At 43.8% G+C, this 60948-nt stretch overlaps 3 protein-coding genes across 11 annotated transcripts in view; 2 read left to right on the top strand and 1 right to left on the bottom strand.

Annotated features, from left to right (window-relative positions):
- Window positions 1-2511: 2511 nt before the first annotated feature.
- On the top strand, window positions 2512-28983 carry PHRF1 (PHD and ring finger domains 1). 5 transcript variants are annotated; one of them, XM_081014507.1, is made up of 18 exons: window positions 2512-2714; window positions 5217-5331; window positions 6651-6764; window positions 7840-7949; window positions 8634-8717; window positions 9331-9452; window positions 10446-10546; window positions 11071-11243; window positions 11412-11541; window positions 13234-13358; window positions 13680-13867; window positions 14193-14312; window positions 21030-21184; window positions 21932-24694; window positions 25603-25679; window positions 26475-26735; window positions 27645-27773; window positions 27976-28983. In XM_081014507.1, the coding sequence occupies exons 2-18, from the start codon at window positions 5241-5243 to the stop codon at window positions 28111-28113; spliced, it is 4881 nt and encodes a 1626-aa protein (XP_080870633.1). In that variant the 5' UTR covers window positions 2512-2714; window positions 5217-5240; the 3' UTR covers window positions 28114-28983. The 5 variants fall into 5 exon arrangements, with proteins under 5 accessions (XP_080870633.1, XP_080870632.1, XP_080870630.1 ...); XM_081014506.1 differs by having other exon boundaries at window positions 7714-7949; window positions 11077-11243; XM_081014504.1 differs by having other exon boundaries at window positions 7714-7949.
- Window positions 28984-32238: 3255 nt separating this feature from the next.
- LOC308481867 (malignant fibrous histiocytoma-amplified sequence 1 homolog) lies at window positions 32239-48735 on the top strand. 3 transcript variants are annotated; one of them, XM_081014589.1, is made up of 11 exons: window positions 32258-33205; window positions 34382-35261; window positions 36144-36435; window positions 37853-38042; window positions 39240-39430; window positions 40524-41005; window positions 41634-41791; window positions 43207-43366; window positions 46036-46106; window positions 47299-47399; window positions 48233-48735. In XM_081014589.1, exons 1-11 carry the CDS (start codon window positions 33187-33189, stop codon window positions 48248-48250), a joined length of 2562 nt encoding a protein of 853 aa, XP_080870715.1. In that variant the 5' UTR covers window positions 32258-33186; the 3' UTR covers window positions 48251-48735. The 3 variants fall into 3 exon arrangements, 2 of the variants coding, with proteins under 2 accessions (XP_080870716.1, XP_080870715.1); XR_013988908.1 differs by lacking the exons at window positions 41634-41791; window positions 47299-47399; window positions 48233-48735 and having other exon boundaries at window positions 32239-33205; XM_081014590.1 differs by lacking the exons at window positions 46036-46106; window positions 47299-47399; window positions 48233-48735 and having other exon boundaries at window positions 32243-33205; window positions 41634-41787; window positions 43207-43364.
- Window positions 48736-51921: 3186 nt separating this feature from the next.
- The window catches only part of IRF7 (interferon regulatory factor 7), a 16342-nt gene continuing 7315 nt past the window's right edge, over window positions 51922-60948 (bottom strand). Inside the window, exons 6-12 of one of the 3 annotated variants that reach the window (XM_081014622.1) lie at window positions 60528-60579; window positions 58470-58553; window positions 57811-58032; window positions 57013-57225; window positions 56248-56631; window positions 54277-54395; window positions 51922-52566 (exon numbers count right to left, since the gene is read on the bottom strand). In XM_081014622.1, coding sequence (XP_080870748.1) covers window positions 52420-52566; window positions 54277-54395; window positions 56248-56631; window positions 57013-57225; window positions 57811-58032; window positions 58470-58553; window positions 60528-60579 — 1221 coding nt within the window. In that variant the 3' untranslated portion in view covers window positions 51922-52419. The remainder of the gene's footprint in view (window positions 52567-54276; window positions 54396-56247; window positions 56632-57012; window positions 57226-57810; window positions 58033-58469; window positions 58554-60527; window positions 60580-60948) is intronic. The other 2 variants (XM_081014623.1, XM_081014624.1) reach the window with 2 other exon arrangements.

The raw sequence follows: 60948 nt of genomic DNA, 5'->3' as shown, positions 1-60948 counted from the left end.
CGCGGCCCTGACGCGCGGGGCTGAGAGCCGCTGCCTGCCGGACGCCTTCAGCCCGGGCGCGCGCACAGCTCGTCGGTTCCACGAGACATGGGGCTCTGCTACAGCCTGCGCCCGAGGCTCTTCGGCGACTCCGGAGGCAGCGAGCGCGCCCCCCCAGATGTTGCGCCCGGTGCGGCCGGCCCCCCTGGCACCCCCCACGCTACGCCACTGCTGCAGCCAACACGCTAATGTGTCGCGACACGCAGTTTGGAGAGCTCTGATCTAAATAAAGAAATCAGAGACGACGAGGGCCACTAGCAAAGGTTGCAATTCTACCCCCTTTTCCTGAGAGCATTCATCAGGACTTTCTTCCGAATAGTCGGGGTTAGGATTGCCCTGTCAGCCATAGCAGCCATAAAGCGCACTCCATGCATTTCCAGGAAGCATTTGTGTGTGTGTCTGTATGTGAATTTACATTCCCCGTTCGGATAACGACACATTTAATGCAGCGAAAATAAGCGATTAACCTTTCTCAGTTTGGCTCTTGCTCTTCGCTTCCACGAGCGCGTTTTGTTTTGTCTCGCTGGGTTAGCTGGAGCATTAATAACACCGGGCTTCCCGCTTGCGCTAGCTGTATAATCCTTATAATCCCGAACTCTTTAGCAAGAGAATACTGGCATGCAGTCCTGCCCATCCGTTCCGCGGGGTTTAACACGCACGGCTCGCTCGCATTCGACTGCAGGGTGCGGCGGCGGGGATGGGTGCTCCAGAGACCTCTTGCGGCAGAACTGCGGAACTGCCGCTTGGTGCAGAAGCGCGGAGGTCCCCATCTCTTAAAACTGCCAGATAAAAGAGGGAAACGCTCTGCACAGACGGTTGTTGGGATTCATTCAAAGCACGTTCCACTGAAAGAGCACAATCCTGAACGTGCTGAGGCACGAAGCCTCTGCTTAGTTCAATAGGTCTCACTCTGTGTAGTGAGCGTGCTTGGGACCGCTGTCACAATTGGCAACACCAAGCCGAATTACGCGGATACTGCTTTAACTTTCAGCAAATCAAACAGACGTTTTTGCTTCAAGCCTGCTATAAGGAACCCACCAAGTTAGTAGAGCAACGCTTCCGATTCCGAAGGGGCCTTGCAGAAAGCCAGGAATGCGTACGTGCGTGGGAATCTCTGTCTGGAGAAGCCGGGCGCTTCTTTCGTGACCTAGGCGCACACAATCGTTTTAAAGAAAGGAAAGCTCAGACTTGCAATTCCTGATTCCATACGGTGTTGAAAATTCAGACATGTCCCTGCCTTCCATCGAGCTTGATATCCGTTTATTTAGCCCGTGCAGATGCGCCGCCTTCTAAACTGTGCGTAAGGTTAACAGTTCCCGTGATTTACAAGGTGCATAGCTGTCAACGTTTTCCTTTTTTTAAGGGAAATTCCCTTATTCCGAATAGGATTCCTCGCAAGAAAAGGGAAAAGTTGACAGCTATGACGAGGTGGCGAGCGGGGAGGACAACTTATTTCACGGCAGGGCGTTATATATATATATTTAAAAAAACAACCCCATCGTTGGAGGGGGGGTGGCATGAAGAGCTCCCGCACCTCGGCATTTGCCATCACTCTGCCGGCTTCAAGAGGGAGTTTTGGCAGGCAAACCTTTTCTCAGCCCTGCATGACAAGTTGCAGTCGCCAAAAGGGAACCCCCCCCCCCTTCAAGTGTTTGGACCAGAGAAAGCCCGCATCTGTAAATCCCACTGACCTCGGCCTCTGAGCCAATAGGCACAAGATCGGGCTGTGCAAGGTGCAGGCGCTAGGTCGCCACAGAGCATAGCTGTCAAAGTTTCCCTTTTTTAAAGGGAAATGCCCTTATTCCGAATAGGATTCCTCGCAAGAAAAGGGGAAAGTTGACAGCTTTGCCACAGAGGCGCGGCGAAAGAGCGCCCTGGAGCGCGTGCAAAGGGCCATCCCCACTAGCGGAGGAGTTGCTTTGCATGGTTTCATTTTCTAAGATGGGGGGGTCCTCTCTAGTTCCTCCACTGTTCAGTAAGTAATAGTTTAGGAGGCGACACCTCAGCGAGAGAGAAAATGCTTTGAACACATTTTCACTGTGTATTATGTTGTGAGCCGCCCTGTGATCTTTGGATGAAAGGCGGTGCATAGATTCGATCAACGAATCAATGCAAAAATGCCCGGGTTGAGGAGGTCCCAAGCCAGAAATCTCAAGTCAACAAGGGTCTTTCCCGAGACCCGAGATTGAAAACGACCCGGTTCTGCGATGAGCAGCGCCGACAGTTTCGCAGGCAGCGAGCCCGCGTTGCGCCCAGCGTTTCGCTGTGCCGGGAACTCGCCCCGGCGAAACAGCGCCGCCCAATCGCAGCCACTGCACTGGAGCAGAATCCGGGCGCTCACACTGCGCCGTGGCTCCGTGGGGCTTCCGCTCTACTTCGCCTCTTCTTCCGCCCTTGCTCCCCCCGCGTTTTGCCTCGAAATGGAACAGCCCTTCTCGCCGCCTGCCGCGTCAGGTAACCCGGAACTTCTGCGCGTTCCCTTCCGGGTCGGCTCCGGAGGCGTTCTCGGCCTTCACAGCGGTCCTGCTTTGCGACGCGGCGTCTGTCTCCCCCTGCCCCGCGCTCCGCTTTGCGTTCCTTTGCGGGAAAAGGGGGGTGTAAAAAAGCAGCCGGTGCGCGTGCGCATTCCTCTCCTGTTCCGGTCTACATAGCCTTGTGGGGTCCCCTCCTGGCAGGTGAGCGGAGGGGGGGAGGGAAGGATCCTTTGGGGCCTCCCGGTCAGACCAGGGAGCCTGGCTGGGCGAGCGGAGGTGGCGCCCATTTCCGGGATGGTGGCCTTTGAGAGGCATCCGCTGCCCGGAACCGACGACCCGGTGACGGGCGAGAAAGGCGGCTGCGCTGGGCTGCTCGCTGGAGAATTCCGCGCTTCCTTCTCTATTTTAAGATGCGTTCCGCTTTTCCCAGTCCGGTGGGTGGCCTATGTCAAGGATGGGGAGCCGGCGGCCTTCCAGTTGTTACTGGGCTCCCAGTGGCCCCGTGGTGTGGGAAAGCTGGGAGCTGAAGTCCAAAAATATTTGGAGCGCCCCTCCCCCCCATCCCAGGCATAAGTACCGGTACTAGAATTCAAAAATGAGTGGCCCGTTTCTGCCTGGTGCAACAGTCTTGCATTGCACCTGATGACATTCTCGCCAAAGACTTATTTTCTGTATTTATTTTGCTTTATTGGTGTGTACAGTGGTACCTCGGGTTACATACGCTTCAGGTTACATACACTTCAGGTTACACACTCCGCTAACCCAGAAATAGTACCTCGGGTTAAGAACTTTGCTTCAGGATAAGAACAGAAATCAGGCTCTGGTGGTGCGGCGGCAGCAGGAGGCCCTATTAGCTAAAGTGGTGCTTCAGGTTAAGAACAGTTTCAGGTTAAGAACAGACCTCCGGAACAAATTAAGTACTTAACCCGAGGTACCACTGTACTTGATTTGCTGCTCCTTAGGCCACTACCACACTATGAGGGAAAAGGTAACATGGGAAGGACTGATACCACTGTTTGCTGACTAGTCGGGCATAAAGTATGTATTTTGTTTGCTTGGAGGACTTTTACAAATCTCATCCTTCAGTGCTGCTACCCCCAGATATGTTGAAACAATAAAATAGCAAAATAGTCGTTAAAAAACCTCAACAACTCAGCACAGTAGGGTGAAATCCAATTCAGGCAATCTTTTTTATTATTATTTTAAAGAAAGGTGAAGAAAAACGTCTGCCCGGCACTGGAAAAGATAAAAGTGTAAGTGCCAGACCAGAGGGATAGCATTGCATCAGTGACATGCCATAACTGATGACCACTCCATGAATGGGGTGCCGTAACAGAAAATGCTGCCTCTGTCTGCCACCCCTTCTGACCTCTGGAGGCAGGTGCTATTGGGCTTGAGTAAGTGGGTCGGTTCATGTGGAAGTATACCCCATCAGATACCCATGCCCCAATTCATATAGACTGTTAAGGTGTTCCAACCTGTTAATGGAGTCTTGGATATAGGGTTAGGCTGAGGTCCAACCCAGTTGAAGCTCAGTATCAATAAAGGAACAAACAATGTTTCCAAACTGTGCAAAACTGACTCCTGTACCAACAGAACTGATCCTCATAGCTGTCCTAGACTGAGTTTGTCATGTGTGAAGCCCTTAAAAAATTCAGCATTGCTTGCTTTATTCCAGTAACTGCAGCCTGATGTGGGGAAAATTATTTCATATTTATTAGCACCTACTAAATAAATTAATTATAGCTTAATAAATATCCTATATTTCTACGTATTAGCATAACATTTCTATGCAATTGGTATTTTCCTAGATGCAGATAAAACATGACTTGGAGGTCCAGGCTTGCTCTCAGATAGCATGGCAGAATCAATTTGTTTTCAAATCCAATTTAATTGTGGGGCAGGGGTGGTCAATTGTGGGACAGGAGACTTTCTTGGAAGAATATTTTTATTGCTTAACTGGTTCTCCAATCCTGTTAGGAAATATGACATGCCTTCTACTTGTTGATATGTGGTGAAAACATTACGGGTGTGCAGTTGTCTGTAAAGTGTTTTAATAATTTGTGGAAGAAGACTGACCTGGTCACATACAAGGTGAAACTGGACCTGCCCTGCTCACTGTCTTTTAGACACCCACTATCTTGACAACTCCTGCCAACCTAGCAGTTCAAAAGCACGTCAAAGTGCAAGTAGATAAATAGGTAATGCTCCGGAGGGAAGGTAAACGGCGTTTCCGTGCGCTGCTCTGGTTCTCCAGAAGCGGCTTAGTCATGCTGGCCACATGACCCGGAAGCTGTACGCTGGCTCCCTTGGCCAATAAAGCGAGATGAGCGCCGCAACCCCAGAGTTGGTCACGACTGGACCTAATGGTCAGGGGTCCCTTTACCTTTATCTTGACAACTGTCATTCTATCACCATGGAAATGATGTCGCACAAAAATATATACAGATTATTACTGTTGCCCACATCTCCTGCAAAAGATATACCCTGTTTAACTGCCTCTCTCTCTCTCTCTCTCTCTCTCTCTTTTTCTCTCTCTCTCTCTCTCTGTAACTTAAATGTTCCCTAATAATAATTTTTTTCTGTATGTCACCCAGAGAATGACATGGTCCAGGTTGCACGTACAAAGTCAAAAACAATGTATTCAGCATTTTGTGTCGTTTGCAAAAGTTTGCCTTCAATTTGAATCTTGTTTCTTGTTAGGGAGCCAATTCCAGATGCCCTGCAATGGATGATGACAGTCAGGACGAGCTCATTAACAAGAATGCTGCAGTAGGCAAAGTCAAAAGAACGACTGCACTGCTCTTCAGCGACGCAGGTAACTGAAACTAGTCGGAGCCTTATTCTTAAAACTGCTGGAGCTTCTGAACCTTAAGGCATTTACAAGAGAAAACTGGTCTGTGGTTTTGTGTTTGGAGATATTCTTCATGGGTTCACAACTGTACATCTCTAGTCGTAGGCATAATTTATTTCCTAGTCACTTCAAACTTGGATGTGAGTGAGGTTTGCAGTTTTACTCTATAAATGTTAAGATATTTCTACAGAAGGCAACTTGGTGGTCTTTTTTAGAAACCATCTGCCTTCCCTAACCTGAGGCCCTCCAAATGTTTTGGACTACAGCTCCCATCAGCCTCAGTCAGCATGGCCATTGGCCAAAGAGAGTGGGAGTTGTACTCCAGCAACAAGGTGCCAACCTGGGGAAGGCTGTTTACATCATTCCAGATTTTCTTATGTTTAGCAATCTGAAGCTTCATATACATGGCTCCTTATTTAGCTAACACTGATGGCTAGAATTCCCTACACAGCCAAATGCTATTTCAAGCATTAGCCGTTAAAACTCTCATGCACGTTAGTGTGTGGTGCAATACAACTATTGGGGTTTTTTTTAGCAGAGGAAGTAAGGGAACAACAGCTATCTTTTTTTCCTTAGAAAACCAAATACCCTGATAAGAATAACTATGTGAATTTGTTAATGTTACACACTTTGTTTGGCCTTTTATTTTGTTTCAGCTATTCATGGTGGAGGGATGATAAACAATATGCAGCCAATGGCGCTTCAGTCCCTGTTTGCTTGAAGTCCTGCTCACACCCTTCCTTTTTGTTTTTGAGATTTCGCAGCTCACTGAACACACATTTTCAGCCATGAGAACTAGAAATCTATTCTTTTCTGGTTGGAAAATAAAAATAGAGGTAGACTCTCAGAATAATTTTGTTTCTGATACTAATGCCATGTTTTTGTATAGATTTACTGATTATACAGTTTTGTGTGTGCATATGTAATATGCAAACAGAAACTAAATACCAATGGTCTTGGATAGCTCCTAATACAAACTCCTATAAGGGAGACTGGCCACTACTACTGCCTATTATTTTCTTCATGAGTCCCTCCCTGGTGGTGGAGACGTAGTTACTTGATGTTGGCAAGAGATAAACACTTCCGATATATGGAATGGTACGCACAACCACAATGGTACGATATATGGAATGGTACGCACAATACCACCAGTACTACATGTTAATGGGTGGTTGGATTTTTTTTGTAAAGACTTTGCTTTTTCTTTGCTTTACATGATAGTTGGCCCTGAGTACTCATGTTCTTCCCTTTTCCGGCCCTCTTATGTTCCTCTTGTTCAATAGAAAGCAGCGATGGAAATAGTGGGGACTCTGATGACACGGGCAGTGAGGAGGAAGGTGATACTGATGAAGATGGAGGTGAAGAGGATGAAGAAGGTGAAGATGAAGATCTAGAAGGTGATGATAAAAAAACAGCTCAATGTTATGATCATTACTATTTTATGGAATCAAGTTGTCTCCAGCAGCTATTTAACTGGACATAGCGTGTTGGGCCATGGTTCACACATGAGATGAGATGAGATAGAATGTAAACTGTCATTAGCATATTTATCTCTCCATTCTTCCAAAGATCTCAAGCAGCATTAATGCTCTGTGTGAGTGGAATGGTTATAACAACCTAGACTGAAATCATCCGCTTTGTGGGTGAGCAGGAATTTGAATACCCTGGTCTTCAATCTCAACATTTTGATCCAGGTGCAGGGAACCCTTTTCAGCCAGAAGGCCACATTACCTAGTGGGCAGCTTTCTCCCGGGGTTAGCATACCAGTGGTGTGTGTTCCATAAGTGGTTGTGTGCCATTCTTTTATCCAAGCAAGCAGTATTGTCACAATTCAAGGACAGGTAAAATCACTAGAGGAGAGCGCAGAGCTGGACCAGTGAGAGATGTGGCCTGCAGAATGCGTATTGGCTGGGCTGGGCAGAGTCCCAAAAGTCTGATAGAGAAACCTAGAGGACCTGTGGTTCCCTATACCTGCTTTAACCACTGTATTGCACTCCCTCTTGCTGTGCAATACCCTGATAAACACTGTGACTTTATTTGGGTTTTTCTTTTTCCTATCAAGCAAGCCATACATATGATGACTGCTAGTTAACTGAAATTTTAATATAGCATTGGGCTACTGTGCGCCCACTGATGTTGAATCATGGAAATAGACGGGATAGCTGTAGAGTGCTGGTTCTGAATAATGCAGCCTTATGAAGCTTTAGCACTGAAAGTGGGTATTCATGGTCTCCCAGGAATCTATTTGACTGTTGTTTCTCTTCAGGATCATAGGGCACTTCAATCCAAAATGCATTATGTGGAAATAAATACTAAGGAATTCTTTCATTGTTTTGTAAGACTCAGAGGAGGAGGAGGAAGAAGAAGAGGAGGAGGAGGAGGAGGAAATGGAAATGGCTGCTACGCAATCAACACATTTGGTTAAAGCAAAGCCGCAACTTAATGGAGGCTTTCTTTCTTCCTCTGATGAAGATGCTGAAAACTGCCCAATATGCCTCAACACATTCAGGGACCAGGCTGTTGGAACTCCTGAAAACTGTACCCATTACTTCTGCTTGGATTGTATAGTCGAGTGGTCTAAAGTAAGAACTCTTTAGATAAATTTGTTGCATAATTTATCTTACTCAGTTTGTTTACATTTTTTTTTGCAAAGGCAATAAGCAGTATAATTTGATGTGACCTGATAAAAATAATACCATACCTGAGGCAATTTTCAGATCATCCTGTGCAAAATGCTTTGTGATTTTTGTAGAGATTCATTGTATGGGATCAAGTTATAATGCAGATTTACAGTCACTGGCTAAGAAGAACTAGACCAGTAGAATCTACCATTATGCATTTTAGTTATTATCCTGAACTACTAGAGCCCAACCTTCATTTAGTTTTTGCAGTAATAATGTGAACCCAGTAGACCTTAAAAAGTGCATGCGTTCATTACCTTGTTCTCTTTTTCTATAATACCAATAATATTAGTTGCTCTCAGTTTTGTTATTTGGGTGATATAAAAACCAGAATTGCTACTCTGGCATAATCTGGCAGATTTTGGCTTACCTTAGCTAAAAATTGTGCTTGCTGCGGTCCCCTTACCTTAGTATTGTTTTTAATGGTTTTATGCATGGACTGTTTTAATTACTTTTATTTTTCATTTTTAGCTGTTTTCATTGTTTTATAATTGCAAATTTTATTGTTGTACCCTTTCTGGTACTTTATGGTAAATGGCGGGTAAGAAATCAAATAAATAACACATCCCCTCCTTCTCTTTGCAGAATGCCAACTCTTGTCCAGTAGATCGCAAACTTTTTAAGTCTATCTGCGTTCGAGTGCGCCTGGGTGGAGAAATCTTGAAGAAAGTAGGTTTTCCATTGACTTAAGAAAAGTTAAAAGTCAGAATCCATGTTTCATGCAGTTTTTGTAAAACTTTATGTGTCCGCTTTCTCCTTCAACTCGTAATTCATAGCAATTTTTCCCTTCCTGGATACCATCCTAAAGCTTTGAAACCTTTCCTTAATGGCACTGTTGATGGGAATTGCTCACTTGAATGAATGGTTGTGGTTTTGGAATATGCAATTTTTCCAACACTGATTTTCAGAAGTAATGTTTTTTGGGTAGGCTACAGCTGTCACTTAGAGATCTGGCTTATATGTGTATGCGTAGAAGGGCCTTTCTATACACAGCCCAATCCGTGTGTGCTCTCTTTATGGTGGCTTTCTGTGGGATGGGTCTTCTAGTCCTTGCCTAAGAACATTGTGGCTTGTATTGCAGGTGAAATACCAGTGAAGCATGCTTTTATGTAGAGAGCATAGGGGAACAGGAATGTTGTGCCCCATTGCACAAAAGCGGATAATGAAGTTGACTGGTGCTTGGCCAGGTGCAAACACTATTGAGTTTGCAATAGTGGCTATGCTTAGTGTAGCTATTAACATGATAGTGTAAAACTTCCTAAAAATGTGCAACTTTGCTCAGATTCCTGTTGAGAATGCAAAATCTGAGGAGGATAATCCGGAGGAGGACCCTACCTTTTGTGAAGTGTGTGGCCGAAGCGACCGAGAAGATCGCCTGTTGCTGTGCGATGGCTGTGATCATGGGTAAGGAGTTCTGCCTTTAAAAACCCTCCTTGGGTATGCTACTTTTGCCTGATGCTTTCACACTATATTAGGCCTGTAGATGCTTCTTTCTCTTGTATGCTGCCTGTATTTTATGTTATTAATTTTCTATACCACCCTTCATCTGACGATCACAGGGCAGTTCACAATATAAAAACACAAAAATATATAGCATAATTTATTCTTCTCACCACCCCCTCTACCCCGCTAGGTTGACATGTTTGATGAGTATGCTGCCTTTTTTCTTCTTGCAGGGGGGAATGCTAGCAAATCATTGTTGCTAGAAGATCTTCATTTTTCTTAGGCAGAACTTGAAAATGTAGGGTTTTTCCCCCTTCAGCACTGAGATAAGGTAGCTTATACCATAAAAACAGAGTGTGCAATAATAAATTATAAAACAATTTAAGGTGTGAAAACAGCCACCAGATATTTACGTGCTATAAAAGAAAAATGAAATTTTGTTATTGTAGGCTCAAAAGAAAACCTGCTTTGTTTTCTCTAGGGATTTTTTTTATTTAGGTGGCCATTACTTAAAGCTAAGTGGGAGGTGGTCCTTAATGTGCCTAGATGAAGGAACCGCTCAAAGCCTATAAGAAGAGGATAGAAGAAGGTCAATGAATACAACATAGGGCACAAGTTGGCCTTGTTTGGGAGATACCTCCATAGGAGCAATCATAATGTATGCCCTATGCTGTGCTATTCTAGAACCATGAGGTACTTGGAGCCATGGTATGATTGAAGATTTGTATAAGCAGCCAGGCTTGTGAGATGAGGAGGTTTCAAAGAGTTGCAGAACTTCCTTTGCACTCAAAAGAATTATGTATGTCTCTACAAGTGCCTGCACAACTGTTGTTAGGAAGCTCCTGCATGTATCATCTTAGTGAAAAAAAGATGTTTGTCTGGCCAGTTACATATTACATGCTTTGCACCCTCTTGCTCTGTAAGAACATGTTACACTTTCTTTCTTTTTAAAAGATACCACATGGAATGCCTTAATCCTCCGTTGAGTGAGATACCTGTCGATGAATGGTTCTGCCCACCATGTGCACCAGCAAATGCTGTATCTGTTGATGCTGGCAAGTATTTTCTTTAGTAGCTTAGCTTTGCATTGTAGAGAGCTGTTCTTCAAGAAAACAGGACTTTCCCACAGCTTATGCAACATGACTTTTATTGAGATAGGATTTCCCCATATAAACCAATCAATATTGCTATAATTGAAGGAAAACTCATTCAGTGTTAAAAACTGGTAACAAAACAACGTTTTTATCTCACTACTTCTTCAGCTAATGTTGATGTCCATTGTACAAGCCTGCTACACCTAGAGTCAGCCACACCATTGCATTGGCATCGGTGAACAGTAAATTGCTCCATAACCATCTCTTTATCTAAACTGGTGTTTGGATCTGGTAGTTGCCTTGGAAGGGAAAACATTGCACTGTCCATGGGGAATTCTAAAGCAAAGGGATTTAAGGAGCTTTCTTTTTTTCCAGAACCCTTGCCAGTTTTGTTCTGGAGGCTTAGCAGAATGCCTGGATTTAGGTCTCTAGAAAGGTGTTCAGGTGCTGGTTGAAACACAGCTGACAACTGATCTTGTTTTAAGAAACAGATCATGTGAGTGAAGAGGAAGTTGCTTCCCTCATAGCTGATGTCGTCCCTACCACCAGTCGACTACGTCCCAGTGTCCGAACTCGAGCTATAGCCAGAACACGTCAGAGTGAGCGTGTGCGGGCAACAGTGAACAGGAATCGCATAACAACTGCACAGCGAATTCAGGTACTGCACATTCTGAGGGGAGGATTTTGAGTGGAGAAAGCTCCTAATTGTAGCGAAGAGACAGTTTGATTTAGGAAGAAATCTGGGCTTGGGGGGGCGGGGGCGGCTTTTCTACTTCCTTAATTTTGTAGTAAATCAACAATTGTGATTTCCCATCTTGATTTTTAGCATGTACCAAGATACCTTATGTCTTCCCTTCTTGATGAAACCATTGATGCAGTCGCAGCAGGGCTGAGCACAGCCGTGTATCAGAGACCACTGGCTCCTCGAACTACAACCAAGAAAAAACGAAGAGGAGGTAATTTGCTAAGAATGGTGGTGATAGTTCTTAGTTAATTTTTTATGAGGCTTACACAGCTCTCTTTCCACCCTTTCATCTTAAAATAATTCTGTGAGGTAGGTTAGGGTGAAGCTGTATGATAGGCACAGGAATCACCATGTGTGCTTCATGGCTCACAGTGGATTTGAACCTTTGTCTCCCTGCCCTCCCCCAGTATGACATCACTAACTGTTTCAATACTCAAGCTGTCGGTGGATTTCATTTATTTATTGGTAAACTGTTTCTGTGCCTCCTTTTAGCCTCCACAGTGAAGCCTCCATGGCAGCTAAACAAAATAGACAAGCGTAAAACAACAATCAAAAGGCCCAGAATATGAGCAGCACCAATAAAACCAGCAGGCAGCTAAGAAAGGCAGAACACGCAGCAGAGCCTTCTCTGAAGATTGAAGTGTATGGCCTGGTTCATGTGGGTGCAGCAGGCCCTATGTAGCTGTCAATAACTCTAGGGAAAAACAAAACCGCTACCAAGTGTGTGGGATATTAATGAATATTCAGATGGCAGCTGCACTTGAACCTGGTGGACTGATTCAGATGTTTGTTTTGACATAAAGTGCCTTACAGATTTTCTTTTGGTGAGGTAACTAGCCACTTTATGGACCCTCGGATGAGCCAGGGTTGGAGGGTCTTGCACCATACATGCTCCAGGCATTCAAGTGACCAGCCATTAGTTTCATATGGTCTGTAACCTCTGGTGGCTTTACAATGGCTTTGTTCACACATAAGAGCAAACCATAGTCTGAAATAAACTATGGTTTACTGTGAGTGAGCAGTGTGCTGATGCATGCTGCTTGGTTGTGCCTGCTTCCCTTCACCCCACATAGAGATAGGAAACAACCACAGAGTGGCTGACCTAGTTTTATATGTGAAACCAGTGCTTGTGGTTGGTGACCCTCTAAATATGCTGTAGGCCAAGAACAAACCTTGACTTCTGCTCGTGGTTTGGTCGGAGAGAAACCACAATCACTGGTTCTTGTGTAACCTAAGCCAAGTGTGGTGGCTTGTTTTTCCCAGCTTGAGAAAAAAGGTGGTGCAAAGCAGGTGCAAATTAGCAGAGGGCACAATCATGTTGCTTATTCACGATAAATACTAGTTTGTTTTAGACTATGGCTTTCCATGACACATGAACCTGACCAGTGTCGGCAGGGTCATCTGAATTAATCCCAGTTTGTTGAAGCCACAGGAAATGAGAGGTCAACAGAGAGTGAACACCTCTGGAATAATCCTCATTTATTCTCTCTCTTCAAATTTAGGCTGTGATGTTTCTGACACGCGCTGCTTTTCCTTTTGAGAATGCATTGTATTTAGCATGCAGATTACAGAAGTGATTCAGGTTATAGGCTGTATTTGCTGATCTCCAGCTCCAAAATCTTTCTATATTTTACCTAATATAGCCAGCATGGTGTAGTCGTTAAGAGCAGTGGACTTGTAATCTGGTGAACTGGGTTCGATTCCCCGCTCCTCCACACGCAGCTGCTGAGTGACCTTGGGCCAGTCACACTTCTTTGAAGTCTCTCAGCCCCACTCACCTCACAGAGTGTTTGTTGTGGGGGAGGAAGGGAAAGGAGAATGTTAGCTGCTTTGAGACTCCTTAGGGTAGTGATAAAGCGGGATATCAAATCCAAACTCTTCTTCACTTCTTCTTCTAATACAGGGAGGAGAAAGAAATCAGCAGGTAAAAAACCTCATACCAAGTCATCTGCTGGAAAAAAGAGCACTGGAACTTGGATTAAGAGACGCAAACGCCGAGCAAGGCGGAGGAAGGGAAAAAAAATAAAAGTATGTTCCTGGAGTTTTCACCAATGCAGAAATTTTTCTATTGTTTATGCTTTTCTTGTAATAGAGCATTGTTACAATTTTCTTGTAATATAGCATTATTTATTTAGGACTAATTATTACTTTATTTCATATACTCAGACAGTCTCCAGGCCTACTGGCCAAGGTTTTCACTTACTTTCTATGATTCCCTTTAAGAGGGTTGCAGAGTAGAGAATGCAACCCCTCATATTTCTGTGATACATAGTCATGTTTTCTATTTTCATAGTGTTTGGTGGGAATCCTGTTCTGAGCATAAAGGTAACCTGCTCTCCTTCTACCCAGGTGAAAACTGAGCTGACTTCTCGTTCCCGGATTGCAAAAACCCTTCGTCTTGGCAAGCCTGTACATGGCATTTCAATCCCTTCCATGTACAAACCAATGGAACCCTCTCTTGGCCTTATGAGAGCAGATATTGGAGCAGCCTCTCTCTCTGTGTTTGGAGATCCTTTTGAACTGGATCCTTATAACAGGTATGAAATATGACAAATGAGAAGAAAACAAAGAACTGCAGTTCAGAAATGCATGGAGACTTTATCTGTGATAGGCAGGAAAGAAGAAAAATGGGGCTAAATCCAAATTAGATTATAAAGCTTATTCAGTTTGAAGCTAATCTTTTAAGTGTGCCTACTCTATATGTTCCTTAACCCATTTGCTTCCCTGCTATTTCAGAAACTTCTATAGTATATCAGAAGACAGAATTTGATCTTCTCAGTTTGAATATTTCATTTAAGAAAATAGGCAAAGCTCAGATAAGATGGAAGTTGGTTGTGATCTTCAAAATTTTCTCTCTCCTAGTAATGAAGAGCTTCCTGTAAATTCAGCCTCACCTGTGAGCAACAAAAGAAGAGGCCTTTCTCAATCAGCACTAAGATCCCATCGTCCTGTCGCTCGACCAGTCGCTATGGGGCTTCCTGGGTAAGGTCAGCCACATGATGCTCTGTTATACAAAGCAGCAGCAAGAGAAGGGAGGTGCACAAAGTTCTCTTCTAGTTTGTGGTCTCTCCTGTTTTTCACACTGCGTTGAAACCTCAAACCCTTTTTGCAGTCTTCATGGATTCATGCTCAGTGCTACAGACTATAGCATAGTGTGTGTCGTATGTGTATATGTGGAGAATAATAGGATTGTAGAGTTGGAAGGAACCCTAAGGGTCATCTAGTCCAAACCCCTGCAATGCAGGAATCTCTGCTAAAGCATCCATGACAGATAGAAAGACAGTTCAAATCCTGGCTTAGCTGTAGTTGGCTTGAAGAAGCTACAATCTTTTCCTTTCAGTTCTCAGTTTGCTGAATAGGTCACTATTCCTAAAATTACGAAGGTGATGACTCTCAGTGAGCAATTATAAATAGCAACCATGTAACTCTAAATATTCTCTCTCTCTCTCTCTCTCTCTCTCTCTCTCACACACACACACACACACACACACACTCATATACTCATTCTCACTAGTTTGATTCTCTCATTCCACCGGACAGGTGGAAGGGAAGCATTTGATACAAATGTCGCTCAAGACTCTGGAATTCCTAGGAAAGTTTGTGAAAGATCCCTAAAATTAGTTGAAAATTCTCTAATTAGGGGAGCGGGAGATCTCTGCTGGCCACCATGAAATCCTAAGCAAGCATATTCCTGAGATCAAATTATCATCACATATGAGGGAGGAAGCTGAGAGTGGTAAAGGGACAAGCACCGTCTGCCCAATTGTTTCTTCACACATAGCACATCCATATTCCTTCTTTAGACTGTTAGCTCACCCTGATATTTTTTTGTAGTGGTGGAGAAGGAAATATTTGCTTGTGGGTGGAGTCTCTTGCCGTCATTTATTCCAGTGAGACATCCCTGCTGCTTCCATCACGGGAGAGGGCTAAAGAGAGAGGCTCTCCATTGAGCTTGCCTCCTGTGCAAAGAATACCTTACTGCATGCTTATCCCCATTCCCTGCTTATTCAGGCTTCATTTTGGAAGCATGCTAAAAAAAAAAAAAACACCCAGCAAGCTTACCAATGCAGTGTTCCACATGTTCAACAATGTGTTTCTAAAGCAGCCCTTAGGCTGCCAGGTTCATTCAGTCCTGGGCTACTGATCCTTGGCATGCTAACATTGCTTCCTACAGTGCTGAGTACCTGGGAACCCTGTTTGGGTCTGTTTTGTTCAAGGATGCCCAATGTCCAGTTCAGATCAGGCGTCTGCCGGCTGGTAGAGCGTTTTGAGGCAGTTTCCCTTTAACTGGGGCATGAGGTGGAATGTTGGAGCTGGGAGGTTCTCTTGCAGTTGGGAGCGGAGAGCCCTAAACAAACTGGAGGGAAAGGGTGGGCGACTGGAAATTTGCCAAGCAAGGAGGAGTAAATGTGTGAGTAAGCTGAAAAAGGGGAAGACAACAAACGGAATAGGACAAATATTAGGGGATTTTCAACATGGGTAATCTGGAGGGTTTTCTTTGGCATTGGGTAGAGGTTATCACAGCCCTGCTTTATCACATTGAAAAAGATGTTTGAGGTTGTGGTTGTTGCTTTAAGAATATTAAATTTACATGTGCATTAGAAAGAATGAGGGAACCAATCCCTGCCCCAAAGGGCTTACAGTTTGTTGTGCTAGAAAATGGTACAAGGGGGTTGATGGAGGCAGGGGGTACAGAGGGGAAGAATATGCAATTGGGCTCAGTTACAATAGGGAATGGAGACTTGAGGAATGGGGTTTGGAAAAGGTGGATTTTGAGGAGGGATTTTGAGGAAGTGAGGGAGGCGGCATCATGGGAACTTGGTGCCTGGCTTTGTCCCTGAGTCTGAAGACTCAGACTACAACTAAACATGATAAGAAGCAGCTGTTTTGTTTTGTCTTGTGTTCACATGTCTGTTTTGGTTCACGATATAAATGATGGGTAGGGGTCTGTTCACTGCATCAGAAGGGGTGTATGGATGACATATTTCATGATTCACAACTTCTATGGGCTCTTTTGAGACAGTTATGTAAAGCAGTTTCATTTCTTTTCGCTTTTGTTAGTTTTGTTATTAATTCATTACCACCAAGTTGCTTAGTGGTTCTCTCCCTGGCCCCATTTTATTATCTCAATGACCCTGTAAGGAAGGTTAGGCCGAGAGATAGCTCAAGGTTTGCATACTAAGTTTTCTCAGAGGAAAAAGAATCATTTTCCTTACTTCAGATTTGAACAGGGTCATTTGACTGGATTCCTGCTCCTCTCCCCGAGAGACTACCAAAACTGAAGCTTCTGTCTTGTGGATCCATGCCTGTCAAATTTTTTAAAAATGCTTTAAGGTTTAGGGAGCTTTCTGCTTCCTTTTTATTAGGAGCCAAAGCGTAAGCCGAAATCACTGAGATGTTCTTTCTAGAGCCAAAGAGGGCCAAAGCTCATTGAGAATTAGGGGAGAATCTACAAAAGAGCAGGAATGCAGCCAAATGTTTGCTTCCAAAGAAGGCAAGTTCCAGGTGAGTTATTACAGGTAAGGCAAAAGCAAATTGGAGTTCCAAAATGGGAAGTAGCTTGTTGCAGCAGTTTGGACTTTTCAGAGCACTTAGCTTAAGGGGTGTTTGTGTGTGTGTATTCAGGATAAGGCTCCTGGGGAACACCAAAAGCGTATTTTAGATGTATGTCTGATGCTATGGCCATTCCAGTTTGGACACTTAATATATTAATATTTTTTATTTATTTCAGTACTGTGTATCTATCTTGCCTTTCTAAGAAGTGATCATGGTGGCAACACCACAACAGAATTTAAAGCAATATATTAAACAGTATAGCTATCATCGATTTTAAAAGTAAACAATAAAAAACTCCATTGAAAACAGTCAGAATTTTTTTTTTTAAGTGAGCCTAAAAAATCTTGCTGGACAATATGCCTCCGCTACTCATTGAAAAGCAGTAATAGGCTGGGCATATTTCCTTTGGCAGGGCATTGTATATTCTTGGCACTATCCCAGAAAACCCCTCCCTGACAGAAGAGTTGAGGGCAGGGCTTCAGTAGATGATCTACTAGAAAATTCATATGGGCAGCAGTGATTCTTCAGGTACAATGATTTGAACTTGTTTAGAGCTTTCAAGGTCAAAAGCCAACAACTGATAAGTGAGGGATTGCCTTACTTCCCTATATACCTGTCTGTTGACTAAGGTGATCTATGGGCAGTGCTTTATTTCTGGGGAGACTCAAGGATACACAGTACTGGCACCTTAACCGCCCCCCATAAAAAAAATGTTAAAGTGCAGCACTTACTGTAACAACTTAGTCCCAGCACCATTCTTTTCCTTAAAAAAAGAAAAAGCACTGTCTATGGGTGCCCACATAGTAGAACCTCATGCATCAGAACTTGGTTTCATGTCAGCTTAGACTTAATCTTTCAGTGCAGTAGCAGCTGCCCTGTGCAGCATGCTGCCCGTTGCAGTTGAAATGCATACAACTCCTTTTTAAAACCTTTAAAAAAACCTTTTTTAAAAAAACACAGGCTTTTCCAGAAGGCAGTCTTTTGTTGTTGTTTAGAACTGCTTTATTTGTTCTTACCTATTTAGTTTTTATTTTATATTGTTATTGTGGTGCGGGGATCTTTAGTGGTTTATAAATATCCTAATGAATTGATAACCAGTGCAGAAAGTGTAAGGTGCAAGTGGTATGCTCCAGTTGGCTTGCATCATCCAGCATCCTAGCAACAGTATTCTGGACAAACTGAAGTGTCTGAACTGTCTTCAAAAGCAGCCTCATTAAAAAGCACATTACAGTAAGCCAACCTGGAGGTGACCAGTTGCGAATTCCTATGCAGCTTACGCATAAGTAAGCCTCACTGAGTTCAGTAGGCCTTCCTCCCAGGTCAGTGTGCATTCTATTTTTTTTAAAATAATATTTATTATTTTTCCAAAAACTTAAACACTAAAAAGAAAAAAACAGTACAACACAAAAAATTAACAAAACAAGACAAAGACAATAAAATAAATCAAACAATTTCATTATCCCATCTTTCATTCACTTATTTCCACGACCTCCTCACACCTCGCTTTTTGTATTCCACTTCTGTTAATTATTTCAGCAATTCCTTTCCATCTTCCTCTGTTTTCTATCCTATAATTATCTTAACTCATTCTAACCTTATTTTTTCCTTTAATGCTCTATTAACCTATCTGTACTTAATTCCTTATAATATTTCTACTAAAGCCATATAACTTCATTCCAACATTTTCCTAACATTCATTAATTTTACAATATTTCTGAAGATAGTCTTTAAACTTTTTCCAATCTTCTTCCACCGACTCTTCTCCCTGGTCTCGGATTCTGCCAGTCATTTCCGCCAGTTCCATGTAGTCCATCAACTTCATCTGCCATTCTTCCCGGGTGGGCAAATCTTGTGTCTTCCAATACTTCGCGATGAGTATTCTTGCTGCTGTTGTTGCATACATAAAAAAGGTTCTATCCTTCTTTAACACCAATTGGCCGACCATGCCCAGGAGAAAGGCCTCTGGTTTCTTCAGGAAGGTATATTTAAATACCTTTTTCATTTCATTATAAATCATCTCCCAGAATGTCTTAATCCTTGGGCATGTCCACCAAAGGTGAAAGAATGGTCAGTGTGCATTCTAAAGCATGAACAATTGCAGCCAGATCTGGTTATACCTGCTTGGCTTATAGCAGTGGGCGTATTTCCATGTTATGCAGGCAACACTTGGTATAGTTACACTGCTTTGCCACATTTTAAATGCATGATATATAGTGACTCCATATATTTTAGATCAGTATTTCTTAGCTCTCCACATTCTTGACAATTGCACAATGCCCTTGATTTTAAAAGTAACAATGGGAGGGAAGTGTGATGTATAGAATGCTTACTGTGAAAAGCAAGAGTGACTAGAAGTCCTTCTGCTTATTCTGTAACATTGGTGTTATTTGAGAGTAAGTGTTTGTAGGATTAGTATGTGTGGAGTTGCAGGCAGAGTTAATGGTTCTGCAATAGGCGTGAAGCCTGTTAGCTCAGCTGCAAGCAGGTTGAGTGTAGAGGCAGCTAGCTTTTCTCTCAGATGTGGCCTTGGCTAAGCAGAAGGAGTTATGGATCTAAGAATCCACAAGAGGTACATGTTTTGGAGCCATTTCAAAACATCAGTGGAGCATCTTATTTGTCTCACTTCTTTTTTTATGGAATGTCTGCATTGTTTTCCTCCAGTCTTCTGGTTTGGAGTCCCATTTTGTAATTTTGGGGCACCTTCTAATGAGATGGTTGAGTTTAGTGAGCTTCTTGGGTGCAAAGACACTGATACCAAAAATACTGGGGGTTCTTTTGTAACTCCCGTGTTTTGCAGTAGGCAGGCGGAAAGCTCAAGCTCACAGTATCAAAGCAGAGATGTGAATAAAACTCACCTTTTATTTGGCAGAGGTCGGCTGAGTTGTTTCACTAATGAAGTTTGTTCTATACACTGAGTTTTTTTCCTGTATTTCTTTGCTACTCGTATCTCTTTAAATAAAAATGTGGGTGAGGTGGGGTGTTTTTATTGTGTTCATTTGGATAATTGAAAGCTGTTATAATTTGCTTTTTTAAAAAAGAAAGCAACTGCTTCAAGAGCAGCAGGAAGAATCTGTTAGGCTGCAGCAAAGCAAAGAAACGCTGCTGCTGCAAAAGACTTACACAGGCTGAGCAGGCTGCTTATACACAGTGCACAGGACCAAAATGATTAAAAACAAAACAAAACTGCAGCTGCCCACTGGTATGGATGGGCCAGACTAAAACATTTTAAGGCCATTGGGTTTTGGTGGAGCAGATTTAGGCTCCATTTCTATATGCTCTTAACCTGAGAGCAAATGCCATTGAACTCAGTCGGCCTTACTTCTGAGTAGATTTGCAGAGGATTGCACTCTTAAGCACACGTTCTGTTCTCCAGTTGAAATCAACAAGTGCTCAACTTATGACTGGATTGTGCTCCATGTTCTTTCTTGCTGTTTCAGACTTAGAGAATGTTATAAGTGTGTAGTAGGCAGAAAGCCAAGATGGTACTACAAATGTTGTGTTATCTGGAGGTTCTGGGTTTCAGAAATACCAGTTGGAACACCCACCCCCTCCCTGGTCTTGGTAAATGTTCACATAGCTTATCCAGCTGTGGACAAGTATTGGATTGAAAACAATTATTGCAGCATTTTTTATATTGCTTTGGTTTCCACATTATATGTGTTTCATTATATTAGCTTTTTCAGGCTTCATTTTTGGAAGGAAAAGTGGATGCAAACATTAAATGAAATGAGAATGAGATTCTGCAGGTTTTCTACACTTGCATTGGATTGTGGAGTACAGACAACTCTGCATAGTACCGGGTTTCCGCCCCACCCCCACCCCCAATAGCAAGGCTTTTCATAGTATTTTCAGCCCTCTATAAAGAAAATAATACTTGACCATTTATTTTCTTATCCCACTAGCTATAGTTATTTTGTATGCCATCAACTCAAGGTAGGCTGTTTCTTCTGAAAACACTGGTAGCAATAGGACTGGTTGGGGATGGCTCATCTTTAACCTATGTAGCTGCCTCAGGTTTGTGGAGATGTGCTACAGTCTCAAACCTATATTCATAGGATGTCAAAGATCCTTTGTTCATTATGATGTAACCAGTATAGTTCTGTATAGTGTGAAATCAGAAGGCATGCCTTGTGTAATTTATAGGAGGAGTGTTCCTGCCTTGACACCTGAGCCAGAAGCTGGTCCAGCCCCTGTGCCCGACCTGTTGGGGAGCATCCTGACTGGACAGAGCCTCCTTATGATGAGTGGTTCTGACGTCGTCATTAATAGAGATGGATCGTTGACAGCAAAGAAAGCAGGTAATGCTTAGTTAGACTGATCTGAAGTTTGTTAGCATGTTATGCGCACAAGCACTTTCTAATCCTTGCAAGCAGCAGGCAAGCAAATGCCATGTTGCAGCCTGTAATAGTATGTCTTGAATTGGTAGCCAGAGTTATTCATAGAGGATCATAGAATCATAGAGTTGGAAGGGACCCTGAGGATTATCTAGTCCAACCTCCTGCACTACAGGAATATGCAACTGTCCCTTACGGTGATCGAACCTGCAACCTTCGCATTATCAGCAGCACGCTCTAACCAACTGAGCTACAAAATCAGTACATATCAGTATTTTGTTTATTTGTCAAAGCATAGCAATAGAAGAGAACAGTATAGGACTATTGACATTGTACTGCTGTTGTGCTTTCTAGAATGTATCACATTAATCTGAATTTCATAAAATAGACCAATTGATTGCCCACATTTGATTTGGTAAGCAATATATGTAAGTGATCAGAGGTTATACGGAATTAGTATGAGAGAGCTTAGGGTGCAATGACCAACCCTTTTATTTTTTAAGTGTTGACACTTGGAGGTGTAACTTACTGTCATACTGGAAGTTGTGCTAGCTGGCACAGCTGACAGTTCACTTGCATAGTTGCTAAAACCCCAATTCTGTTGTCCTGTGTTAACTTCATATTAAAATTATGGGATGTTATTGTCGGTATAGAATAGTACAAGCAAATGAGTGGGAAAACTTTCATGGGTTTTTCTCGTGTCTCTTTCAGTCTCATTGCTGCATGACAATTCAGCAAGCAATTCAAGAGTGGAGGAAGGCTTGGAGGACAGTGCCCAGCAGGGGGCTTCCCAACTGGGGACTCCAGTTAGTGGCAGCTCTGCTGCTGAATCTTTGGTTTCTTCACAACTGAATTCAAACTCCAAATCTGCTGTCTCAAATACTTGCGCCTTGTCCTCTTCTTCACTAAGCCTAGCAAACAAAGCAGTGAATCCATTGCAGATTACATCTGGAAGGGCTCCCATTAGATTTGAATACTCAATGACTCCAAGGTCTGTTCAGGCTCAGAGTTTAGCAAATCTGAATAGATGTGGCCCCAAACTGGGTGAAGTATTCAGATTTAATGGAGGCTCTAAACTGCCTGGGGCTCCTCTTTCTGTATCTTCTAAATTATTGTCCAATAACTCGAGTTCACTCTCAAAACCCGTACCTGTGCGGCAGCCTCTGAAATTGTCCCCTAAAAGGCTTGATATCTCTGAACTCCCCAGGATACCAAAGATTAAAAAGGAATCGACTAGTGGACATTTGGGATTGCAGCCGGCCAGTGACCGAAACAGTGGTATTCCCAGCTCCTGTGTAACACAGTTGACTGGCAAAGGGAGTACAAACCAAACAGCTGGTGATAGTAAAATGGAGAGCAGCAAGTCGCGTGCTCCTCAGAGACAAGCGCACACAAGTGGAGGCTCTGCTGCTGCCCATGCCAGTTGCACCTTTCCTCCTTCAAGGGGGAACGTTGGAAGCTCATCATTTGAGAGCTTTAAAATCAACATCCCTGGAAATGTGGGACATTCCAGCAGACTGTCTAATCCTGGGTTTTGCAATACTTTCCGGCCTGTGGACAATAAAGTACAGCAAAAGGAGAATCCGTCGCCCCTCTTTTCGCTGAAAAAGACTAAACCAGTCAAAAGTGAAATATATGATCCTTTTGATCCAACAGGCTCTGATTCAAGCTCAACAAATAGCAGTCCGGAAAGATTGCCCCTTGCTAATATCACCAGAACAATATCCATAGCGAGTCCAAAAGTCCAGACATTCCAAACAGTGCGCCGCATTACCCCTTACACACTGGAAAATGTATTTGGATCAGGGGCCGAATCATCAGATGTGCCATCAAGTAACACAGAGTCTCATGACGATATGATAAAGGAGAGGCTTGTGGAGCAGGTATCTGATGCAGAACAAGAGAAAGCTGAGGAGGAGGAATTGTCAAGTCTACCCTGTACATCCTCTGCCATCAAGCAAGTCACAGATGTAGAGCACTTAAATGAGGAGGATGAGAATGGTCCTAGGGTAGTTTTTGAAGATGACCTAGGTAAGGCTAGAGCGAAAATTGAGGCGGACAGTTCCGTAAGAGAAAACAGTCTACAGATATTACCCAAAAATGAGCAAACAGAAAAGCGATCTTTTTCAAGATCCCCATCAAATTCCAGTTCTCGAAGCCAGAACACATTAAAAAGAAAAAAGGCAGCTACAAAAGACTACAAAAGCACACGATCAAGATCTAGATCAAGAACGTGTTCAAGAGATAGAAGCTCCAGATCTACTTCTCGCTCCATTGAAGAAAAATACAGCAAAAGCCACAGGACTAAATCAAAGACTCGGCATTCCTCAAGTGACCGCTCCAGTAGTTATGAGCGATTGAAGAAAAAGAAAGCAAAGGATAAGACAAAAGACAAAAGGGCAAAAAGCTCCTGGGCAAAAGAACACAAGAGATCTAGATCACGATCTGGTAGTCCAGGCAACTCTTCTTTTGAGTTGTATGAAAGTCGGAAAAAGAAAAAGCATTCTGCCACTAGAGGAAGGGGGAGGGAATGTTCCCCATCAAACAGTGCTGAGAGAATGAAGAAAAAGAAGCACAGAAGAGAGCGAAGCCATGACAGGTACAAGAAGGAGAGAACCTCAAGGTCCCGAGAGAGAAAGAGATCTAGATCTAGATCCCGGGAGAAGCGAAAGAGGAGATCAAGGTCATCCTCGCCATCAAGACCCCGGGAGTCCAAAGGGCCTAAGTCTAGGGAGAAACAACTGCAACCTAGGTCATGCTCCAAAGAAAGGAAACATAAGCCGAAAGAGATGCCACTGCTACCTCTTCAAGAGAAGGACCAGAAAGGCCAGAAATCCTCAGATGATAACCTGGGCAGTTCTCTTGATCATGCTCCTCCTTGGACCCAAGACTTGGAAGATTCAACACAAGAATCATTGAATGTTTATCTAGACCTGATGCCTGTACAGGAGAGCCCTCCAAAAGAGATAGCAATGAAAGTTGATTTAGAAGAGACCATTGTAAAGGAGCAAATCTGCAAGAAACTTGTAACTGTAATAACTTCTCAGGCAAAGTGTGCAAGTTCCGGAGTGCTACCTGACACTATAGATTCTTCCACTGGGAAGGAATTGGCAGCAGGCTATGAGTCACCAGGACTTGCTAGCCAAAGTAGTGAGCAACTGGAAGAAACTGAAGTTAGAAACGAAGATATTGATGATGTGTGCCCATTTTTATCAGACTGTCTTCCAGTGAAGGAGGAACTTGTACAGGAGCATGATGAGCCAATGCCAATTAAAGTTTTGCCTGAAATCAAAACGCCAACAGAGACTAAAGGTGGGGGCCTTACATTGGGTGAGAATGCCACTGATGTAAATAAACATGAACCGGAAGCAGTAGCTCAAGGTCCTGTGTTGAAATCTAAAGCACCAGTGAAAAGAGTTACGTGGAATCTTCAAGAGGAAGAAAGTGATGCAGTGACTGCAGACAAAGCAGCAAGTAAGTGCATGGTAAATCTTCAAAATGGCAAAAGTCGAAGCTATGGGGATAGCTGCTTTTCTCATTAGAAGTGAGACGGAATGTAGTTGTTTGTCATGGTTCAAGGTTGGATTGGTCCCACTAAATGGGAGCCTCAGGTTATGTTAAAAATAAGGGGTGCAGTTTCGCTGTAGTTTGGCACTTATGTTAGTGAGTATTCACCTTGCATGCGTTCTCCTTGCTTCATGCCCTCTGACATTGCCTTTTTTTGGTGGCAATCCAGTTTGCCATTACCTCTAACCTGGCAAACTGGTTTTCTCTTTCCCAGAAAGCAGAATTCCAAAGCAAGATTTTTTTTCTTGGTTTGGAGAGGAAGCTTAAACTATGGTTTTCCATTTCTGATGTAATAGCAGACAATGCTTGTTTTTGTTAAGTAAGCCATAGAGTTCTCTCTAGCATATATGCATGCGTGCTTAAGCAGTGTTTAGTACTGCAAGGAATTCTTTAAAACTTTCCAAAACAGCTAGAGTTATTTAAAGAGAGACTTGATTCCTCCTGTTACACTTGTTACATGTGTAGTTTGAAGAATATAACATGGGTATGTGCATCATAAAAACATAACTAACTCATAAACAAGCATAACTCTTCCACCCTCATCCTGGATCACAGTTCATAAACTAAATGTCTGTGCCACTTTTAATGAGCTTTAAGCTATGAATTCAGCTTTGCTAGGTATTTCTAGGAACTTAGAGACGTGTTTGTGCTTGCAGACTAAAATCTCATTTTAAGAAGTTGGGGAAGCTTGTTAAACCATCTGTACTGAATTCTTCTGAGGTTGTCATGAAGTTTGATAACTTGAAGTGTTTTTATTTGCTGTGATCATCTAGATGTTTTGTTCTGATATGCTTTTCTTCCTGGGGATCTTTCAGGGGTGCCATTCTGCAAACAGCAGAGAACGAAAGAAGGGGTCTGGAAAGCAGAGGATTTGACCCAGACATTAAATCAGGTGCAGTTAACTGAGCCTCCTCCAACCAATTATATGATTCCTGAGCCTATGTTTCCTGATCTAGATTCCTCCCAGGTTGGTTCCCACGCCTTAAGACAAGTGTCATGGGAGGCCATTTCACTCCATCTGTAAACTTGTGCCCCCAACTTGACTTCATTGTGGAACAGTCTTCTTCCTCCCCCCCCACCCAAATGTAGTACATTTCATTCAGCCCATGTACTGCAAAAATTTATCTGACTTTGAAACTGTGTCCTGCTGCTTTGCAATGGGCTTGTTACTTCTAATTTCCAATAGCTTATTAAATATGTGGGGGGGGGGGTTAGACATCTTAAAATCAGCTATTAGACTGCATACAAAAATGCTTATTGAATACCACCCACTGCTCACCAGTGGGGCTGATGTGAGCCCAGTATTATCTTAATATATTACCCTCCTTTCCCCCTAAGATCCCAGGATAGGTTACAACAATTTAAAACAAACTTTTCCCTTTTAGAATAAGCAGAAAGTAATATACGTGTCCCTTTAAATGAAAGCTGTTCTTGTAATCCCTATGGATCATATCCCCACCCTCATTTGTTCAGAACATACGAATAGTCTGATGGATCAGGCCAGTGTTCCAGTGAGTACAGCATCCTTTTCTCCTGGTAGCCAGCCAGGGAAGCCTAAAAACAGGACCTGCCCCACCAGTATTGTCCTCGCCTGTGATTCCTGGCAACTGGTATTCAGTGGCATTCAGAAGTAGAGAACATGTTGTGATATGAGAAGTGGTCTGTGATCCTTTTCTTTTCTTTTCAGGTTTACAACCAAAACCTGCCTCTGACAGCACCACTGCCCTCGAGTCTGCCCCCCTATGCGCCTGTTAGTCAGCCCACCGTCCAGTTCATCATGCAGGGGAGTCTCCCTCTGCTTAGCTGTGTGGCGGGACAAGGATTGACTCCGGAGCCTGGCAATCTGGCAACAGCTTCAGAACCAGGAATTCAGGCAGCTTCCACAGGAGATACAGAGGAGAAAGTCAAAGCACCTAAGTCCCCTGTGGATAAATCAAAAAATGAGGAGGTGAGTGGAGGTAGATGGCTCGCTAAGATGATGAAGTTGAACTCATGGGCAAAACCCAAATGGAGCAGCACACTCGCACAACAGCCATTGCGCTCGTGGGAGCCCCATTCTTAGCACAGCACAACAGCCAAGTCCAGTGCCTGTCTTAGTGCAACTACTATTCTACTTGGTGACATTTAAGCTTTGTTTACTACCTCTTGTGCTACTGCTTGCACAACATCAACTCTCAAACTGCATAGGATCTCTCCCATAAAATCTAAGAATTCTCCTGCTGCATCAGACCGTCTAGTCTTTCAGAACAGTCAACAGATGCTTCACAGAGAGAGCTATCCCCAACCCTTGGTTGCTAGAAGTAAATCACCACTGAGCATTTAACTATTTTGGTGAATCATTAAACTATTTTGTTGATAGACCTGTCCTTTATGAATGTGTCTGATGCTTTTTAGATACACCTAAGACACTGGTTCAGCTAGTGGGTCCTAGCCGGATCCTAGGTGGGTTGCAACAGGAGCACTATGAACATGCAAATATATGGTAGAAGATCAAGAAATTGGTCCCCAAATGTATTGTTTTGGTTAAAAGTGGGTTCTGGATTTGAAAAGGTTGAAGATACCTGGTCTAAGCTATTCACAGTCACTGTAATTTGTAGCAAGGCATTTAGTAAATTAACAGTGCGGTTCATTAATAGGCTTTCCCTGAACCTATTGTACTTCCTGAGGAGACCTGAAATAATACAATGTCTGCATATCCCACTTGATCCCCACCCCCCATTTCATCACAACTAGGACTGCCACAGGGGAAGCAGCATATCTTCCTCCTGTAATTTAAAAACCACTGCTTTGATAACTTAGTTTGAAAACCTTACTTGCGGCAGCTTTTTGGTTAACTGATTTTTTTGGTCCTTTATAGTACATGAAGAAACTTCACATGCAAGAGAGGGCTGTGGAAGAAGTGAAACTCGCAATTAAGCCCTTTTACCAGAAGAGGGAAATCACTAAGGAGGAATACAAAGATATTCTTCGGAAGGCGGTGCAAAAGGTAACGAGAGGGAATATCTTATTTTAAACTTAGGCAAATGGCTGTGAAAAGCCCCATTTAAGTCATGCTCTGTAAACTGAATATTAGCTGCTGGCACAAGACTTTCCTGCTCTTTCAGGTAGTGTATTTGAAGTCGAAAAATGCAGGGTGCTTTAATGCTAGGTTCACAGAAACTAACTCAGTCCCCTTTTACCATTCCTAGATCTGCCACAGCAAAAGTGGTGAAATTAACCCAGTGAAGGTGGCTAATCTTGTGAAGGCGTATGTTGAGAAGTACAAACATATAAGGAAACACAAGAAGGCTGACCCTGAAGAAGAGCCCCTTGAAACAGGGAACTGAAAAAGGCCAAGCCCCAAAGATGAAACAAGTGGAGGCTTTTCTAGCCAAGGATTTTCTTCTTCTGCAGAGGAAAGCAGGGATAATGCGATTGCATGTTGCAAGACACCCCTCCCCACTCAGCAACTGAACGTGGTCGGGCCTTCCTGCAGGGTGACCCATTCTCACACAGGGATGGGTGTGGATTGGACTGCAGTTCAAGAGCCAAATGTCAGCAGATCCCACTCAGCTTGTGGAGTAGCTGGACAAAGTATGTGTGTGTTGGGGAGAGGACACACTATCAATTTTCATGGCTTTGATCGCCCCCCCCCCTTTTTGGGTCTCTGCACTTGTCTTTCCAGTTTAAAACAGACACTTTTATATGCAGTGTACAGCAATGTATACTTGCTCCCACTGTGTTCTTATTTATCAGAAATGTGGATTCTTTAGCGATTTCTCAGAAATTTGGTTTAATACTTGAACCGCAGTATTTCTAGCCTATTCTGTGATAAACTTTGACTCGCTCTGTCTTATGGGAGTTGCAGGCGTTTGCTACCCTTTCTAAATCCACTCCTGAAAACACTGCTCCAGAGATGGCATTCATTTCCCATTTTGTTGAAATATCTCAAATGCGGAACTTCATTTTGAAAGGGCGGGGGTGGAAATTGGTGGAAGGGGATTTGAACTATGTTGAAGCTCTTGTGAATAATGTGCTGAAGGCTGGTTTTGAGTAGTTTTGCATTCAACGAGCTGCCTTTCACTGAACAGGGAGGGTGCGGGGAGTGGAGGCAGAGAAGCACCATTTGCAGACTTTCAATAACAAACCTGAGGTATGCAGCAAAAAGGATGTACAAAGGAGAAATGTGACAGTTTATAAAGTTATTTTGAATTGTTTGTTGTTCATAGTGGTTCTTTGGTTCTGGTATCATTATTAGTATTTATTAGTTAAGTACAGAGACTAGGGGGGTAGTCAAAGATACAGTTTCCAAGACTTGGGAATCAGAAACAGGTTGTGAGTTTGCATGCATGCACCCGCCTCCCCACCTTTCCTTCTGGGTTTGGCTTTACATGCACAAGTCAGCCTTGAGATTTACCTGTTTGGAGTAATCTGTTGTCAATGTTCTCTTCTCTTCTCCCCACCCCTCCCCAAACTGGGATGACCAATAGGTTCAGCACTTGCCCTTTATTAAAACAGTGAAACAAGTTATAGATTTGCAATACTATGAAGAATATCCAACGTACAAATTAAAACGCAAAAGCAACTTTGAATAAAAACTGACCCATGATGGACTCTGCCTATAAGCCATTAGATAAGATGGCCACCATAATAACCAGCTACAGTTTTGTTTCTAACCTTTAGCAAAAAGGACTACTTTATGAATTGCGTGTTTGTCTTTATCAGCAAGAAGATATATATATATTTTTTAAAAGATATTTATTGAAATTTTCAAAATGTTACAAAAAATAAAAAAATAAAATAGAAACCGAAGAAAGTACAAACAATAAAAATAGTTGACAAAGTAGGAAAGGAAAAGAAAAGAAAAGAAAAGAACAAAAAACAAACCCTTCCCACCATATGAGAGAAAATTCAAAATAAGAAAAAATAACAGAAAAAAAGGAAAATACAAAAATCACAAACCTTTAAAAACATTTAAAAACAAATTCATTATTTTCAAGTCCTTAACTGTCCTTGCCTTCTTTCTTAGACCTCCTCCTCCTCCCTTTCTTTGTATCCTAGTTATTAATTATCCCAGCAAATCCTTTCCATGTTTCATAAAATTCTATCCTTGCATTACCCTAAACTATTTTGATCTTATCTTTCTATAATAAAATAAACCTTAAAACTTAAAGCTTAAATCTTATCCTTACCAACTTCTCATAACCATAATATTCTTTCATAATTCTTTAAACATCTTTGCTAAAGCCAAGTAATTTCATTCCAACATTTTTCTATCATTCATCACTTTTATAAAGCAGTTCTAATGGTAGAAAAAAGGGCTACAAACAGATCCACTCTTCATCCAGCGTCCCTTCCTCCTGGTTCCGGGTTTTGTCAGTCCTTATTCCTGTCAATCTAGCCCATTAACCTGGCAACCTTATATCCGAGGCCCTCAAGTCTCTTCCATGTCCCTTCCGCGGCTCTTCTTCATATTTGTAACTGTATTTTCCCTTGTCTCCTGCTCGTGGTAACTCCAGCTTGACGATGTTTTTAGCCCTTCTCGACAAATCAGCCCCTTTTCCATGTTCAACACTAAATTCCATGTAGTATTTAAAAGCATGTTTCAAAGACCCTCCAAAATTGAGAGCCCCCACAGTCCCAGACATCTCACGGCCCGTTGCCATATTTGAAAAGTCCAAACATCCCAGCATAGGGGGGTCAATCCAGCCCCCCATTTCCAAACCAAGCCAGACTTTTCCTTTCCAAATCTGGCTTTTTCCAAGTTCATTTGTCAAATCCGAAAAGTCATATTCCTGTTGGGCCTGTTCTAGAATCATAGAATCATAGAGTTGGAAGAGACCACAAGGGCCATCGAGTCCAACCCCCTGCCAAGCAGGAAACACCATCAGAGCACTCCTGACATATGGTTGTCAAGCCTCTGCTTAAAGACCTCCAAAGAAGGAGACTCCACCACACTCCTTGGCAGCAAATTCCACTGTCGAACAGCTCTTACTGTCAGGAAGTTCTTCCTAATGTTTAGGTGGAATCTTCTTTCTTGTAGTTTGGATCTATTGCTCCGTGTCCGCTTCTCTGGAGCAGCAGAAAACAACCTTTCTCCCTCCTCTATGTGACATCCTTTTATATATTTGAACATGGCTATCATATCACCCCTTAACCTCCTCTTCTCCAGGCTAAACATGCCCAGCTCTCTTAGCCGTTCCTCATAAGGCATCGTTTCCAGGCCTTTGACCATTTTGGTTGCCCTCCTCTGGACACGTTCCAGTTTGTCAGTGTCCTTCTTGAACTGTGGTGCCCAGAACTGGACACAGTACTCCAGGTGAGGTCTGACCAGAGCAGAATACAGTGGCACTATTACTTCCCTTGATCTAGATGCTATACTCCTATTGATGCAGCCCAGAATTGCATTGGCTTTTTTAGCTGCCGCGTCACACTGTTGGCTCATGTCAAAACACACTCCTGATTTAATGTCAAAAACTCCTGTTCTGTCAAGACACTCTCCTGATTTAATTCCTGAGTGGGCTCCACATATTTTCCCACTGTCTGTTCAAAATTTCCCACTGCCTGTTCCAAATTTCTAGTCGAAGTCGCCATCCAATTCACCTTTTCGTGTAATTGTTCCAGTAGGGCATTTGTTTTATAGAGAGCACACAACAAGGCTTCTGAATACATTGTCCTGCAAGGTCAGATGCCTGTTCCCACGGTTGTAATCTGTAACCGCTGCCAGCTCCCTGGAGTTAGTTACAGTTTCACAGTTGCAATTTCACAGACTCCCCCTAGGGGGAAGACTTCTATTTGTTCTTGCAACAAAGTTTCCTTTTTTAAGATACTTTGTCCGTATATATTCCTTTAAAATGCGAAAGGGAACAGTGGAATCACTAGATTCCTCTTCTTTTAGCTATCTGTCAACGAACCTGTCTTTGGTCAATGAACTTCAAACGTCAGTCCTGACACCCCGCTCCAGGATCAGGACGGAGGAAAGTTACTTCACTTTAAAGTCACTTTAAACAGTCCAAAAAGATCCCCCCCTTCTCCTGCTGTCGAAGGGGGGTTCCGCAATTTTAAATGGTGAAATCCAATCTTTTAAAAACAATTTTCTGAGCTCTAGTTTCAATTGTCTTTGCTTTATTCTGTTTACAAAAGAACGGAAGGTTGACTTCCTGTTTAGACCTTCCCGTTCCGTACCAAGTTAGAGTAAATTTTTAAAGTCCAATTCTTTCCTGCTTGCAAGTCCTTATTTGATGTCCAGTTGTTCAAAGTCTAAGTACTCACGGGTGCTTATTTTAAAGTCCAAATTGTCCCAGGAAAAAGGCAGTGCTCTCCGGCAACGGCTATGCGGCTTCGCTCCACGGAAATAGCAGTTGACTCACAGCACCGCGCCACTTCCCCCTCTTCACTTCGGAGCCCGTTAGTGGGTTCCTTAGCGGGTTGGGGGGGCGCTAATGGTGCCTGCCGAGTCCCATGATCACAGGCTTCATCCGCCTGTGATTTTTAAGAGGGTCCCCGCTTCGCCGTAGCGGAGAAGACCCGTTTTCCGCGGAGCTAGTCCCCCAGTTCAGAGGGAGTCCGCCATTGCCGGTGGCGCCACCCCGGAAGTCTTATCAGCAAGAAGATAACACATTGTCAAGGTTTTGTCTGTTAGGCCTGCCATAAAGCTTTCGCTGGGGACAAGGTCCTCTCCCTCCCTCCCTTCTGAAGGCCAGAAAGATAGCTACATGTATGGGTCTTTGTCTACTTTCACCCCAGATAAGAGGATGTTATTAACTGAAAGGAGTTTGACTGGTCTAAAGAGCAACATCACAATCTTAAGAAAGCAGGGCTGGCCTTAAGCAGAGGGAAGCGACTGCCTCAGGTGGCAGATGCTGGGGTGGGGGCCTAAGGTTGTAGGCCCCCAACTGTTCCTCTTGAGCCCCCTCCCAACTATTCCCCTCTGCTACACCCCACATGGCCTGCCCTGTGCTAGCCTCCTGCCCTCAGGGGCAACAGAGGAGGCTGTCCCATCAATGGTGTTGAAGTAAGATTTGACCACCTCCCGATTTGGCTTCAGAACCTTAAATGAGGGGTGTGCCATTTTGTCCTTTGCCTCAGGCAGCAACATGTCTTGGGCCAGCCCTGCAAGAAAGGGCCATGGTCACACCTCCGAGTGTGAAGGAATGTGTGTGTGTGTGTGTGTGTGTGTGTGTATCCCCCCCGCCCCCATTTCACTGGCAATCATATACTGGGGAAACAGCTGTGGTGATTTTAACTGTGTTGAGTCTTCAATTTTGCCCCACACAAAGTTTCACATCTTGCACAATTAATTGTGGGAAGAAGAAGGAGGTAAAGGCTTTTGAAAGAGAGAATTGAGGAAATGAAAGCAGATGGTTACGTCAGAAGGATATAGCCGTGGCTTGTGAAGCAGGGAGCAGCAGGACAACAACATGGCCCAGCATGGATCTAGTGAGTACCTGCCTTTAATTCCTACTGATTGCTGCTGCTTGGAGTGGAGTAGAAAAACAGTGGAAGGGGCAGTGCTGGAGGAGGGCTTGGTCAGGTGCTGGGTGCTGATGCTGGGCCTACCTGCCATTTGTTAGGATGAGAGAGAGAACTTGCCATCTTTAAAATAGTAATCCTGTGCCAAGAGACATATGTTCAGGTTTTGGCACAGGCTGTGCATAGAATCATAACTTTCTCAGTCCTTCTCATTGCAACACTGACAGACAGAAGAGGCAAGGTGTTTTAAAGCTGACCTGTTCCACTCCGCTGCTTAACTCCTCAGCTACGGGAGCTGCAGCAGTGAAAAGGCCAGAGGAAGCCCCCAACAGCACAGGCTGTTCCTGTCTCTTATGAGTCCCTTTTATTATGCCCTTTGTGTTCAACACAGTGGATCTTTTTTTCAAATAATGTGTTCAGAAGTAGGCCTGGTTAGAGGAACTGTATTGAAATGAGTATTAGAGGAACTGTATTGAAATGGGAGCTGGTGGTAGGGGGCATACTTATATTTTAAATCCTGCCTCATTTGTTGAGCTCTGTGAGAATGACTTCTGACTGAAAATACAAAAATTCACTGGGTGGTCTTGGACCAGTCACAGCTTGTTAGTCTTAACCTACCTCACAGGGTGGTTGTGAGGATACAGTAGGGAGGAAGAAAACCATGTCTGCCACCTTGAGCTCCTTAGAGGAAAGGCAGGATATAAATAAAATAAATACATACATACATAAAATAAAAGAGTGGGCTATGTAGGACCTTAAGCATACCATAAGTCCTACCCCATCCCGTCTCCAATTTCTCTTGCATTTACGTGCACATACAGTTACAGCAACCTGGTTATAATTTAACTACCCTCCTATACTCAGAACCAGGCAGCTAAGCAGTAGAAAATGGCTAATTCCAGATGAAGTGATGTACGGTAAAATTCTCTGTATGTTTGTCAGAAATAATTCCCTCTCTAAACAATTAGGTTTTGTCCCTAGTAAAAGTGTTTAGCATTACACGGTTAAGAGCTGGAGCGTTCACTTATGTGTGTGTGTGGCATGAAATAATTTGAGCAGAGTGTCTGGCAAGCTACTCACTTGGAAACAATGGTCCTTTTTCTTGATGATACATCACAGTATCTTGTGCCCTCTGTTCATCAGATCAAGGGCAAGAAGGCTACCGCAATGAAGTGACACTTTCCAGACTTAGGCTCCGAGTGGTTCCACCTGAGGTCCTGCAAAATAATGGGATAGAAAGCTTGAATTTAGACCGGAACAAGCTGAAACAGCTCCCTGGGATTGCAAAACTTTGCAACCTGAAAAAGCTGGTTTTGTCTAAAAATGATATCATAGACTTCCCAGAGGAAATCAGGAGCTTGGTCCATCTGGAGAAGCTGGAACTCAATCAGAACCAAATCCGTGTTGTCCCAGAGGGAGTCTTTTCCTGCCTTCCAAAGTTGAGACATCTTCGACTGAACAACAACCGCTTAGATAGGCTTCCCAAGGACCTGGCAGTCTGTTGCAGCAGCCTCCAGTACCTCAACCTGTCCAACAACTTGTTCCTAGCTATCCCTTTGGTAGTCTTGGAGCTGAAATGTTTGCAAGAGCTCTACCTGTATAACAACAAGCTGCGCCAGCTTCCCATGAAGATGTTCAAGGAGCTGCCTCTGAAGATGTTCAAGGTCAGCGGGAATCCTCTCCGTGAGCCTCCCTACGACGTCTGCGCAGGAGGCCTCAGGCAGATCATCAGCTACTTTGACCAGCTGCAAAACAGCCGAGCGGAAGAGGACAGGCGAGTCAAGACCATGTTCCTGGGGATGTCCTTAGCAGGGAAGTCCACCATTTGCAAAAGCCTGAAGCAAAGGCAAATAGTTCGAATGTCAGAGGAAGAGCGGACCGTTGGGATTGAGATCAGCGAGTTCCAGATCCAAGGCTTCACTTTTCTCTTCTGGGACTTCGCTGGCCAATTGGAATACTATATGACTCACCACATGTTCATCACCCCACAGGCTCTGGTCATCTTGGTCATCAACTTTCAGCAGTAAGTGTCATCTTGCTTACCTTGTGAAGGGAGGGCAAAGGGGAGCGTGGCTTTTAAGTCCTGTTGGCTCCAGCGGGGTCGATTTACATGTGTGCTTCACATTCCTGTTTATAAGTGAATGGGATTTAAATGTGTTGTCTTTGGCTAAATTTGTACTCCTGGGTATGAAGTTAGCTTTTTTTGTCAGCCAGAATCTCTATAATTGCAGGAGTTTTATCCCTGCTGGTACCGTATGCCCATCAGAGAGCAGTGAACTAATGAAGTCTTAAATCTTATGCACACTTGGAAGTAAGCTCCACTGAACACTTTCAAGCAAGCTTGCATAGGCTTGCACTGCAAGCTATTCTTCTAAATGGGAGGTGGCTAAAGCCTATTGCAGAGGCCTTAGCTAGACACTGAGGTGCACTACTCATCATTGCACCCCATATAAATTAAAAAAAGATGACAACATCTATTTTGCTTGGCCACCACCAATCAATATTACTTTTATGGATAATCATCATCATTCTCTTTTTATGGATATTTTCACAAGTGCCACAATTGCAAGCTGAGAAGAATATATTTTTCTCATAGCAGAGGCAACTTCTTAATATCTGAATTAAGCTCCGGTCGCATCCACACCATATATTTAAAGCATTTATCTTTCCCTGAAAGAATACTGGGAGCTGTACTTTAACCTCAGAGAACTACAATTCCCAGCACCCCTAACAAACCACAGTTCCCGGGACTCTTTGGGGGAAATCATGTGCTTTAAGTGCATAGTGTGAATGTGACCTCACTCTTTTTGTGAGCCACCAATATTAGAGAAACAAATTTGTTTACCCACACACTGTCAGGGCAGCGGGCTGAGTCTGTGAGTGATCTGGAACTTCCCTTTTTCAGGTATCAGCGGAGCGATGACTCCTTCAAGGAGCTTGTTGGATTTTGGATTAACAACCTCTTTATGCGAGTGCCCAACTCTGTGGTCCTTCCCGTTGGAACTCACATAGATGTTTGTTGTGAGCAGGAGGTTAAAGAAAAGAAAGAGGATATAATGAGCAAGATCCAGGACATGCTGGATGAGAGAAAGAGCACCTTAGCCCATCTCATTGCCAACCTGGAGGACAATGAGGAATCAGAGTTCTTTGTGGACCAGTGGAATAGGCTGAAGGAAATGGAGCAATGCACCCTTACGGTGAGGAAAATGTGATGTATTTTGAATATTTAGGATGCCCTACATCAGGGGTGGGAAACCTGTGGCCCGTCAGATGTTGGACAGAACTCCCTGACCATCAGTTACAATGGCTGTGGCTTGACCTGAGTTAGGAGTCCAACAACATCTGGAGGGCCACAAGTTTCTAGTCCCTGCATTACAGAATATGATGTGATGTAAACTCCCAAGAGTGTGTTGGTTGGGAAAGAAAAATTAAGTAGATAAAAAGAGAATTCCCTGGATGCCAAGATTCAGGTTTGAGACAAGTACCCTTGGGCGAGCAGAGATTTAAAATCACAAAATATGCAGCAAATGAAATGTGTAAAAATAGACTGTTGGACCTTTAAAATATGTCCTTGTGAGTTCCAAAGCTTCCCATTTCACCATCCTAGGGGGAAAAACATGTTTGGGAAGTTAAAAATAGTTTACTTACAAACTATTCAAAGGTCAGATTCACGTGCTTTTCCATACAGCAGTCAGAAAGCACAGGCAGTAACATGGCTCTCTTGTGAGTGGTGCCATCTGGCCCCCAATTTGTCAACTCCTTAGTCAAAAGTAGGATGTGAATAAGCAGCATTTTTGTTGGGGGGGTATATAGACATTTTGGAGGCTGCGACATTGAACCTTAAGAACAAAAGAAGGTGCCTAGAGCAGACCAAAAGTCCATTCATTCCAGGGGTAGGAACCTCAGATCTGGGGGCCAAATATGTCCCACCAGGTCACCTTCAATGGCCCTTGAGGCTAATGCTGCAGGCCATTGAGACCCGCCCTAAGCACATCCCCCTTTCGCCAGCCCACACCACTCACTGGCCTTACTTTTACACCTTCCACAAGTGCTTCAGCCTGGCTGGAATGTGTCCTTGATCTTTGATAATGTCTCTCACTTGCCTGAATGCAGGACCGAGAGCAGTGTGTGAGTGAATTACAAGCTATCCTGCTGTACAAAGGTAAAATTTATATGAGTTGATCCACCCTGTTTTTCCTCTGGCCATGCCCAGTGACCTGCTTCCAGTAGTGGCTAGCCTTGTGCCTGTGGGCACCCACAAGTGGAACCTGAAGTTATTGTTCCCCAGCAGTTGATTCTTTGAGGCCTAAATCTTCAGATCTGGGAGGATGCATCCAACCACCACTGACAAATGACTCCGTTCACTTATGAATAAGATACTTCCTTTCATCTGTTCTGAATCTCATGTCCATCTAGAGATTTAGTTTGATTGTAGGAATCTCAAGTTCTATGGCTACCAGCATGCATAAACCATAGACTGCCCACCAGAATAACAAAATGCCAGTCTTTGGTCGTTTGCATCTATTGCTTGCTTGTAAACTGTTTGGAGTTTTGGTTTGTTTGTTTGTTTGTTTGTTTGTTTGTTTGTGGCATCTGTATATTTTTTTGCCCCAGGTTTTGGACCTTGTTCCCGTCAATTGCATGGATTACGAGGACATCAAAACACTCGAAGGCACAATTCTGAAGCACGTCAAGAATGAGGCTGTCTTCCCGAATGTCATCCAAGTGCTCCCCCCTATCTACAAACAAGTAGAAGCTGCAATTGTGAATATTGTGCAAAAAAATGAAGAGTTGGCAGAGCATGGCAAGTAACTGTTATGAATGGGCATTTTGCGCCTCCCCTCTCTTCCCCCTTTTAAATGCAAGATCCTAGCCCTTGAATAGGTGGAGTCATGATGCAGAACAGGGTCCTTCTGAATATTTGGGAAGAGACGTCGCTTGGGGTAGTATATCTGCTTTCGTTGCATGTGGAAGGTTCCCAGTTCATTCCCCAGCATCTCTTGGGAAAGACTCCCTTGCCTTGAAACTCTGGAGATCATTAGCATAGATGAAAACTGAGTAAGATGGACCAATAGTCAGACTCAGTAGATGGCAGTTTCCTATGTACAGAGTGTATTTCCCTGAAATACACAGCCACCGTCACAGCCATCTCATAAACACTTGCAGTAAAGGTGATGGCCTCTAGATTGCTTGGGGGAGAACCGAAGTCTCTGAGTCAGTCTCTCAGACAGCTGTCCCTCAGGACAATAGCAGGAGGCTGATACTGGCTTCTCTTCTGTGGTCAATTTGCTTATTTTTATAGTCCACTCAGCCTGAAAAGTTGGGCAGGCCCCCGTTTTAAAAATAATAAAAATCCAGTGAAAGCATAAAACTCCAATTAAAGCATAATAACAACATTTGAACCAAGTATAAAGCATATTAAATAAAATAAAATGATCACTGGTTGATGGCCCTGATCCCCTTCTGCAGCAAGACCACAGAGAAAACTCCCCACACATTCAAATTTAAAACTATGGGAGCCTTTTCACATTCCCAGATCTACAATGAATTCCAAAATAGTTGTTAACCACCTGAAGGAGCCAGCTTAAGTAAGGATGTGATTCTTCATTAGCATTGACCTCTTTAATATTTACTGCCCTCCTCTAGTTCTGCTCCAACAGCAGAACTACAGCATTTTATTCACTTATAGACAGGGAAGGGAAAGACATTCAGGTCACATCTGGAGACAAACCTTACCTAATTCACACTTTCTGAAACAATACGCAAACTGAAAGACAGACAGCCGTTCTTCAAAATTTATAAATAAATAGCCAAGTCATGTGGAAACGTGGATAAATGAGTTTAGGGGTGGAAATATGAGAAACGGAGATAATCCAAATTTGACAAATCCATCCATCCCATTCTACGGACAGGCTGATCCCAAACCTGCTTACTCAAAGTATTTTGTTCTGTGGATCCCTTGCAGTCACTAGAAACAAGTCTTCTTCTAATGGCCCTTTAGGTATGATGGATCTCAGTCTGTTACATAGAGAGCTTTCCTATCAGTATCGCCTGACCCACCTTGATGTAGAACTTCTGCGGGATATCCTGAGATACCTTCATCGCATTGGGCTAATCGTGTGGTACGAAGAGGTCAAGCAGCTGGAGAGCACGGTGTTTCTATGCCCGGACATTCTCATAACCATCTTCAAAGTGAGTTCCAGGTGTCCTTGGCTGCTTCCACACCAGATCTCTTTATGCTGTAGAGACATTGATTCTCTGAAGTTAGCTAGAAGGGGAATGAAAATGGAGATGCCACACAAGCGTGTAGCATTTATTTATTTACCACGTCACAACAGAAAGTTTTCTAGGAGATCAACAGACTCCTTTAGAGTGCCAAGGCTCAGCCTGAGGTTGCCAACTGCTTTACAGACGGATGTTCTGTGCCTTTTATTTATACACTACTATAAAATCTAGTAGGTGGGAATTGGCTAGATGGGTCCAGGGAGTGGTTAATGCCTCATTACAGGAGGGAGTTATGCCCACCATCTTGTTGTCCCCACTAACCACATCTAGTTTGAACCTGATTGAGGAAATCACTAATGCAGCTTCACCACGCCTGATCCCTTGCATTCCAAAGGCAGGCACGTCCTTCAGATCAGCATGTTCACACTGCAAGCTGTAGAGGCGAATGCAAGACTTTTATGACCTTCTTGGTTGTGTTCTAGCACAAAATGGGGATTTCAGGTAATTACTGTCTAAATGAGACCACTTGCTCCAAAAGGGTTTATCAATAGGCTATGAAAAGATAGCAAAGAATGGACTATAGGAACAGTCTGTCCCCCCCGGCCCCCCTTGCCATCTTTCAAACACTGCATCACCGTTGGCATTGCATCTCACAATAGGATTGCAGATAATACAGCGGGATGGACTAGCCAGGCATGTGTGTTGATTCACCTGTGCGTATCAGCTACTGAGAGAGACCAGTTCTGAATTCCCGCCTGCCAACCACATCTTTGCTGGAAGCCATTTTCTTTCAATGACTCCTAATAGCTGTAGCATATGCTAAGAGGGTTAGGCAGGCTTCCCCAACTTGGTGCTTTCAAATATTTTTAACTACAACTCCCATCATCACTGTCTACTGGTCACACTTGGGCTTGAGCTGATGGGAGTTGTGGTCCAAAACATCTGAAGGATGTATTTGCTACCCCTGATCTAGGGAAAGTGAGAGCCTTACCTGCCGTGTATTTAAGACTTAATTTTTCTATGCCTGTATTTTATTTTTTTAATGCTTCTGTTCTTCCAGACTCTTGTCCGGTATGGCCTGACGCAGCAGCTGGAGAGCATTGCTGTGGACATCTTGATAGCAGAACATGCCACCATTCGAGACCGGGCCAACTGGGTGTGGGCATTCAAGTCAAAGGCCATGTTGTGCCAGAAGGCCATGAGAGCTTTGCTCAAACACCAGCTCTACTTGGACGGCATGAGAGACGTCTTTGAGGAAATGGTGGGCAGCAGATCTCAGAAGGGGAAGCTCTTTAGCCTGTTGGAGCACTTTGAGATCTGTCTGGAGGTCAGAAATACAGACGGGCTCAATCCAAGAGCCCGAGTGTTTGTGCCTGGATTGCCGTGGGAAGCCGCACAGGGCCATGAGGAAACTCACTACTTATTTCCCACTTATCTCAACCAGAGTGAGGAGGTTTCCAAAATGTGGGGAGGAGACCACAAAGAAGACCTTCATATCCGTGTCTACTTTTCCCCAGAGATCCCAGAGGGCTTCTTCAAAAGGTAGTTAAACAAAGTGCTATTTTTTTAGGAAAAAAGGTGCCAGAACTTACCCAGAACACCTCCCTCCTCTTAGAATGGCAATTGTGCCCACCTGAGAGGGGCTGGAACTGAGTTCTGGTGAGTTCCAGCTGAAAAAAAGCTCTGGTTAAACAGACTGCTGATTGCATAGAGGCCATATGAAGTGATAGCCCAGCTTGTGACCAATTTCTGCTGTTTGCAATCTCCTTTGAATTTGGGCCGCAGTCATGAAAATTTGCTGATTTGCATAACCTGGGGCAGCCACAAACATCCATACATTTCCCACAGAAATTTTCAAGCAAAAATTGCACTACAGCAAAATTTTGGTATTTTGTGTGTCTTTTGATCAGTTTGTATTTTTTAAGTAAAGTTTAATTTAAAAAGTTACATTTAGTTAAGTTTTAGTTTCTTTTGTTTGTTTGATAAATTAAACCAATCATTTACAACCAAGAATGAGTATCTATATCTATCTATCTATCTATCTATCTATCTATCTATCTATCTATCTATCTGTATATTCATATATTCCCTGGCTGCACACCCAAGGAAATACGTTGTGCACATCCATGATGGGATCTGAAGGCATTGGCTGTTGTTTCTCTCTTTCCAGGCTCATGGTTAAAGCTTGCTCTTTCTTCTCAACCCACTGGGTTGCAAAAGCGATATGCCTGCTCATCTGCAGTGGCAAACCTTTACTGATCAAAGCGAACAACCAGAAAGGATATAGCTACATTGAACTCAGGTGCAGAAAACCAGCTGAGAGGGCAGGTACCACAGGAGGACAAACTTTGACTCACTTTGTTGGATGTTAGAAATGATCTCCTTCCTTTGTCTTTCACCTGAAAAGCCAGCATTATCATATATCAAGCACAAAGCTTTTATGGGAAATTGGAGCAGATAGGATCATGCTTGCTTTAGGGTGTTAATCTGAAGCTTGCTTTGATGTGCCAACACAGACCCGATGGTGGCAGCACCAAACTCAGGCATAAACAGCAGAAAACTTTTGCATAGGTTAAATTTGGCAGTTTCAGATGCATGAAGTGTTATCCTGAGTTGCAGGTAGATTTATACATGATTGGGGGAGGGATTTGTAAACAATGAGGTCAGAGGGGAAAGGAAATGTGGAAAAGCACAGATGAAGATAAATACCTTACTAACTGTGGCAGCAGTTGATAACATAAATATCCTAGCATTGGTGAGCCAACATGTAGTGCGATTAAAAATTGTGCCAATTCAACCGCACAAGTGATAATAATCAACTTTTAAATGTAATTCGATGGAAAGCTTCATGAACCACGTGCCCTGAAATTTGGGGTCCCATCCAAACCAGTGCCAAGCTTTTTGCACCACAAACCCTGCATTTTGCACCAGTGTGGAGTGAATCAGACAATGTTGGATTTTTGGGTGTTAACTGGGAACCATGGTTTGCTTTATCAATTCCTCAGTTTGGAGAGTGGTACAAAACGTGGGGTATTTTTAGTGCAAAACGAGTGCAAAACTTTGGGACTTGTTTGGTTTCAATTCTATTCACTTGTGGATTAAATAAGCATAATGGGTTATTTGATGATGTGTTGATTAGCTGAGGGAAGACCCACACCATACATTTAAAGTACACCCAACACGCCTTTTAAAGCACATAACTTTCTCCAGAGAATCCTGGGAACGGTAGTTTGCAAAGGATACTGGGAATTGTAGATCTGTGGGGAGAAACTACAGTCCCCAGGATTCTTTGGGGGAAGCCACATGGTTTAAATGTGGGTTGAATGCACTTTATATGTGTGCTGTGGCTCTGCCCTTGCTGATGCCAGGATGCTTGCGTTAACCACATGTTTTGTGAACAGTCTCTCTTAATAAGGAATTATGCCTGCAGTTTTCTGCATTTCTTCCCTTCTGATCTCACTGTTTACAGTTTCCTCCCCAATGATGTACAAATACGCCTGCAAGTTGGGGTAACATTTAATGCATCTGATGAAGTGGACTGTAGTCTATGAAAGCTAGATTTGCTGCCTTTAGGGTACTGCAGGAGGCTTTGTTGTTTTTGGTAATTTATTTATTTTCTGCTGATAAATTGTTTTGCCGACAACTTCTGTTGGCTAAAAAGATGCATCTGTCAACATTTCCCTTTAGCCAACTATCTAGACAGAAAATCCCACATAGTTCCGTTTCTCTGATGTCTTTTAAAGGATTCCAGTTGGTGTGGGACTTTGTTATGACAATAATCTCCATCAGCAATAAACTCTTGGAGGAGTGGCCTGGTCTCCATCTTTGTGTGAAGACACCTTGTCGGACAGCTGGCTGCCCTGCAGAATTTGTCTGGCCAGATGTGGATGACAAAAGCACAGTGTAAGTATCTCACCCCTCTGCTCCCCTGCCCTGAGAGCATGAAGTTTCCTAACTTTTCAGCAGTAAAAACAGCAAATTCCATCTTCAATGATGAAGGCTTCTGGAGAACTTGAAATCTTGCACATTGTTTAGCACATTTTGGTTAGCCTAATAAAGGTATTGCCTTAATATGGATTTTGATTTTTTTCTTATTGGCCAACACAGGTACCTTTTGTTATTTGCATAATGTTTAAGTTACAACTACAGTAGCTTTGGCCATACCCTGAGAACACATAGTGTATTTCAAACAAAGCCCTGATGTTGGCCCAGAGGCAAAGTGCTCTGAATTCAAAGCAACTAGGAGGATGGCTCTGTACGCATCAAAGTCAATTTAAAAACTTTCATATATTTCCAATGGGCCATTTTGTTTTGCTCCACCAGATTCCACTAGTGATATCAAGAAACAAATTAACTGTCCATCTTTCTTATCACCTCTTATTTGATGTGTGATGTGTTGTGTTTTGATTTTTTCTTTTCCTTTAGGCTTCACATTCTTCTAGCTAGACCTCAGGGGGGTAATTTGCACAATATATGAATCAGACAAGTTATCTATCAGGCTTTTCTTTCTCCCACAAAGAGACCATAGGCAACACATAACATGTTAAGTTATCTCATTTCAAATACTTCTTTATGTTCACAACAACCCTGTGAGATAAGCCAGGCAAGTTCTTTTTTATTGTTGTTCTTTCAGTTTGCATGCCTCTTTTCCACATAAGTATGTCTAAATCCACTCATACCACACAAGAGCAAAGGGGGGGGGGGAAGGAAGAACACATAATTACAACAGTCTTAATACCAATTCATTTCAAAACATGTCAAAGCAAATAAACATAAAAATATTGCTATAGTATTTTAAATTCATGATAAAATAGGCAGTATTGACCATTAAAAGAAGTTATCAGTAGATGATGTTTAAAATATCTAAGGCAGGGGTCAGCAAACTTTTTCAGCAGGGGGCCGGTCCACTGTCCTTCCAACCTCGTGGGGGGCCGGACTATATTTTGTGGGAAAAAATGAACAAATTCCTATGCCCCGCAAATAACAGAGATCCATTTTAAATAAAAGGACACATTCTACTCATGTAAAAACACGCTGATTTCCGGACCATCCGTGGGCCAGATTTAGAAGGCAATTGGGCCAGATCCAGCACCTGGGCCTTAGGTTTGCCTACCCATGATCTAAGGCATACGTAAAATATAAACATTTATGTTTGAAAGCATTTAAAGCAGATAGGCTAAAACTCTCAGGTGCTGTCAGGTTTTCATGAATAGTGTAACCAGCAGCAAGTTTTTCAAAGCTGTCAAGCTCCAGAAATAGCAGCCAGCCTCCTTTGAGCCAGCCACAAATGTTCTCACATAGGCCACTCTCTCCTTCCCCTATTCTGATGTCCAACAGAGATGGGGGAAGTGCAGCATTGATGTTCCTCCTTTCTGCTCTGGGTGTCCACACCCAAGCAAACGTTCATGCAGCCTTCATGCACAAAGCAGCATAGGTTGGTTTGCCCAGAACACCCCATCACACCTGGATGGTGAGGCAGCTCTCCAGAGCTTCTCCTGCCTCTGGGCCTAGAGCCCAGCATCCCAAGATCCGCAGATAAGCACAACAGCAAAGCAAACCAATTAGCACACAGTCGTACCTTGGTTCTCGAATGCCCTGGAACTCGTATGTTTTGGCTCCCGATCGAAAACCAGAAGTGAGTGTTCCCGGTTTCCGAACGTTCTTCTGGAAGCCGAACGTCCGATGGGGCTTCCATGGCTTCCAATTGGCTGCAGGAGCTTCCTGCAGCCAATTGGAAGCCACGCTTTTGAAGTCGGAATGTTTTGGAAGTCAAACGGAATGGATTCCGTTCGACTTCCGAGGTACCACTGTACATCAAAGGAAGGGAATATAAATATATACGAGCTCATTTTTGCAACAACCACCAATTAGTCTGGGGTTACCTTGACTACCAAGATGGTATTTGCAAGCCTTTTGGAACATTTCTGCTTTAGTTCAACACAAATGGGTAGATTTCGCCAGTCAGACCAGTCATTGTGTACTCCCCCCCCCCCCAAGAGCTTATCAGTGGTTTGGTGAGATTTGAATAGGCTTTTGTATGTCCAGCATTCTAGGATTGTTTTACTCAGAATCAGCACATTTGAATTAATGTACCTAAGTTATGTGCATAAATTTCAGGGGGTGTACTCTTGAGTATGACTAATGTGGGAATACAATCCCTAGTGCACTGGTGAGCCCTTCACATGTAGTTGAACTCACCTCCCATCAGTGCCAGCCAGCATCGTGAGTTGTCGGGAATGATAGAAACTGTAGTCCAGCAATTATCTGATCTGGAGGGTCATAGATGCCACCTCCCTGCCTTAGGCTGTGTACATACTGTACCCCTAAAGCCCATGCTTTCACTCAAAGAATTCTGGGCACTGACAATTTATTGTTCACAGAGGTACAATTCCCAGCAGCCCTTAACAAACCAGAATTATTTTCAGGGGGGGAAATGTACTTCAAATGTGCTGTAGTGTGTACACAGCCTTTGTGTCGCCATTCTTCAAGTTGAAGAGTTACCAAAAATAAATAAATATTTTGATTGCAAAATCTGTTTACTCTTGCCTTGGTATTCCTTCCCTTCTCCAAAGGACCAAAGAAGAAATCAAAACATGTGGAACTTGTGCCTTTCGATTTGAAACTGAGCTGCTGTTACCAAAAGGTGAGACCAGAGATTTCAGGTTTCATTCAACTGTAGACACATTTAAACCTGGCTGGTGTGGGGCAGGAGCTGAGGAGAGACTGTCAAGTACAGTTGTACCTCGGTTGTCGAACACATTGCAACTCAAACGTTTTGGCTCCTGAATGCCTCAAACCTGGAAGTAAGTGTTCCGGTTTGCAAACTTTTTTTGGAAGCTGAACATCTGATGCAGCTTCTGCTGCTTCTGATTGAGTGCAGCCAATTGGAAGCCGCACCTTGGGTTTTAAAAGTCAAACGGACTTCGGGAACGGATTCTGTTCAAGAACCAAGGTATGACTGTACTGCCCTCTAAAGTGCACCCGTTGCTTCTTCTGTTTCGTTTTGTGAGTGTGTTGGAGGGTGATATAGACAACAACTAATGGTTAAGTGATTGATTTCAGTGGGTTTAAGCACATTTACGTCTTCACTGGATTGTGGCCAAAGCAGGAGCTACTGTAATTGCTGGTATTATAGTATCATGCTAGTAGGGGTGTTTTGAATCAGAGGATCTTGCCAAAGTACAGCAAGGAGGTGATTGGTGGGAGCTTTCCATCTCTTGACTCATGTCCATAGCCCAGTGCATAGGAGCCAACTCCTAGGCACTGCAGTCCCTTCGGGACCCCCCCCCCATTAAATATTTGAGGGGACTGCCCCCTTCCCAAGTTGATGGGCATGGTGTGTGTGTGTGTGTGTGTGCACAGTGTCATGTGAGTGATTATTTGGGTAGGGGTTTACCTGTACCCCCTCCCCAATATTTTATTCAAGTTGGCACCGCTGGCCTAGTGTGTCCTTGCTCCCCTCCCCTCAGGCCTTCATAATTTCTATTACGGCTATCATTTTAGCATACTGCCCAGAGTTCGTGCTTTGGCTGCCTCCTCTACTTGCTCAAAGCATCATAAAACACAGTGCTTTTTAAGTTAAAAAGAATGAAAGCAAGGAAAAGGTTCTGGCACTCTTACATTGATAAAAATAGTGTGGGGTATCGGCAAATTGGCTGCCATGGGCAGCATAAAAAAGAAAGAAGTACTGGTGTGCGATTATCAACGAGTATCACAAAAAACCCCACTGGGAATATGAAATAGTAATGCAAAACTAAGAGTATGAAGGGGGGAAATATGCACCCAGTCATTGGTCGCATTTACTAGCTGGATAACTAACCATGTTATTGTTTTAGTCCCAAGTGAACGGAGCATTGCCCAGGCCCCTGCACAGTATTATGTCACCAGTTATGGCAACGCCACCTTTGGATCCAGCACTGTCCATGTGGAAAGTCAGGTATGCATGTATGTGTGGGCTGCTGTTTACTGTGCTTTGTTCTTGGGGATTTATACTTTTGTCTAGGCGGTCTTGATGAGTCCTGTTGGAGTGTACCATACAGCTTTAAAAGGTGTATTATTATATTATCTTCATCACTATCTCCCCAAAGGTGCTGGAGTGTTTCCCCAAAATTCCCTATGCCAATTAGGGAAATTCAGACTGCAATTCCTTAGAGCAGGGTAACCAATACAGTGCCCTCCAGAGAGGTCTGGATGCCAACTCCCACCAGCACCAGGCAGGAAGGCCACTTACCAGAAATTATGGGAGTTGTAGTCCAACACAGCTGGAGGGCACCATGTTGGTTACTCCTCCTAGAGAGTGACCGAATATAGCATGTTTATTTGACTATTAGCACAGCTTAAACCCCCCGCCCCTGCAAAGCTCACCCAATATTTATTTGCAATTTGCAATAATGAAAGAGAAATCTTGACAGTACTAATATGGAGAGGAAATCCCTCTAAGGACCCTAGTGCTATGGTTGGAGATTACCCCTCTGCTTGCTCTACACTCAAAGGCAGATCCCTATTCTACTCACAGAAGTACAATTCCCTAGTAAAACGGATTGAATGGGAAACTGCAAGCTCTTGGAGGGGAATAGGGGTTGCCTAACAACCCCTCAGCACCCATGACTGGTTTAAAGAGGTACCACGGTGCTTTAAATGCATGGTGTGAAGGGACCCAGAGTATCCTTGCATAAAATGTTATTAAATAATTCTGACACATTTTAAATTGTCTTCTTTTAACAAAATGGCCACTTCTGTAACTTTATCCCATTACCTGTTTTGTTGCAGAATATCCTGGACAAATGACAAGAACCATGCAAGAAAAATTGCCAGCAACATTTTCAGAGATTTTCAGAGACACGTTTGGTTCATGTGGGACCTTAGAAACGCTTCATTCTAAACTGACTGTTGACCACCATAGGTTGAAAATGCAATGCAAATTCCATGGTAGAATGCCAATTTATTTACAGATATATGTGAACAGAAGTACAAGTATGCAATCTAATAAACTTCTACCATAAGTTACAGAACAATTTGCAGGGATTCTTCAGCATGATTCATCATTCACTTTAAGTTGATTATATGCAATTAAAAAAAAATCATTTATTTGTTTCATAACATTTATATACCACATTTTTGTAAAAAACACCTCCGAGTTAAAAATCCCCTGCAGCTTTCTAAGCATCTAGGTAAGTTTGTCTACACAATAATGTTTTTAGCAAGTGCCACAAGGAATACAGTGCTTGGTATCACCAGGCAGGGAGAACCCAAAGTGCTCACAGAGACCCCCCCCCCCACAAAAATATGTTAACACTAGGGAATGCAATTATAGTAACAATAGAACTTTCAGATACACTATTACTGTAACAGGAAAGTTAAGGCGTGTCAGAAGCACATTAGCTGGAGTGTTTGAGCTGCCCATTCTCAAGGGATCTGGACAGGTAGCAAGACAAAAAGTACACTCTATTCAATACCTGCATCAATGACAAGTGTAGTTTCACAAGAGTTAATGGAGTAATGCTGGTGCCTCTTTGCTCAAGAAATAAGTCCTCTGATTCAGCACTGCGTACAGTACATTTGAAATGTTATTCTGATTACTTTATTATGCTGTCTCTTACTATGCCCTGCAAAATGTCTTCTTAATGATGTACACTTTCCTGGGATCTTTTGATAAAGGGCAGTATATAAATAATAAAAATAATAAATAAATAACAATGTCATATAAAGAGGGCCAGAAACAAACTCTCCTACACCTCCCCTATAAAAAACAACCATAAACACATATTGAATTTTCAAGCTTTTAGATTTTTGTTTTGTGGGGAATTTTGTTGTACAGAGAAAATAGTGTTATAACTGGGAGGTGGCAGAGGCTTCATTCCAGATCTTATTAGTATCCTCCCTCCCTTCATTCACTGTAGGCAACCAAGTGCTCTGCTTATAGCTGGCTCCGCTCTTGGTTTTGTCACTTCAAGGGCTGTGAATTTTATGAGAGCACTTTTTCTGCTATGATTTGGATAGAGTTTTCATATTCAACTTCTGCCTGCAGCCCACTTCCAAAACTGAGGAGCCCTCTACAGTCCCTTTAATTTCACTTGTCCACATAAGTGGCCAGTGATAGGATCCTGCTTACTAGTTGTGGGTAATGTTCAACATGGATTCTGTAAGTGCAGGGGCGTCTTACCCAGAGGCGCTAGGGGGCAGGGCACCCAGGTGCTGGGCTCTCAGGGGCGCCAAGGCGAGAGTCCGGGACCTGAGAGTTGAGTCTGAGGCAGAGCCTGCCCCTCTCTGAGCCTATATCTCACCAAGATTGCAGGAGATTCACTTCTCAAATTACACTGCTACCCCATAGAGCCAGGGGTTCCATATCTTTTGGGGCCCCTGGGGCACATATGGAAAGCTAAGAACCTGTCATGGGCACCACAAAATTTCTATACTGCAAAAGGAAAATTGGAGATGCTCAGAACCTTCTTCCCACTTCAAAAACAGGCAAAGCACCAAAGAGTTTCTCCTAAACAAATAGTTAAAACCAAGAGCAGGCAAAACATACATCATAAATACCTAAAAACACTTCTCCTTGCACCTAAAAAAAGGGGGCTGGGAAGACTGGTTTGCTCCCCCTCCTTCAAACTACCAGGCAGCTTAAAGTATCCATCTGAAACCTCTCAGGGAGGAGAGGAGGAGTGTAAAGCTAAAAATCAAAGCTTGGCCTTCAGGCAGTCTGCCACCTTCTGACCACACTGAAAAGCATTCTGGGGAAAGGAACACAAGAGTGGGGTGCCTGGGTGCCTGCATTTATTTTTTTGCAGCAAACCCAGAAGCACCCCGGGTAAGGAGGGTGGGTGGGTAGGTAAGGAAAGTAAAAAAACTCAGAAAAAGCCCCGTTGACCCTTTATATAATGCACATTGTGAGCTCTTCTCAGTCCCAGCAAGCCAAACTGACTGGAATAGTTCACTTATGAAGGGAACAGCCCACCCCAACTACTATACCATTATTGCGAATTCTTTTTGCACTCTGTGCCTTAGGGCTAGGGCTGGGCAACACCTGGTTTTCAACACTGTGATGTAAAGGTAAAGGTACTCCTGCCCGTACGGGCCAGTCTTGCCAGACTCTAGGGTTGTGCGCTCATCTCACTCTACAGGCCGGGAGCCAGCGCTGTCCGCAGACACTTCCGGGTCACGTGGCCAGCGTGACAAGCTGCATCTGGCGAGCCAGCGCAACACACAGAACGCCGTTTACCTTCCCGCTGGTAAGCGGTCCCTATTTATCTACTTGCACCCGGAGGTGCTTTCGAACTGCTAGGTTGGCAGGCGCTGGGACCGAATGACGGGAGCGCACCCCGCCGTGGGGATTCGAACCGCCGACCATGTGATCGGCAAGTCCTAGGCGCTGAGGTTTTACCCACAGCGCCACCCACGTCCCTGTGATATATCAGCAGCTAAATACCACAATATGCTGATCTATCATGGTGTCTGGAATGTATCGAAGCAGCCGAGATACATTGCCCAGCCGAAGCCCCCATACCGCTCAGGCGAGCGGGAGGGGCACTGGGGCTTTGTTAAACTGCTCAGTTTGGTGGATGGGAAGCCTCCCACCTCCTAGCTGAGTGAGCCCCCATACCAGTCTGGCTCATGCAAGCTGGAGGGGTGGGGGACTTCCTCAAAGGCGCAGGCAGGTAGATCATGAGAAGGTGCTCACCCAGACCTTTCTCAGGCACTGTCTGCCTGTGACTTTGCCGTCTGCAGGCAATTTCAGCTGGTGCAATGGATTACCAGCTAAAAATGTCTGAAACCGGTATCATGATCTGAACACCATACCGGTTTCAGACAATTTACCAATACATTACCCATAGGGCTGGGTGGAGGGCAAGGAGTAATTGGGTTGTTTTTTTTAAGGGTAAAAAAAAATGGCAATAGGAACATAAGAAGCTGCCTTAGACCAGTGGTCTGACACTCTATATCAAGTTCAGTACTGTCTACCCTGACTGGCAGCAGCTCTCCAGGGTTCCAGGCATGCTTCTCTCCCAGTCCTACTTTGAGATGCCAGGGATCGAACCTGGGACCTTCTGCATGCAAAGCAGATGCTCTACCACTGAGCTACAACTTTGAGATGGGGGAAGAGAAACTCATCTTCCTTCACTTGAAGATGCATGGTAAACAGGGCTGTGTGCACGTTGAAGGCATCCAAGAGGGGGAAATCTGCAGGTTGTGGTTTGAGCTCAGAACTCTACTTCCTGAGAATATCAGCTTTCACCTTCTATTTCTTCCCATGAAGATGATTTAAAGTGTGCCTGATGAACCCTTAGAAGCCAGAGACGTGGCTGGGTAAATGTTTTTTAGCAGTTTGAAGCAGGGCTTCAGCAATCTTGCTTTACCCATGAAGACATGCAAAATGTGAATAAGTTGTGCTAATCAGATTAACCTGCACAATTTCTACAGGACACAGAATTTGCATCTCATGGTACAGATCCCCCCCCCCCCCCGTTTAGCATGGAGTACACACAGCCCTATTTTTAGCATGGTGTACAGACAGTGCATTTGTTTTGTCAGGCGTATATATAACTGGCTGAGAACTGGAACGCTGCTAGATTGCCATTTTGGCTTTGTTATTTTTATGATCTGTTTCCCAATATTTACTTTTATGTTGTTGGTTTATTTTTATTTTTATTTTATAATTGCAACATACCTTCCTAGAATCTTTTGGGCTGAAGGGCAGGATGCAAATTCAACCCTGATTGTAACCCTGTTCCCAAAAGCTTTATGAAGTGCACCACTATGGTGATGTGCACCTGTTAGTTCCAGCCTCAGATAAAAAGCAGAAGTTATGCAGGGTGACAGAATACAGAGACCAAAAAAGTGGGTTTTACTGTAGCTCCTCATGCAAGCCAAATGTGGAAGTGACCCCTTGCGAATGTGAACACACATACAAACCCACACACTCCAGTCTTACTATTTGAGATCTTGACAAGAAACATGAACTAATCCATCTCCATCATGGTAGTTAGCTGCTCTATCATCTCAAACAGGCTGTTGGAGAGTTGCAGGCTCAAGTTTTCACTGTTCAAGGATGAGTAGCCTTGCCTCTGCAGGTCTTCATGCCACTGCTTACAAACCATCGGCACCAACTGCAAGACATAAAAAAGCCCGTTAAGGCTTGCCTACTTACTCCAAGATACCTTCTTGCTATGCAGCTGTCCTCAACCCCCCCCCCCAAATATATGCACACCCAACACCAAACAAAACAAAAGACAGACTGCCTGCAATTCTTTCAAGAGCCAAATGTCTACACTCCTCTCCAAATGGCACTTCTGGCAGAGAGGATTGGGGGCCTTCAAAACCTGCTTGATCAAAGGAGATAGCAGGATTGAAAAGAAGGATGCCCCTCCCAGACCATCTCCAACCCTCTAAAAAACCACTACCTGCCTCCAACCAGGTAAGCCAAAAACAGCAGAGCAATAAGAATCTGCCTTTGGTACCTACTAGGTACTTATAAGTACCTAACAAGGACGCAGGTGGCGCTGTGGTCTAAACCACTGAGCCTCTTGGGCTTGCGGATCAGAAGGTCGGCGGTTCGAATCCCCGTGACAGGGTGAGCTCCTGTTGCTCGGTCCCTGCTCCTGCCAATCTAGCAGTTTGAAAGCACGTCAAAGTGCAAGTAGATAAATAGGTACCGCTCCAGCGGGAAGGTAAATGGCGTTTCCGTGCACTGCTCTGATTCGCCAGACGCAGCTTAGTCATGCTGGCCACATGACCCGGAAGCTGTACACCGGCTCCCTCGGCCAGTAAAGCGAGATGAGCGCTGCAACCCCAGAGTCGTTCGCGACTGGACCTAATGGTCAGGGGTCCCTTTACCTTTACGTTTTAGGTACTTATAAGAATGTAAGCCTGGCACAGGAGTGCCTGCCGTGCTGTGGTCCATGGGGTCATGAAGAGTCAGACACGACTAAACGACTAAACAACAACAATAAGAATGTGAGCCAAGGATCCAGCATTATGTTCCAACAGATATCAAGGTACTAAAAATAGAGCTGGTTTCCCTCCAGGAGGGGGGACAAGACAGTGCAACAAGAGATGTCTGCCAGCCGTCAACAAGTCAGTGAGACGTAGTAAGAAGCGTGTGTTAGTGTGTGTGCATGCACACCGATCAACCCCTTTTGAACACTGCCCTGTTGCAGGAAAAATGTAGGTTAATGAATACATCAGAGCTTGAATTAAGTCAAAAGCCACTAATATGAAGGGTCATGAGGGGAACAGGTATAGGACTAAAAGACAGGGGACTGGTCAAACCCAAGCTACTGCTTCTTTAGAAGTACATGGAGTGCTCATTCACACTTCCACTTGTTCGATGGCAAGAAAGCACAGGTCCAAGGGGTTTTCTGCTGGCCACATGCTTTCTAGCTGGGAGCTGAAGTGAGTAGAAGTCCAAAATATCTAGAGGGCACCAAGTTGGCAAATGTTGGAATATGGTATTTTAAAATCCACTGGGCAACCTTGTCATTCTGCTTAAGCCACTTCACACAGTTGTTAGAAGAATAAAATACTTTTTGGGGGGATGGGGAGGTGCAACAATTATGCACAGCACCTTAATCTACTTGGAGGATACATTACTTTGCACTGCCTCCAAAGGTCCTTGCGAACACATGCATCACACAGGTATGCTTGCTAGGGAGTCCAGAGTAACCGTGGTTCCTTTTCTGAAAGCAAGCCAGCTTTGCTACCATACCAGTGGTGGAAACGGCCTTCAGATTTTGTCTGGACAAATGGACTAGAAAGTTATTTTATTCCTAAAGGCAGTACTGTGCACTGTTAACTTCAGAGGACTGCTTTCTGCTCACCTTCACCAAGATGAGCTTGGATTCCTTGGGTTTGTCAGATGCAAAGGACTGGCCGAAGCACAGGTAGATGGTGTAGTCAGGAGAGGAACATCTCTGACCATCGCGGAAAGCCCTCAGTTCTGTTACAAAAGAAAAAGATCCAAGGCTCTTCTAAGTCACTTTGGGGATCCAGGAACAGAAAGGGCAATAAAAAAACCAAAGGTGTTTTCACTTGTCTTGGTAAACAGCTACTTGTGTCATGTGTGAAGGTTAATGAATAATACTGGACTCCCAAATCTCATCAGCCCAGCCCAATGGTCAGGGATGAAGGAAGCTGTAGTTCAGTAACATCTGGAGGGCATCATATTGCTATCCCTGCTCTAGGCAATATAGATTTAGACATGTTTGCATTGCATTATAGGCCAGTTTAAGAAGAAATCAATATAAACCTTCTATGTGAAAAGAACTTTGGAATAACAGGAGGATATAGGCAGAAGTGATTTTCAGTTAATCAATAAGCTCTTCACCCAAGTTTGCAAGTGCCAATTTGCAACTGCAACAGCATATAGAGATTTAACGTGTAGGAATGGACTTCTATACACAGGTGACAATTGAGTCTGAACTGTGGGTTTATCCACACTTCCTCTTTCCACAGGAAACCCACTGTTTAGCACTCAATCGGAGCAGATGGCAATCCAGATTTTCTCTGAATTGACATTTGCTCTGATTTAGCACTAAAGAGCGGGTATTCCCTGGGAAAGGAGTGGGGCAAAGGCAAAACTGCTCTGATCCATGCCTAGAAAGTATGGGTCAAAAAGAAAACTGCTCCGACACGTGCTTCCTAGCAAGGGGCAAGCAGAAGTGTGGATGAGTTCTGTTAACATAGTTTAATAACAAAAGCAGCGGAGACTGAACAGTGGAGATCTCCTGCTCAAGCAGAGGGATTAGCAGGTTAACTTTGTAACCTCTGCTAATACAATAGGGGAAGCCATCTCTGTTTTAAGCAGGGGACTGTGATTCAAACCCCTCACTGAATTGGTTTCAATTTGGCTGTGTGCTGTTGCTCTCTGCTGTGAACAGGTATGTGTAGTCAATGCAGGATTTAACCCTGCCTTTGCACCCATCAGACGATGTCGCAAGTGGTGTCAGCTGATGGGTGGGCAGGTGTAGCTTAGGGTAAGGTCTTGTGGGTGAAAGTGGACCTCCTGGCAGGCTAAGAGGTTCTTCACCCCTGACCTTAAGGTCAGATGCTCAGTTCTTAGCCCCTACAACACTGACCTACCTTATTGGATCACTGTAAGGATTACTAAAATAGGGTATGTGAACTGCCTCATATTCTCTAAACCACTCCAAAAATATTAAGCAGCATTACTGTTCTCCTTCACTTTGGCACTGCCAGAAGCTTGACAGGCGTAATGAAAATGGGCCACAATTAGTGCCATGTGTACCCTGCAGTAAGCAGTCAAAACTGTGTGTCAAGACATGTTCCTCAACCCACCATACCTGTTGCTTATTGCTCCAAGTTCTGAAGCTTTGTGGACTAGAACGTTCCTTTAAAAAAGGGGGTGGGGAGCAGAGATTCTGAGAATGATACATTCTGCACCCAATAACAGCCTCATCTCACTCATATCCATAAAAGCTGAAATGGTAAGGCTTGGGTAGGATGAAAGTCACAGGCTACTGATAACACCCAACACCATTCATTGCACAAAGCACTTTTGAAATACCGTATTATGGCCAAATCACAGCTAAGCAAAAAGTCTTACTGCCCCCTAAGGGAGGCCTTTTATGACACTGGGGAGGTTTCAATGCACATAAGGGTTCCAAATCAAAGCCTTTGGGCCTGACCCTTGTCTCAGGTGTTTTCTCCATGACTCAACAAAAGCAGTTTCACAACTGTATCATCATGTGCCTGTTTTTAAATGAGTCATGCATTAACACACAGTTTAATTTTGTGCCCACAGAGGAAATACCATGTTCCTAGAGAATCACCTTGACAGAATCTTTCATAGTTGAAGATGTCAGTTTCTTCCTCCCGTCCCAACAGCCTGAGCGGAGGACGCGGTGCTGTGTGCTCCAACTCTTTGGAGAAAGCCCAGAAGACCTTACATCGGCCAATTCGCCAGGCACAGATCTTATTGTTCTTCTGGTACAGCAGCAGACCCGCATTCTTCAGTAGTGTTAAGGTATGATTAACTTGCTTTTGATCAGGAAGGATCTCTGGGTTTGGAAATAGAACATGTTGTATCTGCGGGTTTCCTCCAATTTCATAGTATGGGTTGTATGTGAACATACAGCTATTAAATTCTACTCCTGCTTCGTGCAGCAGCTTCCCGCGGTAGTAGATAGAGACATCCAGATTGAGAGGGGCACATCCTGAAAGAGACAAGACCATGCTTAATCCAGTGGGGGAAGCTTACTAAGGGGTGCAGGCTGACAAGCCATCTGCAGCGCAGCACAACGCTTACACCGACAGAGGAAAAATGCTATTTGGTGGTAGCGGCAGGTACATTGATAGAACCATCATATCCAACTGAGAGGAAGCTATATTATCATCCGTGTGGCTAAATTAAGGCAGTTAGCAGTACAGCTCTGCTGCACATAAGCTATAGCTAAGCAAACAGCATATATTCCCTACAGTGCTGTAGAGGTTTGGCCCTCTTCTTTAAGACCTTGCTGCCCAGAGAGCTACACCCGCTCCCCTCATGATTCCACATTTGTTTTGGACTTGCTCAAAAATAGGATGCATTCACTAACCTGCATTGTTCTGCAGTGGAGCAGCATGAAGGGAGGGTTGCTCTAGTGGAGAGGGGGCAATTGGAGGTGCAAATGTGTTCTGTTCCACCATGGCTTGCTGGTTTGGAAACAGATGGCAGTCATTTCTCGACAGGTTGTTCATCACTCCATTTCCCTGAGGTTCTTCATTCAGGAAAACGTGTTCAATGAAGTTGTTATTATACAGGGCTTCTCCTAGCACAGAAGAGGAACACCTTGGGAATTCTAACAAATGTTATGCATGCCCTAGCTCAGCCTTTGCTGACCTGGTGCCCTCTTAGCCCAACACTTTTAGTGGATTTCCCCCTCAGTTTCCTACTTGCAAAAAGTCAAGGTTTCTTTTTAAAGTGGATTATTATTATTATTATTATTATTATTATTATTTGCACTAGAGTGCTTTAATTCACTTTAATGGCACAAACTTAAATTTCTGGTATGCAATTGAATCCCTGGGGCAAACTACTGGCAGTCTGGAGGTAAGCACAGTCTTCTGCTTGTTGCTAAAGCAAATCAGGAGCTTTGCTACACCTTGTCCATTCTGGATTTTTTGTTCATTAGGAACTACCATATTTGCTTTGGACATCTGATACTAATTCAAGCAGGCTGAAAATCTTAAAATAGTTTATCACATGCAAGTTCTAGGAATCAAATGGCGATCCAATGAATCAATCTCTCCAGCGCTCCAAAAACCACTGCGCAGCTCAGTAAAATTTCTTTTTAGCACAATTATTCATTTTGGAACAATTTCAAACATGCAGACTGCAGAGTAACTCTACTCACCCACATGGTTAGCTTGATTTATCCCAGGAGGTCTATTTTGTTGAGGATGCTGCAGTGGATGAACGGCAATTGGCTGGGAATTCACATTTGGTGGATGTGCAGCCAGCCAGCCGTCTGCTACTTTACAACAGTTATTTGCCAGTGGTTCACTCACTACTCCAGGCACCAGAGGCAAGCAGCTGTTTTGGTCGATACAAGGGATTGTATGTGCAACTTCCCCTGCTGTATTGGGGGAAGAAAAGAAACAAATCAATGGAAGGGAGATGATGGAAGCTGCCCAGAGTAACTAGCCAGATGGATGGGGTATAAATAAAATAGTAGTAGTAGTAGTAGTAGTAATAATAATAATAATAATAATAATAATGCAACTCAAGAGAATGCACTAGCCTTTATAACAAATTAAGCACAAGACAATGTGAAATTTGTATGCCATGCCTCTTGAACAAATTTTGAAAGATGTAGGGATATATAGGTTCTATCTGCACCGGCTCACTCCCCATCACATACACACATGGAATATTGTACATTAAAGCCCCTGAGCATGAGATCACATTTGTTATTAAAAGTATCTGAGCAGCAGCCAGAAACAGAAATATGTAGCCATCCTTAGAACTCAGAGGCTGAGGAAGAGATTTTGCCAAGCCCACAGCCAGACCTACCTAGAGGATGTTCTGGAACAGGGGCCCAGGAGACTTGTGAAACTTCATCCATGTCAGCTTGCTGCAAAACCCACTGGAGCACATCTAGATGGTAAAACAGGCATGAGCAGTGATGCATTTGGGCAGATGAAGTCTATACTGGTTCAGAACGATGTTGATGTGGATGCTGCACCAGTCCTAATTTTAAAGCGTTTAATGCCTTTGAAATTCTCTCTTCTTCTCATGCAAGTTTGGAGGAGGAGGATATGCAGACAGAGCCCACAAAACGGAAGCCAGTGCCAAGTATGTGATAAATAACCCCCCATCCTTTTGTATCAGAAAGTGATCTCTCATGCCCACCCCCAGGTTCAGTGTGTGTCCCTTGCCCTCCAGAATATGAGCTCATAAAAATCAAACCAACTATCAAATCCGCACTAGAGGAGCTGCGCCTTGACTGCGTGGCCTGTCCCTGGTGCAGCTCAGCTCCCTGGGCCTGACCCGGGGGGAGGAGAGCAGGCGAGTGGATGGCAGCGCTGCCGCCCACCCCTCCTTGGCCGTGGCACACTCAAACCTGGCGGAGGCAGCTCTTCTGACCCGGCGGCAGAGAGCAGCCCTCCTTGGTCACCCAGCTGTAGTGGCTCTGTGGCTGGGTCAGATCTGACCTGGCAGCAGATAGCAGGAGAGTCGGCGTCAATGCCCACCCTCCTTGGCTGCAAGGCCTGACCTGGCGGCAGAGAGCAGGAGGAGAGTGGGCAGCAGCTTCCCCACCCCTCTCCAACCCTGAACTGTGGCGCACGGAAGGGTGCCCTCCACGCCCCTCCCCCCTTGGGGTGCAGTCTTCGTGCCTGCCCTGGGCAGTGTGGGCATACACTCCGCCCCGACCATACCTGTATATAGGGGGCAAGGTTTTATAGACCAATACTTAAACCTGGACTAGTAGCATAATAGTGCACAATCCTCAAAAACAAGAGCTATGTCCTGCAGACGATTAAGTTCCATTAGCAGCTTAGTAACTAATTCTGGACCAGGTGCAGCTTCTGAACTGAACCCAAGGCAGCCCCACACAGAGCACGTTACAGGAATCAAGCTGCAAGATTATCAAGGCATGAACGACTTCCACGTGTTTTCAGCAAGCAACCAAAACAGCACCGTTCTGAATCCAATCAGAGGCACACCTAGTTCAGCACCACCTCCAACAACTGCCAGCAAAACGCCCCTGGAAAGTGCCTCTCTGGACAAGATAGGGTAGTGGTTTCCCATTTGTCAGATGAACAAGGGGATGCCTTGATTTTTTCAGTTGCCACAGGGGCTAGGGAACTGTCTGTGCATCTGCCAAAGCTTTTAAAAAAAAGATATCTAAAGGCCAGTGCCCAGCAGAAAACTGCACAGTGGTGATGCTGTTTTTTGTTTTCGTTTCCATGTTAAAGCTTAAAGTGTATACACATTCAAAATTCTTTTACTGAAACAGTTCCAAAAGTAATCACTCATTTGTGAAGCTTCTTTCTCTCTAGTTTCTCTGGTCATTATTTCTTTTAATGAGGTGGGCAAAATGGCTTGATGCAAACCATATGCCAGGCTTGGAAATTTGCAATGAGCAGCCCCTAATTCCAAATGGTTGGATTAGGGATTCCTGTGCGGGTTTTCATTTTTTTAGAACTTCCAGTGGATCTTCCACTATCAACTGATATTTTTCAATTGCTGTGCTGGGTGTGTTGTGATCCTGCAGGAATAGGCAGGCTTCCCAATGGTAGTTCTGTCAGGCACGTTTCATTCCGATGTGGTGTAGTGGTTAGAGTACTGAACTATGACTGGGAGAACACAGTTCAAAGTCTTGCTCAGCTATGAAACTCACTGGGTGACTTTGCGCCAGTCACACTCTCAACCTAAGCTACCTCACAAGGTTGTTGTGGGGACAAAATGGGGAGGAAGAGAACCATGTATGTTCTCTTGAGATCCCTGGAGGAAAGTTGGAATGCAAATGTGATAAATGAATAAATATAGCTAAAATATGTTCTAAGCATCTACCCCAAATTTATGCTCGTAAACCAGAAAAAGAGCATTCAGGTTTTGACAGCTTACCTGGGCATGGATTTTCCAGTGACAGGGATTTAAAAACATCATCGATCTCCTGCTGTAAACCAGAAAAATAAAGTTTTTTCCAAGACGACCATACATACAAAAGATGCTGTTTTCAGCATCTTGAAATGATACTATTGCAGCTTATCCCAGGAACTTTCAACATTTTTAGTAATCAACTGTCTTTCAACTCTTGTGATTCAGAGCAACAGCCTCGCCTTTTAATTTGCAAAAACTGAAGTTAAGCCAAACAAAGACAAGAACTAGTCTGGACCTTCCAAAATGTCTTACATTCAGGATTGGGAAGCATTTTGGCCCTCCAGATGTTGCTGAACTACAACTCCCATCAGCATGGCCAGTGGTTCAGCCAGATGTTGTGGTTCAGCAACATCTGGGGGCAAAGGCTCCCTCACACCAGCTGTGC

This window comes from Podarcis pityusensis, assembly GCF_964106645.2.
Source record: "Podarcis pityusensis genome assembly, chromosome: 1".
Taxonomy (NCBI): domain Eukaryota; kingdom Metazoa; phylum Chordata; class Lepidosauria; order Squamata; family Lacertidae; genus Podarcis; species Podarcis pityusensis.
The sequence above is the reverse complement of the archived record's forward strand: the minus strand, read 5'-3'. Positions and strand labels throughout refer to the sequence as shown.

Coding starts and splice junctions, on each gene's coding strand:
- PHRF1 (XM_081014503.1), top strand. CDS start 5,241: ATGGATGATGACAGTCAGGACGAGCTCATTAACAAGAATGCTGCAGTA. Junction 5,332..6,650: donor ACTGCTCTTCAGCGACGCAG/GTAACTGAAACT, acceptor CTTGTTCAATAG/AAAGCAGCGATGGAAATAGT. Junction 27,774..27,975: donor TTCGGAAGGCGGTGCAAAAG/GTAACGAGAGGG, acceptor TACCATTCCTAG/ATCTGCCACAGCAAAAGTGG.
- LOC308481867 (XM_081014589.1), top strand. Junction 39,431..40,523: donor TTCTCATAACCATCTTCAAA/GTGAGTTCCAGG, acceptor CTGTTCTTCCAG/ACTCTTGTCCGGTATGGCCT. Junction 43,367..46,035: donor GTGGATGACAAAAGCACAGT/GTAAGTATCTCA, acceptor CCTTCTCCAAAG/GACCAAAGAAGAAATCAAAA.